At 30.2% G+C, this 54,983-nt stretch overlaps 1 protein-coding gene across 2 annotated transcripts; it reads left to right on the top strand.

Moving 5' to 3' along the window:
* Positions 1-10,678: 10,678 nt before the first annotated feature.
* Positions 10,679-29,368, top strand: LOC101899002 (uncharacterized). 2 transcript variants are annotated; one of them, XM_059118904.1, is made up of 7 exons: positions 10,679-11,577; positions 21,741-21,913; positions 22,335-22,430; positions 26,611-26,916; positions 28,269-28,402; positions 28,497-28,700; positions 28,797-29,368. In XM_059118904.1, exons 1-7 carry the CDS (start codon positions 11,456-11,458, stop codon positions 29,172-29,174), a joined length of 1,413 nt encoding a protein of 470 aa, XP_058974887.1. In that variant the 5' UTR covers positions 10,679-11,455; the 3' UTR covers positions 29,175-29,368. The 2 variants fall into 2 exon arrangements, with proteins under 2 accessions (XP_058974887.1, XP_005181856.1); XM_005181799.4 differs by having other exon boundaries at positions 22,314-22,430.
* Positions 29,369-54,983: the final 25,615 nt, after the last annotated feature.

Genomic DNA, 54,983 nt, shown 5'->3' with positions numbered 1-54,983 from the left:
TTTCTTCCTTTGACACATTTCGGCTAAAATGAAATTTAATGTGAGTTTCGCGGGTCAACTCGAAAAAAGTCCAAGGAAAAATTATTGGAAAAAATTAGAAAATATTTCCTTTTTTTTGGAAACATTGATGCCAATATTTTTTTGATATAGAGTGGAAATACAATTTTCTTTTTTTTGATGACTTATGGTAAAATTTGATGGAAAATATTTTTGTCTTTGACATCATCCCTCTAAAATGATGTTTTATTGGAAATTTTTGCACAATCTCACACCAAGTACGGCTTTAACCTCAAAATGAATAACTGAATTATTTTCACGTTTTTGGCTAAATTAAAACACCAATTCTCATGTTATATAATGAAAACACAGATTTCTCTTCTATGGTAACTTTTAGTGAAATTTTATGAGTAATATTTTTCTCTTTAATGTCATCCTTCGAAAATAAGGTTTTGTGGGAGAATTTTACATAAATTCACATAAAGTATGATTTTAACCTAGAAATGAAAATGATGTTATTTTCGCGCTTATTTGGCTACATTGATCCAAGCGTTTTTCTAATATATAATGAAATAAGACATTTCTTTTCGTTGGTGACTTATAGTCAAATTTGATGAAGAATATTTTTGTCTTTGATATAATTCCTCTAAAATGATGTTTTCATGGATTTTTTTGCACAAACTCACAAAAAGTACAGTTTTAACCCTAAAAGGTGTTTTTAGTATTTATCAACTTCTGAGTTATAGGTAAGATTTAAAATCTTGGCATCTTCTAGAACCTATAGTGGAATTTTATGACCAATAATTTTGTGGAATATTTTGACTAGCTACGATACCGTTTAAGGGGAGTTTTGAGGCATATTTTAAAAAATGGACCAAAAAGACCCCTTTCTAGGCTCGCTTGAGGGTTAAAACTGTCGATGAAAATATTCCTCGTATTTTTATCTGCAACATTGCCAAAGACACCATATACCTAAAGTGCATGGATTCCGCGGAATCTTAATTGGAAAATTTTCAAAATATGTTGAAGAGGGGGGAACTTGCCACCCTCTCTATTTTAGTTACGTTTCGAGGTAAATTTTCAAAACGCCAATACACGTGTCTTCTTTTTTTAGCTCTATTTTCATAATATGCCGAAGTTTTTTTTGAAAATTTTCAATTTTGTCGCCCCGTGTAATTGGCTGCAGAGGTCCGTGGTTTCCTATAGGCCCCATTTAACCGCACCTCCAGATATTCGGCATTTTGATGATTTTAGCGACAATTTTCACCGGAATTGTTTCAAGTTTGGTATTTGAAGTTCGTAATGAATACTACAGCCTATGACAGAAAATTGTCTGTGCAGGTCAACACATTCGTATAGCCCTTATAAACCAGTATCTCCCGATATTCGGAATTTTGATTATTTTGGGGACATTATTCACCGGAATTGTACCAAATTTGGTATTTGAAGTTCGTAATGGATACTACAGCCTATGACAGAAATTTGTCTGTGCTGTATCTCCCGATATTCGGTATTTTTATGATTTTAGCCACACTTTTCACCGGAATTGCTTCAAATTTGGTATTTGGAGTTCGCAGTGGCTACTGCTTCCTATGACAAAAAATCGCCCATTCAAATCGACGTCTTCATATAGGTCCACATAACACTACCTCCCAAAATTCGAAATTTTGATGATTTTTTTTTTTTTTTTTGGAAAAAAATTTTCAATATTAAATGCTTTTAATTTTTCAAATTTTTATGCATTTTGAAAAAAAAATTGAATATTAAATTGCTTTTAATTTTTCCAATTTTTATGGATTTTTGAAAAAAAAATTGAAAATTTCTTTTAATTTTTTCAAATTGTATGCATTTTTTTTTTCAAAATATTTCTTATGATTAAAATTTTAAATCCAAATTCTGGTCGCCATGTAGCCCTTTCCCAATTTAATGTTTTTTTTTTGAATTTTTCAATTTTGAATTGCTTTCGTATTTTTAATTTTTTTTTACATTTACATAAAAATCGTTTTCAAAATATTCCCTTATAATTAAAATTCAAAATTTCTGTACCCATATATTTTTGCTCGAAAATATTTTCTATTTTATTCCCATTTTGTCATGACGACATTTAGCCCCTGTCTGAACATTTCAAATTAAATACAATTTAATTACAAACACTAAACGGTATTTAATATTGTTTTTCTTTCTTCTTTTCGCACGGTTGGCAGCTATAAAACAACAATAACAATAAAAACAATCAAAAAAAAAAAAAAAAAACAACAACATCGAAAAAAAATTCTCTCTCTGAAAGGTAATGTCTAAACATTTTCTATTTCAATTAGAACAACTTTTCATGGCATCTGCCAGCAGCCAGAAAACGGGCAAAAGTGATTTGTTTAAAATAAAAAAATAAAAAAAACAACAACAAAATTTTCAACAAAACTAACATTAATTTAGAAATAGGAAAACAAAAATCAAAAAAGGAAAATGCATAAATATGCATAGAACGGAACGAGGGCCAATGTCAAAGTGGCGCCAACATTTTTGTTGGGGGGACAATCAAAAAAAAAAAAAAAAAAAAAAAAATCGAAAACCAAACTAAATGGAAATTTGCCAAAGGGGACCAAAAGTAGAAAATTTTGTTTATTAATTTCCAATATAAAACCCCCTACCCTTTCCTCATCTCAGTTTTTCAAATTAAAAAACTTAAAATCATAAACAATATTTTTAATTGATAGATATGTAAACACATAAATTTCCTTCCATGTTCGTTGACCATGTTTGGCATGTTTATGAGTTTTCGCAAATGTTTTTGGTTGTGAGATTTTAAAATAATTAATTTAATCGATCATACTATGGCCATAAAAAATCTAAAAACCAAACAACATTGAATTTCAGGAAACATATAAAATCGACCAAAAATATTAGCCAAAATGTTGCTCATGGTTACCTGAAATCCGTTATGGCTAGGGATTTTGTTAGCTTGGAGACTCATAGTAAAATTTAGTAGAGAATATTTTTTTCTTTGGCACTTTTGCTCTAAAATGAAGTTTTGGGGGTAAAATCGGGCCAAATTGGAAAAAGGAATGAAAATAGACCAAAAATGTCTCTTTTTTTATACCAAAATTGAAAATGAGTTTTCCTTGTCAAATTTTCTAGCTAGAGATTTCTTTTGTGTGAAGACCTATAGTAGAATTCAATGTAGAATCATTTTTCTTTTGACACTACCTTCAAAAAATGTAGCATTATTATCGAAATTGGGACAAATTTGAAAAAGTGCACAAAATTGGCCAAAAAAATATTTTTTTTACACCCCCAAACTAATACTGAATTTTTATTAATAAGGGTTTGAGTTACGAATTTCATTAGCTTGGAGACTTATAGTAAAATTTAGTCTAGAATATTTTTTCCATTGACAATTTTCCTCTAAAATGAAGTTTTGGCGGTAAAATTGGGCCAAATTGGGGAATGGAATGGTAATGGACCAAAAATGTCTCTTTTTTATACCAAAATTGAAAATGATTTTTCTTTGAAAAATTTTCTAGCTAGAGATTTCTTCTGTGTGAAGACCTAGTAGAATAGAATATAGAATAATTTTTTCTTTGACACTACCCCCAAAAAAATATAGTATTGAACCGCAATTGGGATAAATTTGAAGAAGAGAAGAATATTGACCAAAACGTTTTGTTTTTATTACATGCTTAAAATAATATAGAATTTTTGTTGATAAGGGTTTGAGCGACGGATTTCTTTTGCTTGGAGACTTATAGTAAAATTTAGTCTAGAATATTTTTTTCATTGACAATTTTCCTCTAAAACGAAATTTTGGTGGTAAAATCGGGCCAATTTTGAAAAATATGTCAATTTTACGGAAATTGGCCTTTTTTATACCAAAAATGATAATGAGTTTACCTTGTAAATTTTTCCAGCTGGAGATTTCTTTTATGTGGAGACCTATAGTAGAATTCAATATAAAATCATTTTTCCGTTGACACTACCCCCAAAAACTTTAGCATTATTATTGAAATTGGGACGAATTTGGAAAAGTGAACAAAATTGGCCAAAAATATTTTCTTTTGCAACCCCAAACTAATATTGAATTTTTATTAATAAGGGTTTGAGTTACGAATTTCATTTGCTTGGAGACTCATAGTAAAATTTAGTGTAGAATTTTTTTTTCCATTGACAATTTTCCCCTAAAATGAAATCTTGGTGGTGAAATTGGGCCAAATTGGGAATAGGAATGGAAATGGACCAAAAATGTCTCTTTTTTTATACCAAAATGGAAAATGAGTTTTCCTTGTAAAATTTTCTAGCTAGAGATTTCTTTTGTGTGAAGACCTATAATGGAATTCAATATAGAATAATTTTTCCTTTGACACTACCCCCAAAAAATTTAGCATTATTAGCGAAATTTGGACAAATTTGGAAAAGTGCACAAAATTGGCAAAAAAATTTTCTTTTGCACCCCAAACTAATATTAAATTTGTATTAATAAGGGTTTGAGTTACGAATTTCATTTGCTTGGAGACTTATAGTGAAATTTAGTGTAGAATATTTTTTCCATTGACAATTTTCCTCTAAAATGAAAGATTGGAGGTGAAATTCGGCCAAATTGGTTAAGAAATGGAAATGGACCAAAAAATGTCTCTTTTTCATACCAAAATTGAAAATGAGTTTTCCTTGTAAATTTTTCTAGCTAGACATTTCTTCTGTGTGGAGACCTATAGTAGAACTCCATATAGAATAATTTTTCCTTTGACACTACCCCCAAAAAATTTAGCATTATTATTGAAATTGGGACGAATTTGAAGAAGTGAAAAAAATTGGCCAAAAAATATTTTCTTTTGCACCCCCAAACTAATATTTAATTTTCGTTAATAAAAGTTTGAGTTACGTATTTCATTTGATTGGAGACATATAGTGAAATTTAGTGTAGAATATTTCTTCCCTTGACAATTTCCCTCTAAAATGAAACCTTGGTGGTGAAATTGGGCCAATTTGGAAGAGTAACTCAATTTTACAAGAAATTGGTATTTTTTATACCAGGTTCTAGAGAGTTCGGTCATAGCTACAGATTTTTTTTATTTGGATACTCATGCCAAAGTTTGATGTAGAATATTTACTTTTTTGAGAATTTTCCTCTGCGATCAATTTTTATTGCAGATTTGGACACATTTCGAAAAAAAAAACCAAAATTGATCAAAATTTTCCTCTTTATATTGTCAATTTGGCAGCGATATTCTACAGATCTCGATTATAGCTACAGAGTTTTTCTGTTTGGAGACTCGAGACAAGATCTGATGACGAATTTTTCCTTCTTTAAGAATTTTCCTCTACGATCAAATTTTGTTGAAGATTTGAGCACATTTCGAAAAAAGCCCAAAATTGACCAAATTTTTTCTTTTTATATTGTCAATTTGGTAGCGATATTCTACAGGTTTCTATTATGGCTACAGATTTTTTTTATTTGGAGACTCATGATAAATTTTGATGTAGAATATTTACTTCTTTAAGAATTTTTCTCTACGATCAAATTTTGTTGAAGATTTGGACACATTTTGAAAAAAAAAAAACCAAAATTGACCAAAATATATATTTTCATTTTTATATAGTAAATTTGGTAAAGAAAATTTATAGGTTTCGTTTATAGCTACAGATTTTTTCTGTTTGGAGACTCGTGACAAAATTTGATGAAGAATTTTACCTTCTTTGAAAGTTTTCCTCTAAACTGAAAAAAAGAGTCTACATTTGTTGAAACATAAATTTCACCCAAAATTACTTATTTTTTGGTACGGCCATAATAATAGCCAGATTTTATAGGTATAGACAATAGTTACAGATTTTTGTTGTATGGGGGCTAGGGGTAGAATTTCAAGTAGAATTTTTTCTTCTTTAAGAATTTCCCCCTAAAATTAGAAGAAGATATCAAAATCCGGTGCTAATTTAAATATATCGAACATTTTCCCTTAAGATTTTGGCAACTTAGTCTAAAATAAATATTCAACAAATAAATCTTTTAACAGTTATTTTATTATAAAAAATTTAAATGAATTTCTAAAAGTTTGGAAAATTAATTTTTAAAATCCAATTGAAAATTCAGAATTTCCGGATTTTTATTTTTGCAAATTTGCATTTTAAAACCATTATCAGTTATTGAAAAATCTCAATTGGAAAATGATTAAATTTTTTCCGCTCATCGAGAACATTCACACACTATTTGAAATAATTTATAAACAAATAAATCTTTTTTGATCGAAAACCAAATCAAACCTGCAAAGCATACTTAAGTGGGTCATTTGTTGTTGTTGTTGTTTCAAACAAGTGAATGGCGGGCGGGAAAACACTATTGAAATGTCTAATTACTGGACGAGATAGATTTCAATCACATCACATTTCAAATTAATCGTAAATAGTACGTCGGCTATAACACATGTTTACCGAAGGCTGTGCGGAATAAACAATTGATTTTTCACAAGTACATAAAAATAAATTTTAGCAAAAAAACAATGAATTGCAATCCATCGCCATGGCCGATTTGAAAAGCATGTCATGTAATAATTAGCATTTCCTCAATATTAAAAGAATTTTAATTACATTCTCTGATTGATGGAATATCAGAGCAGAGCAATTTCTATTTTTTAATGTCAAAGAGAAAAAACAAAAGATTTCTCGATTTAATGGCAATTATTTCCATTTGACAGGCATTGATGCGGCAGGAAATTTCATTTTATTTAATTTTTTATTAAAATTGCTGCTAGGGATTTTCCAACATCAATTACGTTGTTCTTTTACAAGAACGTATGATTATTATTAATTAACAATTTTGAAGTATTCCAAAAGGTTTATGGTGCGTATGATTGATGCCAACAATCATACGCCAAGGTGGTATATTATTAATTGCATAAAAGAGGACTAGATGGCGTATGAGTGATATGAGTTAAAAATGAGATACCCTCAATGCCATGGACATTTCATGGATATGTATTGATGATACAGATTTTTGTTGGTTGGAGACTTATAGTGAAATTTGATGGGGAATAAATTGTCCCTTGAGACCAAGTCCTTAAAATGAGATTTTGTTGGAGAAATTGGCAGTTACTTTGGGAAAGGTCAAAATGGACAAAAAATCACCTCTACTTTCAATGTAACCATAATGTAGTTGATTTTTTGCTGTTTGGTATACAAGTTATGAATTTTTTGTATTCAGTGAGTTATGATGAAATTCGATGTAGAATAATTTTCTCTTTAAGACAAAATCTCTAAAATGAAGATTTGTTGGTAAAATTGGCCAATATTTGAAAACATTAAAAAATTGACCAAAAACCAGTGTTTCATCAAATATACCCAAATTGAAGCAGATTTTAGGCAAATTAGGAAATTATTTTTCTGAGGTGCTAAAATTAAATGAAAACTATTTTTTCCATTTACACTACTCCTATGAAAGGGGGTCTTAAGGAGAGATTTGGTTCACTTCGTAAAAAGTTAAAAAAAATTAGAACAAATATATATATTTTTTTTAAATACGCCTTTTGATATTAAATTTTAAAGGTAATCATTATATCTAGAGATTTCTTATGGTCGGTGACCCATACTGAAATTTTGTGCAGAATATTTTCTTCTTTTACACTACTTCCCTAAAATGAGGTTTGGTTGAAGATTTTGGTCCATTTTGGAAAATGGACAAATTTTACCAAAATATTATTTTTTGTTCCGAAATACCAAGGTAGATAGTGAGATTTTGTTGGTATAAACTATAGATACGGGTTTCTTGTATTCTGTGATCCATAATGGAAATCGATGAAAAACGTTTCCTCCTTTTATACCATCCTCCTATATTGAGGATTAGTGGGAGATTTTGGCCCATTTTGGAAAAGATACAAATTTTACCGAAATAATATTTTTTGTTCTGAAAACCCCAAATTGATACTGAGATTTCTTAGGTATATATTATAGTTAGAGATTTCTAGTATTCGGTAACACATAATGGAATTTAATGAAAAATATTTTTCCCTTTTACACCATTTCTCAAAAATTGAGATTCGTTGGAGATTTGGTCCATTTTTGGAAAGTGGATTAATTTTACAAAAAATATATATTTTTTGTTCTGAAATACCCAAATCGATACTGAGATTTTCGAGGTATATATTATAGTTAGGGAGTTATTGTGCTCTGTGACCCTTAATGAAATTTGATGAAAAACATTTTCTCTGTTTACACCATTTCCCTAAAATTGCGATTGATGGGAGATTTTGGTATTTTTTCAAAAAGGTATAATTTTGACCAAAATACAAGTTTTTCGTTTTAAATGTCCCAATCGATACTGAGATATCCAAGGTATATATTATAGTTAGGAAGTTATTGTGCTCTGTGACCCATAATGGAATTTGATGAAAAATATTTTCTTCGTTTACACCATTTCCCTAAAAGTGAGATTAGTGGGAAATTTGGTCCATTTTTGGAAAATGGACCAATTTTATAAAATAATATTTTTTATTCTGAAATACCCAAATCGATACTGAGATTTCCGAGGTATATATTATAGTTAGGGAGTTATGGTGCTCGGTGACTCATAATGGAATTTGATGAAAAATATTTTTTCCGTTTACACCATTTCCCTAAAATTGAGATTTGTTGGAGACTTAGGTCTTTTTTCAAAAAGGTATAATTTTGACCAAATTTTATTTTTTTCGTTTTAAATGTCCCAATCGATATCGTTATTTTGTAGCTATATATTATAGATACTGATTTCTTGTGATCGACGACCCATAATGGAATTTACTGAAAAATATTTTCTCCGTTTACACCATTTTCCTAAATTTGAGATTAGTGGGAGATTCGATACATTTTTGGAAACGGTAAAAATGTCACAAAATAATATCTTTTGTATAAAATACCCCAAATCCTATTGTGATTTTGTAGATATACATTAAAGTTACACACTTCTTGTATTTGGTGACCTACTCTAGAATTTGGTGAAAAAGGTTTTCTCCATTTACGCTATTCCCCTAAAATGAGGTTTAGAGGGAGATTTTGGTCCATTTCCGAAAAGATACAAATGGTAACATTATATATATAATATTTTATTTTTAAATAGCCAACTTGACATTGCGATTTTATGTATATATAATATAGCTTCATATTTCTTGTTGTTGGTGACCTTTGCTGAAATTTGATGAAAAATATTTTTGTCATTTACACTATGCCTCTAAAATGCGATTTAGGGGGAGATTTTGGTATTTTTCCAAAAAGGTATAATTTCATCAACTTTTATTTCCATGCCTTGAATCTCCACATTGATATGGAAATTTTATGGGAATATATTCTAGCTACAGATTTCTTGTGGCTGAAGATCCTCATTGAAATTTTATGAAAAACATTGTTTCTATTTACACTATGCCTCTAAAATTCGGTTTTGGGGGAGATTTTGGACCATTTCCGAAAAGTTACAAATTTTATCAATATAACATTTAATTTTTAAATAGCCAAATTGACATTGCAATTTTAAGGGTATATAATATAGCTACCGATTTCTTGTTGTTGGTGACCCATAATGGAATTTGATGAAAAATATTCTTTTCATTTGCACTATGCCTCTAAAATGCGGTTTTGGGAGAGATTTTGGTCGTTATTCAAGATAATATAATTTTGAAGAACATTTTATTTCTATATTATTTCTATATTTTACAAAATTGTCATTGAGATTTTTAGGGTATATGTTACAGCTACTGATTTCTTGTGGTTGAAGGCCCGTAATGAAATTTGATGAAAAAGATTTTTTCCATTTATACAATTCCTCTAAAATGCACTGTAATGGGAGATTTTGTTCGTTTTTGGAAAGGTTATAATTTTTACCAAAATATAATTTTTTGATATTTAAATACCCAAATTATTATTGAGATTTTATGGGTATGTAATATAGATACAGATTTCTTGTGGTTGAGGACCCCGACTAGAATTTGATATATAATGTTTTTTCCCTTTACACTTTCCCCCTAAAATGAGTTTTTGTGGGAGATTTTGGTGTGTCTTGGAAAGGGTATAATTTTGAGCAAAAAATGTCTTTTTTGAAATACCCAATTTGAAAATATTATTTCATATATAAATGTTATAGTTACAAAGTTCCTGTCTTTGAAGACCCCTAGTGAAATCTGATCAGCAACATTTTCTTCATTGGGAGTAAGCCTCTAGAGTTAAGTATTGTGGGAGATTTTGGCTTAGTCTCAATATGCGATCTATCAATTGTGGTCATTGCAATTTATTTTGTACCAATTGGCGTATGATTTATATTATCAAGTTAATATTAAGTATACGTTAATAATAAGAATATTTATGAGTTTTTTTTTATAATTTTTTTTATTATTTTTTATTAATTCAATCGCGCGTAAATAAATTATTGATTTAAGAAAAATAAATAAAATTTTTATTATTTTTTAATTTTTTATTATTTTTTTTGGACGTAGGAAAAAACAACAAAATATATTTTTGTTTACATTTGTTTTTAAACAAAATAGGAAGTCTTTTCTCCTTTCACACCCAAGGTAGATAAAAATCCAAAAATACCTTTCTTTTATGGTTATCTGAAGAAAATAAACAATATCAGGAAGAGAATATTTTAAACAATTTTACTGCTTCAATATTTGCTGATTTCGCTTTTTTTGTTGTTGTTTATTTATCTCCAATTTTTATTTGTATTTACAGCTCATTGGAAAGGCATTTAATGGCAGCAAACTGGCAATGAAATCAATTTAGATTGAAAGCAGCCATCAGAAAAAAATTGAACAAATTACCATTAAATAAAAACTAATTTGAGTTTAATGACCCATTGCTTCATGAATTTTTTTTGCAAAACGCGCAAAACTTTCACAGCCAAAAAAATAAAAAATATACACCCAAACTATTAGCATAGAAAGGTACCATTAACCTTTCGAACATTTGCAAAACTTTTTTGGAAACCAAAAAAAAAAAAAAAAAAAAAATCTTGAACTCAAAAAAATTTAAATGAAAATTCCATTGAAATTGTTGAACATTTGGCAAAATGGCAAGCACAATCATGCTTTTGAGTAGCGGCAATTGTCAACCACGGCCCCAATAATAACAATGATAATAACCCCAAGAAGAAACGGAAAACAAGTATTTTGGGAAATTCCAAACGACACGCAACAACAGCAATAATACCAAGAGCAGAGAAATCTAAATACAAAACTACCAAAGAAATAACATTGCCAAACGATAGACAATAACAAGCAAGCAACAAAAACAACAACAACAACACGAAGACAACTGCAACAAAAGTATCATTAGAAACGCTATTTTCCCAAGCTCCAGGGCATTGCCATAGAAAGAAAAACAAATAGCCGTGTTTTGGCTGGAAAAGTGCAACCGAAGTTAAACAATACCAGCTATCTCTTGGAACCAAGTTATTTAGCCAAGCGGCAGCAGCAAAAGTTCTCTCATCATCCTCATCGTGCTTGTCAGCATCATGGTCCACATCAGCGATGAGACGGTAAACGAGGTGCGTCATGTGGTGCAGAAGATATTGGTACCATGCATTTTCGTTATTGGCGTCCTGGGAAACTCAGTCAGCGTTTATGTTTTGACAAGGTAAGTTTTTGGGCGAGAACTTTTTTTTTTGGTTGGCGGAAAAATGGGGAACATTTTTGGTTGCAAGTAATTTTAGAGAAAATGCGACTTTCCAGAGAAACGACAAATGAGTTTTGGATCAGTATTTTTGACTTTTTTCTAATCTTGGCAAAATATAATTTATTTTGTTTAAATGTCCAAATTGACCTTAAGATTATATGGAACTTATTAAAGCTACGATTTTCTTGTGGGTGGTGACCCTCCCTGAAATTTGATGAAAAATATTTTCTCTTTTTACACTGACCCCGTAAAATTAAGTTCAGTTGGAGATTTCGGCCCATTTTCAAAAAGGTACAATTTCTACCAAAATACTATTTTTTTTTCTTTCAACGCCAAATTGACCTTAAGATTATATGGAAGATATTAGAGCTACGATTTTTTAGTGGTCGGTAACCAACACTAGAATTCTGTGAAGAATATTTTCTCCCTTTACACTACCCCTCTTAAATTAAATTTAGTGGGAGATTTTGGTCCATTTTGAAAAAGGTTCAATTTCTACCAAAATAATATTTTCTGTTTTTAAATTCCCAAAATTGATACTGAGATTTTACAGACATATATTGAAGCTACAGATTTTTTGTGGTAGGTAAGTGGCACTCAAATTTGATGAAAATTATTTTTTCCCTTTACATTACCCCTCTAAAATGAGGTTTAGTTGGAGATTTTGGTCCATTTTGGAAAAGGTAAAAATTTTACCAAAATATTTTTTGTTAATGGCCAAATCGATATGAAATTTTTATGGACATTTTTTATAGCTACAGATTTCTTGTGGTCGATGACCCATACTTAAATTCAGTAAGGAATATGTCCTCCCTTTGCACTACCCCCCAAAACTGAAATTTAGTGGGAGATTTTGGTCCATTTTGGTAAAGGTAAAATTTCTACCAAAATACTATTTTTAATCCTTAATGCTCAAATTTATATGGAAATTTTAAAGGTATATATTATAGATACCGATTTCTTGTGATCAGTGACCTATAGTGGAATTTGATGACAAACATAGGTAGTGTAAAAAACACCTTTCTAAAATGAAGTTATGTGGAAAATTTTGGTCCATTTTGGAAACGGTACGATTTCTACCAAAATATTTTTTTAAATGGCCAAATCGATATGGAAATTTTATGGATATATATTATAGCTACAGATTTCTTGTGGTCGATAATCCTTTCTGAAATTTGATGAGTAATAAGTTCTCTATTCACGCTATTCCCCTAAAATGAAATTTAGTGGGAGATTTTGGTCATATTTGGGAAAGGTACAATTTCTACCAAAATATACTTTTTTTGAATGGCCAAATTGATACGATTTTTTTATGAATATTTATTATAGCTACAGATACCTTGTGGTCGATGACCTACACTAAAATTCTATAAAGAATATTTCCTCGCTTTACACTACCCCCTAAACTGAAATTTAGTGGGAGATTTTGGTCCATTTTGGAAAAGGTAAAATTTCTACCAAAATACTATTTTTATTTTTAATGCTCAAATTGATATAGAGATTTTATTATGTTATAGATATTAATTTCTTTTGGTCGCTAACCAGTAATGGAATTTGATGACAAATATTTTTTCCATTTACACTATCTCTCTAAAATGAAATTTATTGGCAGATTTTGGTCCATTTTTGGAAAAGGTACAATTTTTACCAAAATAATATTTTCTGCTTTTAAATTCCCAAAATTGATACTGAGATCTTACTGACATATATTGAAGCTACAGATTTTTTGTGGAAGGTAAGTGGCACTCAAATTTGATGAAAATTATTTTTTTCCTTTACATTACCCCTCTAAAATGAGGTTTAGTTGGAGATTTCTGTCCAATTCGAAAAACGTACAATTTCTACCAAATAATATTTTTTGCATTAAAATTCCCAAAATTGATATTGAGATTTTATAGACATATATTGAAGCTACAGATTTCTTGTGGGCGATAACCCATACTTAAATTTGATGAAAAATAAGTTCTCCTTTTACACTGCTCCCCAAAAATGACATTTATTGGGAGATTTTGGTCCATTTTGGAAAAGGTATAATTTCTACCATAATAATATTTTTTTCTTTTAAATTCCCTGAATTGATATTGAGATTTTATGGACATATATTGAAGTTACAGATTTCTTGTGTTTGGTGACCTATAATGAAATTTGATGAACAATATTTCCTCCCTTCACATTACCCCTCTAAAATGAAATTTATTGGGAGATTTTGGTCCATTTTGGAAAAGGTATAATTTCTACCAAAATAATATTTTTTTCTTTTAAATTCCCTAAATTGATATTGAGATTTTATGGATATATATTGAAGTTACAGATTTTTTGTGGTAGGTAAGTGGCACTCAAATTTGGTGACAATTATTTTCTCCCTTTACACTGTCCCCCTAAAAGGAGGTTGTGTGGGAGATTTTGGTCCATTTTGGAAAAGGTACAATTTCTCCCAAAATATTTTTTTTTCTTTTTAAAGATCAAATTAATATAGAGATTTTAAATGTATATGTCATAGATACTGATTTCTTGTGGTCGGTGTCCCATGCCAGAATTTTATGACGAATATTTTCTCCATTTATATTGCCCCCCTAAAATGAAATTTCGTGGGAGATTTTGGACCATTTCGAAAAATGTACAATTTCTACCAAATTAATAATTTTCGTTTCTAAATATCCAAATCGATATGGAAGTTTTATGGTTATATATTAAAACTACAAATTTCTTGTGGAGGACGACCCATACTAAAATTTTGTGAAGAATATTTTCTCCATTTAAACTTTGCCCCTAAAATGAAGTTAAGTTGGAGATTTCTGTCCATTTCGAAAAACGTACAATTTCTACCAAATAACATTTTTTTCTTTTAAATTCCCTGAATTGATATTGAGATTTTATGGACATATATTGAAGCTACAGATTTTTTGTGGTAGGTAAGTGGCACTCAAATTTGATGAAAATTATTTTTTCCCTTTACACTGTCCCCCTAAGAGGAGGTTTCGTGGGAGATTTTGGTCCATTTTGGAAAAGGTACAATTTCTACCAAAATATATTTTTTAAATGGCCAAATTGATATGAAATTTTTATGAATATTTATTATAGCTACAGATATCTTGTGGTCGATGACCCATACTAAAATTCAGTAAGGAATATTTCCTCCCTTTACAGTACCCCCCTAAAATTAAATTTAGTATAAGATTTTAACCCATTTTTGAAAAGGTACAATTTCTACCAAAATAATGTTTTTCTTAATAGACAATTTATTAATGAAATTTTATGGATATTATTATAGCTACAGATTTCTAGTGGTCGATAATCCATACTTAAATTTGATGAAAAATATTTTCTACCTTTACATTACCTACCTAAAATGAAATTTAGTGGGAGATTTTGGTACATTTTGGAAAAGGTAAAATTTCTACCAAAATAATTTTTGGTTTTTTTAATTTTCAAATTGATATTGAGATTTTGTGGACATGTATTATAGCTACAGATTTCTTGTGGTCGGTGACCCATGCTAAAATTTAATGAGGAATATTTTCTCCTTTTACACCACTCCCCTAACATGAGGTTTAGTAAAAGATTTTGACCATTTTTTAAAGGGTTCAATTTTACCCCCGAAAATTAATATTTTTCACATTGTTGTTGTAATATTTTGATAAATACTTACGATATAAATTTTTTGTTGTCGATGATCCATACTTAAATTTAAGGAAGAATATTTTCTCCCTTTACACTGTCCCCCTAAAATGAGCTTTTGTGGGAGATTTAGGGTCTATTTGAAAGTTATTTAATTTCGACCAAAAAAATACTTATTTTAAATACCCAAATAGATATTGTTATTTCATATGTAATTACTATATCTAAAAATTTTTTGTTGCGGAAGACCTGCAGTGAAATTCGATGAGGAAGATTTCCTTCTTTGGATAGAACCTTCTAGAATTTGGTTTTCTTGAAGATTTTGGCTCGGTTTTGTAATTGGTGGTAAATTTTTTGTATTTCATTATAACCTTTTTTGGTGCCAACTGACGTATGAGCTATATTACTGAGTTGATATTAAGTATACGTAATGTTTTTAAGTATACATATGATTAATATATATTTATTATTATTTTTTTATTAATATCAATCATGCGTAAGAAAAATTCAAACCGGAAAGGAAAATTTTGGAAAATGTTCAATTCAAGTAAATTTTCCTTGAGAACTCAGGCACAACACAGCTAAGTTTTTCCAAATAAACTCTCAATTCAGCTATTTTTTCGAAAGAAAAACTCAATTCAGCAAAGCTTTTCCGTTAGAAAAATTGAATTCAGCAAAGTTTTTCCACAGAAAATCTCAATTCCGTAAGGTTTTCCATAGAAACTCGAAGTTTTTTTCCAGGAGAAACATTTAATTCTAGAAATAATCACTCCCTTTGCAGACCCCCTTTCCTTTATGTCTCTTGCCTCCCCCCATCCATCCATTGTTGGTTTTATTTTCCCACATGTACCTCAATTTTCATGGACAATAAAAGGATTCCTTTTTATCGAATGTTTGATATTACAGAGTTGAGTTTCCTACCATCCTCCCTCCTTGCCTGTCTTCCAAAAAAAAGGATATTGTTGTTGACATGCAACCCCGAACATTGCATTGTTGCAACACATGCCATAACCTCACTTTTGTTTTTATTGCAGGAATGGAATTCATATCCTCCTTTGGTTACGGACATGCAAACATGTGTGCATACATATGTAGATACATATGTGTGCAGCACATATCGAACAATTTCGAAGGGAATAACAAACGAACTGTAAATCGTTCATAAAATTTGTTGGGAGGATATTGAAAGGGATTAAAGTTGCGTGGGGGAAAATAAAGAAAAATGTGGAAAAACTCAAGCCATGCTTTTACATTACGAATTTTATGGTTCTATCTTATAGTTACAGATATCTTGTGGTCGGCGATCCCTAACGAAATTTGATGACGCATATTTTCTCCCTTTACGCTACCCCCCTAAAATGGGGTTTAGAGAGAGATTTTGGTCCATTTTAGAAAAGGAGCAATTTCTACCAAAATAATATTTTTCTTAAATACCCTAATAGATATTCGGATTTTATAGATACATATCATAGCTACAGATTTCATGTGGTCGGTGACCCAAACTAGAATTTTGTGGAGAATATTTCCTTCATTTACATTATTCCCCTAAAGTGAAGTTTAGTTAGAGATTTTGGTCCATTTCGGAAAAGGTACAATTTCTACCAAAATAATTTATTTTGTTTTTAAATACGAAAATTGATATTCGGATTTTATGGATATATATTAAAGCTACAGATCTTATGTGGACGGCGACCCAAACTAAAATTTTGTGGAGAATATTTCCTCCACTTACACTATTCCCCTAAAATGAAGTTTAGTAGAGATTTTGGTCTATTTTGGGAAAGCTACAATTTCTACCAAAATAATTTGTTTCGTTTTTTAATTGCCCAAATTGATATAGGGGTTTTATGGATATATATTATATCTACAGATTTTTTGTGGTCGGCGACCCATACTAAAATTCTGTGGAAAATATTTCCTCCACTTACACTGTTCCCGTAAAATGAGGTGTAGGTAGGGAATTCGGTACATTTTGAAAAAGGTACAATTTCTACCAAAATAATTTGTTTTGTTTTTAAATACCCAAATTGATATTCGGGTTTTATGGATATATATTATATCTACAGATTTCATGTGGTCGGTGACCCTCACTAAAATTTGGTGGAGAATATTTCCGCCATTTACAGTGTTCCCGTAAAATGAGGTGTAGGTAGGGAATTGGGTACATTTTGAAAAAGGTACAATTTCTACCAAAATAATTTATTTCGTTTTTAAATACCCAAATTGATATTCGGATTTTATGGATATATATTATATCTACAGATTTCACGTGGTCGGTGACCCTCACTAAAATTTTGTGGAGAATATTTCCTCCATTTATACTTTTTCCCTAAAATGAAGTTTAGGTAGAGAGTTTGGTCCATTTTGAAAAAGGTACAATTTCTACCAAAATAATATTTTTTAATATAAAATGCCAAAAGATGTAAAAATTTGAAAGGTATATGTTATAGATACAGATTTCACGTGATCGGCAACCCAAACTAAAATTTTGTGGAGAATATTTCCTTCATTTACATCACTTCCCTAAAATGAAGTTTAGATAGAGAGTTTGGTCCATTTTCGAAAAGTTACAATTTCTACCAAAATTATATTTTTTGTTTTTAAAAACCCAAATTGATATTCGAGATTTATGGATATATATTATAGCTACAGATTTCATGTGGTCGGTGACTCTCACTAAAATTTTGTGGAGAATATTTCTTTCATTTACACTATTCCCGTAAAATGAAGTTCAGGTAGAGATTTTGGTCTATTTTAAAAAAAAAAGGTACAATTTCTACCAAAATCATTTATTTCGTTTTAAATGCCCAAATTGATATAGGGATTTTATGGATATATATTATAGGTACAGATTTTATGTGGTCGATGACCCTCACTAAAATTCTGTGGAGAATATTTCCTCCATTTACCCTAATCCTCTAAAGTGAGGTTTGGGTAGAGATTTTGGTCTGTTTTGGAAAAGGAACAATTTCTACCAAAATAATTTCTTTTGTTTTTAAATAACCAAATCGATATTCGGGGTTTATGAATATTATTATAGCTACAGATTTCATGTGGTCGGTAACCCAAGCTAGAATTTTGTGGAGAATATTTCCTTCACTTACACTATTCCCCTAAAATGAAGTTTAGATATAGAGTTTGGTCCATTTTGTTAGGAGGTACAATTTCTACTAGTTTATTTTGTTTTTAAATGCCCAAATTGATATAGGGGTTTTATGGATATATATTATAGCTACATGTGGTCGGTGACCTAAGCTAGAATTTTGTGGAGATTATTTCCTTCATTTACACTATTCCCCTAAAATGAAGTTTAGGTAGAGATTTTGATCAATTTTGAAAAAGGTACAATTTCTACCAAAATAATACTTTTAAATATTAAATGTCAAAATTATATTCGGAATTTGTGGATATATATAATAGCTAGAGATTTCATGTGGTCGATGACCCATACTAAAATTCTGTGAAGAATATTTTCTCCATTTAGCCCACTCCTCTAAAATGAGGTTCGTGTAGAGAGTTTGGTCCATTTTGAAAAAGGTACAATTTCTACCAAATTAATATTTTTTAATTTAAAATGCCAAAAGATGTAAAGTTTTTAAAGGTATATATTATAGATGCGGAATTCTTATGTTCGGTGACCCATATTGAAATTTGATAAGGAATATTTCCTCCTGCTACACTACTCCCCTAAAATGAATTTTAGTGGGGAGTTTTGGTCCATCTTGGAAAAAGTACAATTTCTACCAAAATATGTTTTTTTAATACCCTAATTGATATTCGGATTTTATGGATATCTATTATAGCTACAGATTTCATGTACTCGGTGACCCATAATGAAATTCGATGAAAAAAATTTCCTCCTTTTATAGTATGTCTCTAAAAGGAATTTTAGTGGGAGATTTTTGCCCATTTTGGAAAAGGTACAATTTCTACCAAAATATTATTGTTTTGTTTTTAAATTCCAAAATTTTATGTAAAGATTTTAAAGGTATGTGATATAGATGCGGATTTCTTATGTTCGGTGACCCATAATGAAATTTGATGAAAAATATTTCCTTCTTTTACACTACTCCCCTAAAATTAATTTTAGTGGGAGATTTTCGTTCATTTCGAATCGAAACTTCGCTGAATTAGCTTCCAGCAGCATGCATTTTTTTCTCATTTTTTTCCTCAAAGTTTAAAAATTGATGGCAATATTTATTTTTATTATTTCCCCCATTTTTTTTATACCATCATTCCCTTCACCCCTTCCCCTCCTGCATCATATCGTTGCCATATCACAACCATTTACCACTCATTGCCATTATAGATTGGCATCTTTACTTTTTCCCATTTCCTAATAGTTTCTTTTCTATTAAAATTTATTTATTTGTCAATTACTTTTTATTTAAACGCTTCAACTTAGCCACACACGCACACACACATGCAACACCTTTGACTCCTTGCGGGGTGAATTCGCCCTTTACTATTTATTTTTGTTGTTTCTTTTTTCAATTTCTCTTGGAAGTTATAAAACACGTTTCCATTTCAATTTTTCTGTTATTTTATTGCGTATTCCGTTTAGAATTCTCTTTTCTTACTTGGCGTTTCTTTATCCTGGCGTTCTAAATTGCCCTGCCATTAGAAAAACCAACAAACATTTATTGGAAATGAAACGACGGGAAAACAAATTATGGTCGCTTTCCTTCAAAAAAGGTTAGGGGGGAAATATCGATAGATGATGATTACGGTAACTCCCACACACCTAACTTCAAGGGGGAGAAAATGAGAATTGAGAGAGAAGTGCGAGATTTTTTAAAAATATTTTTAGAAGACATTAATAGCCTTGGAATCTTAAAATTTTTTTCGAAGACATTAACAGACGTAGATTTTTTAAAAAATATTTTTTCGAACTTAGCAACAGACGTAGATTTTTTAAAAATATTTTTTCCAACTTAGCAACAGACGTGGATTTTTTTAAAAATATTTTTTCCAACATCTTAAAAATATTTTTTTTTAAATTAACAACAGACGTGGATTTTTTAAAAATATTTTTTTAAAATTAACAACAGACGTGGATTTTTTAAAAATATTTTTTTAAAATTAACAACAGACGTGGATTTTTTAAAAATATTTTTTTTAAAATTAACAACAGACGTGGATTTTTTTTAAAATTAACAACAGACGTGGATTTTTTAAAAATATATTTTTTTAAAATTAACAACAGACGTGGATTTTTTAAAAATATTTTTTCGAACTTAGCAACTGAGGTGGGTTTTTAAAATTATTTTTTCGAACTTAGCAACAGACGTGGATTTTTTAAAAATATTTTTTCGAACTCAACAACAGCAGTGGATTTTTTAAAAATATTTTTTCGAACTCAACAACAGCAGTGGTTTTTTTTTAAAAATATTTTTTTCAAACTTAGCAACTGACGTGGATTTTTTAAAAATATTTTTTCAAACTTAGCAACAGACGTGGATTTTTTATAAACATTTTTTCGAACTTAGCAACAGACGTGGATTTTTTAAAAATATTTTTTTCGAACTTAGCAACAGACGTGGATTTTTTAAAAATATTTTTACGAACTTAGCAACAGACGTGGATTTTTTAAAAATATTTTTTCGAACTTAGCAACAGACGTGGATATTTTAAAAATATTTTTTCGAAGATATTAACTGACGTGAATTTTTTAAAAATATTTTTTCGAACTTAGCAACACCCGTGGATTTTTTAAAAATATTTTTTCGAACTTAGCAACAGACGTGGATTTTTTAAAAATATTTTTTTCGAACTTAGCAACAGACATGGATTTTTTAAAAATATTTTTTCGAACTTAGCAACAGACGTGGATTTTTTAAAAATATTTTTTTCGAACTTAGCAACAGACGTGGATTTTTTAAAAATATTTTTTCGAACTTAGCAACAGACGTGGGATTTTTTAAAAATATTTTTTCGAACTTAGCAACAGACATGGATTTTTTAAAATTATTTTTTTCGAATATAGCAACAGACGTGGATTTTTTAAAATAATTTTTTTTCGAACTTAGCAACAGACGTGGAATTTTTAAAAATTATTTTTTTCGAACTTAGCAGCAGACGTGGAATTTTTAAAAATTATTTTTTTCGAATTTAGCAACACACGTGGATTTTTTAAAAATATTTTTTCGAACTCAACAACAGCTGTGGATTTTTTTAAAAATATTTTTTTCAAACTTAGCAACAGACGTGGATTTTTAAAAAAATATTTTTTCGAAATTAGCAACAGACGTAAATTTTTTAAAAACATTTTTTCAAAGATATTAAAAGTCTTGGATTTTCTAAAAATATTTTTTTCAAAAATATAAAAAGTCTTGGATTCTCTAAAAATATTTTTTTCAAAAATATAAAAAGTCTTCGATTTTCTAAAAATATTTTTTTCAAAAATTGGATTTTCTAAAAATATTTTTTTTTTTCAAAAATTTGAAAAGTCTTGGATTTTTTAAAAATATTTTTTTTTCAAATTGTTCCCAAAATTTTAATTCCAGAAAACGCATGCGTTGCACCACAAACATTTATCTAACCGCTCTGGCCATTACGGACATCTTCTTCCTGACCATGGGCCTGCTGCTCTCCTTCCAACACTACCAGTACATACATCTGCATGTCAAAATCTATTGGGAATTGTACGGGACCTTTACATGGCTGTGTGATGCCTGCGGTAAGTTATGGATGAACAGCTTCAAACTCCTTGCAAAAGCAACAACAATAGAAACGAGTTGTTATTGTTTTTGTGTGTGGCTGAACTCAATTCTGAAAAGATATTTGAAAAATGCTAACAATTTTTTCCCCTCTCCGTCTACTTCCCGTTCTTCGCTATGTTCTACGTCATTTTTTATGGTGGTATTTTTTCCGGTTGTTTTACGGCCTGGCCTCATTGGACTCTCTGACGACGATGACGACGTGGATGATGATGTTTGTGGCTTCTGGCTGGCTGGCTGGTGGTGAACAACACATGATGCCTTCCATCATGCTCTTGGATTGTTATGTATCTTTTCGCCCGGCCATGCATTTGCGAGTGTGTGTGTGTATGTTTGTGCATCCATCTCCATCATTTATAGCCTATATATCAATTTACATAGCTGTGTGCTTTACCATCGAACGATTTATTGCGATACGTTATCCCTTGAAGCGTCAGACATTCTGCACGGAATCGTTGGCCAAGAAAGTTATTGCAGGTAAGCGAAGAGATAGTGAGTTCATATTTTTTTTTTTGAGCCAGAAAAGAGGAAAGATTCTTCAGCAATGAAGTGGCAGCAGGGGTGGGCAAAAGGGAAATTAAAGAAGAAGGGAAATTAAAGTAATCTCAAAACGTGGATTTTTTAAAAAAATGTTTTTTTAAAGTAATAACAAAGTTGGATTTTTAAAAAAAAATTTTTTCAAGAGATCAACAAACGTAGATTTTTTAAAAAATATTTTTTCAAGTAATCGACAGACGTGGATTTTTAAAAAATATTTTTTCAAGCAATCAACAGACGTAGATTTAAAAAAAATATTTTTTCAAATAATCAACAGACATGGGTTTTTAAAAAAATATTTTTTCAAATAATTAACGGAAGTGGATTTTTTAAAAAATGCTTTTTCAAATAATCTGCCGTTGTGGATTTGAAAAAAAAATTCAAGTAAAAAACAGACGTGGATTTTTAAAAAAATATTTTTTCAAGTAATCAACAGACGTGGATTTTTTAAAAAAATATTTGTCAAATAATCAATAGACGTGGATTGTTTAAAAAATATTTTTTCAAATAATCAATAGAAGTGGATTTAAAAAAAAAATATTTTTTCAAATAATCAATAGACGTGGATTTTTTAAAAAATATTTTTTCAAATAATCAATAGACGTAGATTTTTTAAAAAATATTTTTTAAAGTAACCAACAGACGTGGATTTTTTTAAAAATATTTTTTTAAAGTAACCAACAGACGTGGATTTTTTAAAAAATATTTTTTCAAATAATCAATATACGTGGATTTTTTAAAAATAATTTTCCAAAGGTTGCAATAGACGTGGATTTTTTAAAAATAATTTTTTAAAGGTTCCAACAAGCATGGATTTTTTAAAAATAATTTTTTAAAGATTCCAGAAATAAGTCAACATACGTGGATGTTTTAAAAAAATATTTTTTCAAGTAATCAACAAACGTGAATTTTTTTAAAAATATTTTTTTCAAGTAATCAACAGACGAGGATTTCTTAAAAAATGTTTTTTAAAGTAATCAACAGACGCGGATTTTTAGAAAAAAAAAACAGACGTGGATTTTTTAAAAAAATATTTTTTCTAATATTACATCAAACGCGGATTTTTTAAAAATATTTTTTCCAATATTACAACAAACGCGGATTTTTTAAATATATTTTTTCAAGGTTTCACCAAACGTGGATTTTTGAAAAATATTTTTCAAGGACCTACTACAAACGTGGATTTTTAAAAAATATTTTTCAAGGACCTACTACAAACGTGGATTTTTAAAAAATATTTTTTCAAGGACCGACTACAAACGTGGATTTTTAAAAAATATTTTTTCAAGGACCGACTACAAACGTGGATTTTTAAAAAATATTTTTTCAAGGACCGACTACAAACGTGGATTTTTAAAAAATATTTTTTTAAAGGTTCCAACAAATGCGGATTTTTAAAAAATATTTTTTAAAGGTTCCAACAAACGTGGATTTTTTAAAAATAATTTTTTAAAGGTTCCAACAAGCATGGATTTTTTAAAAATAATTTTCCAAAGATTTCACCAAACGTGGATTTTTTAAAGATCCCAAAAAACGTCGATTTTTTTTCTAAAGGTTCCAAAAACGTTGATTTGTTAACAATTATTTTTTAAATATCCCAACAAACGTGGATTTTTTTAAAAATAATTTTTTAAAGATCCCAACAAACGTGGATTTTTTTAAAAATAATTTTTTAAAGATCCCAACAAACGTGGATTTTTTTAAAAATAATTTTTTAAAGGTTCCAACAAACGTGGATTTTTTAAAAATAATTTTCTAAAGGTTCCAACAAATGTTGATTTTTAAAAAAATATTTTTTTTAAAGGTTCCAACAAACATGGATTTTTTAAAAAATAATTTTTTAAAGGTTCCAACAAATGTGGATATTTTAAAAATATTTTTTAAAGGTTCCAACAAATGTGGATTTTTTAAACAATATTTTTTGAAATATCAACAAACGTGGATTTGTTAAAAATATTTTTTTAAAGGTTCCAAGAAACGTGGATTTTTTTAAAAATAATTTTTTAAAGGTTCCCACAAACGTGGATTTTTTAAAAATAATTTTCTAAAGGTTCCAACAAACGTGGATTTTTAAAAAATATTTTTCAAGGACCTACTACAAACGTGAATTTAATAAAAATTATTTTTCAAAAATTTCAAAAAACTTAGATTTTTTAAAAATAATCTTTCAAAATTTTTAAGAAACATGGATTTTTAAAAAAAATATTTTTTCAAGGACCGACTACAAACGTGAATTTTTAAAAAAATATTTTTTCAAGGACCGACTACAAACGTGAATTTTTAAAAAAATATTTTTTCAAGGACCGACTACAAACGATTTTTAATGATTTTTATTTTTTAAAGTCAAAATATATTAAAAATATTTTATAAGAGTTCCAATAAATGTGGGTTTTTTTTAAAAAAATATTTTTTTTAAATAGTTAGCAAACGTGTATTTTTTAAAAAATATTTTTTTTCAAAAATTTTCACAAACGTGGTTTTAAAAAAAATTATTTTTTAAGATAACCAAATAACGTGAATTTTTAAAGAAATATTTTTTCCTATTTTTCTTTAATTTTTATTTCAAAAGATTTCTATTGGAATGTATTTTTTAAAAAATTTTTCTCTCCACTTTTGTTTAAAAATTTTCAATCGCAGTTATCATTTTCGTTTGCCCACCCCTGCTTGACACATGTCATACCACAGCGACAATAATTATGTGGGCACTCCCTCACTGAACTAAAATACGTGGTATGCGAACAAAACCAAGCGATCAGCCGCCGACCATCCAACCAACCATCCAGTCAGTCAGTCATTCACTCAGCCAAGCAACCAGCCAACAAATGCTTGAACGAATGACTTGACTAACTGACTGAATGGCTGTCGGAAAAAGACAACGATTGAAAATGGTAATCGCAAATAACTGCTCGTACGTAAGGCGGCTTTTCAGTACTTTCAATTACCTGACATTTGATCGGAGGGAGGGAGGCAGAGGGGCAGGTTGCTAAGAAAGAAAATATACAACAGTTTAACAATGGGTGTGTTTTCTGGGTGATGTGTTTAAGAGAAACCCCGTTTGAAGGAAATTTTCAAGTCAAATCTTAAAAAAAAAAACATTTTGAGGGTGGAGGGTTCAGAGCGGCTGGTGGAAACTTCAGCGAAGGATGTTTCAGATTTTTATTGGGATAATATGACTATATTTCCCATAATTTGTATTAAAATATAATACGATTGTCATTTCCTCTAAAGCTCATTGGCCAGATATAGAAATTTAAATTTTTCAGAGCATACTTTTAGGAACCCAATATTTTCTTGTCTTTTGCAGTTTAGCGAGTCTGCTATTCGAATACTTTTTATGGAGGAAGTGCCTTTTCAAAGTCATTATTATTTCTTGAAATTCTTAGATTTGTACCTAAATATTATTTTATTGCATACTTTTAGGAGACCAATATTATCTCTTTCATTCTCTCTCTTCTAATCAATACTGAAGCAGTCTTAACCAGGAATTCACCATTTGAAGTTATTCAGCTTTAAAAATGCTCGGATTTGGAGATTCATTTTCTTGTTGCATACTTTTAGGAGTCCGACTATTAGTATTTTTTTCAGAGCATACTTTTAGGAGTCCAATATTTTCTTATTAGGGGAAAATGTTACTAAAATACCCTTTATGAGGAGTTAGTCTATTTTAAATTCCTTCAATTTTTTTTAAAACCCTCAGCATTAAAGATTAATATTTTTCAGTGCATACATTTAGGAGCCCAATATTATTTCCCATTTTTGAATTCAATTGCATTTTTAATTAAATAATCTGAATGAGAGAAGATAACCAATTTGAAATTCTCTTCAAATCCTTCGATCTGAAATTTCATATTTTTCTTTGCATACTTTTAGGAGCCCTCTACTGTGTTTCCTTTAATAACTTTGTAAGCTTACCTTGAATATGTTCTTAAAGAGGGAAGATCCAATTTTCTTTTAAATCCACGGATTTGCTGATCAATATTTTTCAGTGCATACTTTTGGGAGCAGAATATTTTTTTAAATTTAAGATATATATTTGCAATTTTCAGAGCATACTTTAAGGATGGTTTATAAAATATTTTAAAATAAAATTTTTTTTAATTTCTTGTATTTTTCCTCATAGCTGTAACCCTCTTCTGCCTCCTATCCACAATGAGTACATTTTTCGAACACAAAGCCAGCGTCCAGTATCGTCTGTTGGATCCCATGGGCAAGCCATGCTCTTTAAATACAGAATCATTACCTTCGTCAGCACCAACTTCATTTCACATCACAGAGGCTTTGGCAAAGCCTGGTGGCAGTTTTTCCAACTCCATTGAAGGTAGTGGTGATGTTACGGCCAGTGGTGATGTAGACATAATAATGGCAACCTCCGAGGATATTGTGGCGAATTATTTGAAGCGTAGCCTGCAGCCACAAGAAAATGAAGGTAAGGAGGGGGAGGATTAAAAGATTTTTTTTATATTTTTTTTAATGGATTTTTGACAAATTTTCGGAAGATATTTTTTTTTCGAGGTACCAAAGAAAATTTAAGATTTTTGGCAAATTTTCGGAAGTTATTTTTTTCGAGGTACAAAAAAAATTTTAGGAAGTAGCAGAAGATTTTTTTTAAGGACAATCATTTTTTTTCCAATTTTTATAATTTTTTGTAAAAAAGGTTAAAAAAATAAAATAAAATTCGAAATTATTTCGAAAAAATCAAATTATTTCAATATTTTTTTTCTTCAAAATTATTTGAATTATTTGAAGCGTAGCCTGCAGCCACAAGAAAATGAAGGTAAGGGGGGAGGGAGGATTAAATGATTTTTTTAACATTTTTTTAAATCGGATTTTTGACAAATTTTCGGAAGATATTTTTGTTTTCGAGGTACAAAAAAATTTTTAGGATTTTTGGCAAATTTTCGGAAGATATTTTTTTTTCGAGGTACAAAATAATTTTTAGGAAGTAGCAGACGAATTTTTTAACGACAAGCATTTTTTCCAATTTTTATAATTTTTTGTAAAAAAGGTTAAAAAATAAAATAAAATTCGAAATTATTTCGAAAAATTCAAATTATTTCAATATTTTTTTCTTCAAAATTATTTGAAGCGTAGCCTGCAGCCACAAGAAAATGAAGGTAAGGAAGGGGAGGATTAAATGAATTATTTTATTTTTTTTTTTTTTTGGATTTTTGGCAAATTTTCGGAAAAAAATAGGGTTTTTGGCAAATTTTCGGAAGATATTGTTTTCGAGGTACAAAATAATTTTTAGGAAGTAGCAGACGATTTTTTACGGATAAGCCTTTTTTCAATTTTTTTTATTTTTTTGTAAAAAAATTTTCAAAAAAACTCGAATTTATTTCGAAAAATTCAAATTATTTCAATATTTTTTTTTTCTTAAAAATTATTTGAATTATTTGAAGCGTAGCCTGTAGCCACAAGAGAATGAAGGTAAGGAGGGGGAGGATTAAAGGATTTTTTTTATTTTTTTTTTAATTTTTTTATTGGATTTTTGGCAAATTTTCGGAAGATATTTATTTCGAGGTAAAAAAAAAAAAAAATAGGATTTTTGGTAAATTTTCGGAGGTTATTTTTTTCGAGGTACAAAATAATTTTTAGGAAGTAGCAGAAGATTTTTTAAGGACAAACCTTTCTTCAATTTTTTTTTATTTTTTTGTAAAAAAATTTTCCAAAAAAAATCGAAATTATTTCGAAAAATTCGAATTTTTTCAATATTTTTTTTTTCAAAATTTTCGAAATTCCATATGTTTTATAAATTATCTCTAATTTTTATTTTCTTAGCTTTTCCCTCCATTGTGAACATTCCCTCCCCGGACGATGTCCAGCTCAGTCCATCCATGGCCTCTGTTCGCGATTTCGATAATCAAAGCCAGAATGAATCCCAGGCGCTGGAGCCCGAAGACAGCTGTAAAAATGTGAGTAATAAAGGTGGGCCTATGTTTAGGTGGATGTGTTGAAGATCCAAAATTTTAATGGATTTTTTCCGATAACTTTTTTTTTGGATTCCAGGTGACCTATTATAGCAATGGTTTGGGCATATTGGGAAACAATGATGAATATGACAGAATTTGGTCATATGTCTCCTTGATTGTCTATGTCCTGGTGCCTCTAAGTGTCCTGTCCACATTCAATTGTTTTTTGGTGGTGATGGTGAGAAGATCGAATACCCTAAGGGGTAAGATGACCAATGCCAGTAGTATGAGGAAGCCAAAGGTGAGACAGAGAGAGAGAGAGGGAGAAAGAGAGAGAGAGAGCAATTGGATGAGAGAGGATTGGAATTTTTAATGTTGATTTTTTCTTTGATTACAGGACCGCCCCTCCTCAACCTCAGTTTCCCAGGAGAACCGTGTCACCATTACCCTAATCGCAGTGGTGGTGTGCTTCATCATTTGCCAGCTGCCCTGGGCCGCATATCTCATTGTGAGGCTGCAAAATAAAGATTTGGACTATAATCTGCAACGGGTGTTGGGCAATGTTTTCAATTTCCTCTCGGCCCTAAATGCAGCGGCCAATTTCTTTTTGTACTGCGTCCTCTCGGATAAATATCGCAAGACAGTTAGGGAGCTGATAACGGGACGTAGCAGTCGACGTGAACGCGGAACCCTTACCTCGACCAGTTTGATGTTCCACAATGCCAGCCGTTGCAGCTATCGGCCAGCACCTACCGGACCGCCGGGCATTAAATGAGAGTCACCCTTTGAGCCCACAGAAGAGAGCCTATTTTGAAATGCTGGGTTGAAGTTCCTCAAGGAAGAAGTTTTTTTTGTTAATTGTTTTAATTTTGAAAATGATTTTTCAAAAATTGTTTTGTTTTTGTGTCGCCGTTTTGGAGACCCAACCCTGGGTGAGAGAAGCAAGAAGAAACTCGGAATTTATTTTGAATGTTGTATATGTTTTTTTTTTAATTTATAAAAATTAGATTTTAAGAAAAAAGTCTTGATAATAAAAATATATAAAATAAATTAAAATATATATAAATATGTATAAATGTAAATAAAATATAAAAATATATTATTAAAAAATGGAAAAGCTAATTAAAAACGGAAAGGATTTTTGAAGGTATATTTTCGAAATATTCGATTTTTTGAAAGGATAATTTAAAAAGGACCAAAAGATGTAGAATTTTTTTTAATGGATATTTTCCAAATGACCAACAGAAGTGGATTTTTTTTTGAAAGGATATTTTCTAAAGGACCAAAAAACGTTAAATTTTTGGAAGGATATTTTCTAAAGGACGTGGATTTTTTGGAAGGATACTCTCTAAAGGACGTAGATTTTTTGAAATGGTATTTTCTAAAGGACGTAGATGTTTTAAAAGGGTATTTTCTAAAGGACTTATTTTTTGTGAAAGGACGATTTTCTAAAGGACGTGGATTTTTTGAAAGGATGTGGACCTTTTGAAAGTATATTTTCTATAGGACCTGGATTTTTTGAAAGGATATTTTCTAAAGGAAGGGGATTTTTTGAAAGGATATATTTTAAAGGACGTGGATTTTTTTGAAAGGATATTTTCTAAAGGATAAGGATTTTTTCTAAAGGACAGGGAATTTTTTGAAAAAATATTTTTTAAAGGACGTGGTTTTTTTGAAAGGATATTTTCTAAAGAACGGGGATTTTTTGAAAGGAAATTTTTTAAAGGATGTGGATTTTTTGAAAGGATATTTTCTATAGGACCTGGATTTTTTGAACATATATATCTTAAAGGATTTGAATTTTTTGAAAAGATATTTTCTAAAGGACGAGGACTTTTTGAAAGAATTTTTTTCTAAAGGACCTGGATTTTTTGAAAGGATATTTTCTAAAGGACGAGGGTTTTTTTAAAGAATTTTTTTTTCTAAAGGACGTGGATTTTTTGAAAGGATATTTTCTAAAGGACGTGGATTTTTTGAAAGGATATTTTCTAAAGGACGTAGATTTTTTGAAAGGATATTTTCTAAAGGACTTGAATTTTTTTGAAAGGATATTTTTAGAAGGACATGGATTTTTTGAAAGGATATTTTTAGAAGGACGTGGATTTTTTGAAAGGATATTTTTAGAAGGACGTGGATTTTTTGAAAGGATATTGGATATCTAAAGGACGTGGATTGTTTGAAAGAATATTGGATATCTAAAGGACGTGGATTTTTTGAAAGGATATTTTATATCTAAAGGACGTGGATTTTTTGAAAGGATATTTTCTAAAGAACGTGGATTTATTGAAAGGATATTTACTTAAGGTTGAGGCTTTTTTCTAAAGGACTTGGATTTTTTGAAAGGATATTTTCTTAAGGACGTGAATTTTCGAAAGCATATTTTCTAAAGGACGAGGATTTTTCGAAAGGATATTTTCTAAAGGATGAGGATTTTTGTAAAGGATTTTTTCTAAAGGACGAGGATCTTTGAAAGGATATTTTCTAAAGGATGTGGATTTTTTGAAAGGATATTTTCTAAAGGACATGGATTTTTTAAAGGATATTTTCTAAAGGACGTGGATTTTTTGAAAGGATTTTTTCTATAGGACCTGGATTTTTTGAAAGGATTTTTTCTATAGGACCTGGATTTTTTGAAAGAATATTTTCAAAAGGACGTGGATTTTTTGAGGGATATTTTTTAAAATGACGTGGATTTTTTGAAAGGATATTTTCTAAAGGACATGGAATTTGTGAAAGGATATTTTCTAAAGGACGTGGATTTTAAAAGGATTTTTTCTAAAGGACATGGACCTGGATTTTTTGAAAGGATATTTTCTTAAGGACGTGAATTTTCGAAAGCATATTTTCTAAAGGACGAGGATTTTTCGAAAGGATATTTTCTAAAGGATGAGGATTTTTGTAAAGGATTTTTTCTAAAGTACGAGGATCTTTGAAAGGATATTTTCTAAAGGATGTGGATTTTTTGAAAGGATATTTTCTAAAGGACATGGATTTTTTAAAGGATATTTTCTAAAGGACGTGGATTTTTTGAAAGGATATTTTCTAAAGGACGTAGATTTTTTGAAAGGATATTTTCTAAAGGACTTGAATTTTTTTGAAAGGATATTTTTAGAAGGACATGGATTTTTTGAAAGGATATTTTTAGAAGGACGTGGATTTTTTGAAAGGATATTTTTAGAAGGACGTGGATTTTTTGAAAGGATATTGGATATCTAAAGGACGTGGATTGTTTGAAAGAATATTGGATATCTAAAGGACGTGGATTTTTTGAAAGGATATTTTATATCTAAAGGACGTGGATTTTTTGAAAGGATATTTTCTAAAGAACGTGGATTTATTGAAAGGATATTTACTTAAGGTTGAGGCTTTTTTCTAAAGGACTTGGATTTTTTGAAAGGATATTTTCTTAAGGACGTGAATTTTCGAAAGCATATTTTCTAAAGGACGAGGATTTTTCGAAAGGATATTTTCTAAAGGATGAGGATTTTTGTAAAGGATTTTTTCTAAAGGACGAGGATCTTTGAAAGGATATTTTCTAAAGGATGTGGATTTTTTGAAAGGATATTTTCTAAAGGACATGGATTTTTTAAAGGATATTTTCTAAAGGACGTGGATTTTTTGAAAGGATTTTTTCTATAGGACCTGGATTTTTTGAAAGGATTTTTTCTATAGGACCTGGATTTTTTGAAAGAATATTTTCAAAAGGACGTGGATTTTTTGAGGGATATTTTTTAAAATGACGTGGATTTTTTGAAAGGATATTTTCTAAAGGACATGGAATTTGTGAAAGGATATTTTCTAAAGGACGTGGATTTTAAAAGGATTTTTTCTAAAGGACATGGACCTGGATTTTTTGAAAGGATGTTTTCTAAAGGACGATGATTTTTAAAGGATATTTTCTAAAGGACATGGACCTGGATTTTTTGAAAGGATGTTTTCTAAAGGACGATGATTTTTAAAGGATATTTTCTAAAGGACATGGACCTGGATTTTTTGAAAGGATGTTTTCTAAAGGACGATGATTTTTAAAGGATATTTTCTAAAGGACATGGACCTGGATTTTTTGAAAGGATGTTTTCTAAAGGACGATGATTTTTAAAGGATATTTTTAGAAGGACATGGATTTTTAAAGGATATTTTCTATAGGACCTGGATTTTTTGAAAAGATATTTTCTAAAGGACGTGGGTTTTTGAAGGGATATTTTCTAAAAGACGTGGATTTTTTGAACGATTATTTTCTAAAGGACGTGGATGTTTTGAAAGGGTATTTTCTTAAGGACCTGGATTTTTTGAAAGGATAATGTATATCAAAAGGACGTGGATTTTTAAAGGATATTTTCTAAAGGACGTGGATTTTTTGAAAGGATATTTTCTAAAGGACGTGGATTTTTTGAAAGGATATTGGATATCTAAAGGACGTGGATTTTTTGAAAGGATATTTTCTAAGGTACTTGGATTTGTTGAAAGGATATTTTTAGAAGGACGTGATTTTTTAAAGGCTATTTTTAGAAGGATGTGGATTTTTAAAGGATATTTTTAGAAGGACGTGGATTTTTTAAAGGATATTCTTGGAAGAACGTGGATCTTTTAAAGGATATTCTTGGAAGAACGTGGATTTTTTAAAGGATATTCTTAGAAGAACGTGGATTTTTTAAAGGATATTCTTAGAAGAACGTGGATTTTTTAAAGGATATTCTTAGAAGAACGTGGATTTTTTAAAGGATATTCTTAGAAGAAGGATATTTCTTATAGGACTACTAGATTTCTAGAATCGAATTTTTAAAGAATATGCCTTAAAGGACCACCAGATTTCTAGACGCGGATTTTTAAAGGATATATCCTAAATGATATATTTTCTAAAGGACTTAGAGTTGTTTGGGCTTCGGTATCAAAAGTATATTTTCTAATGGACAATAAGGGTTTAGAATGGGATTTTTAAAGGGTATTATTATCTGAAGGTTGACCAGATTTCTAAAAGAACGCCAAGGTTTTGGAGATTATTTTTCAAGGATATTTTTTAAGGGGCCGCCAGTTTTTTTGGAAGCAATTTTCTGGATGCAGTTTTTAACAATATTTTCCATCACTTTAATATGTATTTTAATTTTTCTATTGAAGGCTCCCTAAATGTATGCAATGCTTTTTGAACATATTAATTTGTGTGTAAATTGAAGAAAATGTCCTTAACAGATATCTAAGGATAAACATATCAAATATATTTATTTCCTTCCCGGAAATATATCAAAGGCTCCCACTTCCCAATAGATTTTTTTACTATCTTCTCTGCATCTGTGTGTGCGTGTGTGCTCGTTTTCTTTTTCAATCAACCACATCATTCCTTAGATGGAGTATCGCTTATCCGAAAAGGTATGTGTTTCTCACACCAAGGTATTTGAAGCAGGTTCTTTTTTTGTATCGATTGAAATCCATGTTGAGCCATGTAAAGACATATCGGGATTTTTTGGTTTTACTGTCGGAATTTATTATCCTTGGTTAGCGTAGACATGCCGCACATTTGTCTCTGGCTACCCTGTTCTCTTTCCACCTGGAACCAATAACATCTCTATATATATGTGGTGGCATGAAAAGGAATCAAAGGCACAAGGTGTTTCTAGCTGTTGCGGAGCATAAAATTTCCATAAATAAGTGGTTTTTTTGGAGAAAAAGGAAACACCTCCTGCACACCTACTCCCATTTTGAAATTGCTGTGATATGGCATTCTAAATGTTACAAATGACGATTGAAATTAAGTCAATAAAAATCGCATAAAAAACGCTTTAAACTTGAATGAAGGTGAATGAATGAACGAATCGATAGCTGAATCAAGATGTTTTTGAAAGGTTAAGTCAAGTCTGCGAGGAAGTGATAGAAAATCTTGAGAATTTTAAATAGCAACAAATCAAGGGAATGGAGGAGGAGCAGATTATCTGCGAGGTGGATTGAAATAAATTAAATTCACTGAAGTAGGCAACAATTTATTTCAAAGAAAAGTGAATAAAATGTCCTTTAAAATGGGAATTTTTTGTATTCAAAAAAAAAAAAAAAAAACTTAATTGAGGCAAGGTTTTCTATGGTAAAATGTGAGCATAGCAAAGTGTTTCAGTAGAAAAATTAACTTCTTCAAAGGATTCTGCAAAGTTTTTTCCCTGATAACCTGAATTGAGTAACGTTTCTCTAAATAACTAAATTTTTCAAATTAGTGCCCTCAAACTGGAATTTTGATGAAATATTGATGTACGATGAACAATATTCCATACAAATATAAAGCTCGAAACCTATGTTACCAAAATCATTTTATTTCATCAAGCTATCTTAAGTAGTTCAGAAGTTACAGATCCTAGAGTAGAGTTACGCAAAATGGTAGAGAATTTGCCATATTTTTGTACTTCTTTACGTTTGGTCATAACTATGTAACCATGTCATATAACTCTATGAAATTATATCAGGTAACCTGGAGCGATGCCATATTCTGTATGCGTTGATGCTTAGACAAATACCTTGCAGGTTACCAAGATATGGCCTCTTGTAGTAGATATGACATATTATTTCCTATAAAATTATTATTTCATTTCTATATATTTTTGGAATTTAAAAAAAAAATGTTTTGGAGGAAGACTATTGTTTTTCTAATTTACAAACCTGATAATGCGTGCTACAATAATCAGTTTACTTCAATAGGATATCTTTACTAAATCCGGAGATATGGCCTCTAGATGAGGCATACGTAAAATGTACGAAAATTTCGTATATTTTTGTGTCCCATTTCTTTTGGCCATAACTATGATACCTTTCTATATAAATTAATGAAATCAAGTAGGTATAACAAGAAAAATGTTCTCTTTCAAATGCTATTAACTTCTTTGCAATATCTCATCAGGTTCCAGAGATATGAGCTCTTCCAGGAAATGAGCTGCTCACACTGAACTTCCTCTTACATTCAATTATTTAAATTCTGTTTCTTGGAAGTTTTGAACATTTTTTGAGGAAGGCTTTAGCAATATTCTACACAAGCATAAAGCTGAATATCCATGCTTCAAAAAACAGTTTACTTTAGTAAGACAGCTTTACTATATCCGAAGATATGACCTCTAGAATAGTGTTACGCAAAATGGTCGAAAATTGGCCAAATTTTTCTACTTTTCTTCCTTCGGCCATAAATATGATACTTTTTTATACAACTTTACGAAATCGAGGTGGTATGAGACGAAAAATGTACTCTTTCAAATGCTATTAACTTCTTAGCAATATCTCATCAGGTTTCGGATATAAAGGCTCTTGCAGAAGATGAACTGCTTACAATTAAGTTCCTGTAAAAATTCTATTATTTCCTTTTTATTTTTTTTGAAGTTTTGAAAATTGTCTAAGGAAGGCTCTTGCTATATTCTGCACAAACATAAAGCCAAATTTCAGAGCTACCAAAATCAGTTTACTTTAGTGAGATAGCTTTACTATATCCGAAGATATGACCTCTAGAATAGTGTTACGCAAAATGGTCGAAAATTGGGCACATTTTTCTACTTTTCTTCCTTCGGCCATAAATATGATACTTTTTTATACAACTTTACGAAATCGAGGTGGTATGAGACGAAAAATGTACTCTTTTAAATGCTATTAACTTCTCAGCAATATCTCATCAGGTTCCAGAGATATAAACTCCTGCAGGAGATAAGCTGCACGCATTGAATTTCTTCTTACATTTAATTATTTAATTTCTATTTCTTGAAAGTTTTGAAAATTTTCTTAGGAAGGCTTTAACAATATTCTACACAAGCATTAAGTCGAATATCCATGCTACCAAAATCAGTTTACTTTCAGAAGATATCTTTACCATAACCGGAGATATGGCCTCTAGAGTAGGGTTACGCAAAATGGTCGAAAACTGGGCACATTTTTGTACTTTTCTTCTTTTGACCATAAATAGGATACTTTTCTATAAAACTTTACGAAATCGAGGTGGTATGAGAAGAAAAATGTTCTCTTTCAAATGCTATTAACTTCTTTGCAATATCTCATCAGATTCCAGAGATGTAAGCTCTTGCAAGAGATGAGCTGTACAGATTGAACTTCCTCTTACATTCAATTATTTAATTTCTATTTTTTGGAAGTTTTGAAAATTGTCTAAGAAAGGCTTTAGCAATAATCTGCACAAACATAAAGCCGAATATCCATGCTACCAAAATCAGTTTACTTTAGGAAGATATCTTGACTACGTCCAAAGATATGGCCTCTAGAGGTGAGTTACGAAAAATTGTCAAAATTGGTCATATTTTTGTACTCCACTACTCTCGGCCTTAACTATGATATTTTTCCATGCAACTTGACGAAATCGAGGAGGTTTAACAAGACAAATGTTCTCTTTCAAATTATATTTATTTCTTAGCAATACCTCTTCAAGTTTCAGATATATAATCTCTGGCAGAAGATGAGCTGCTTATAATTAAGTTCCTGTAAAAATTCTATTATTTTTTTTTCGATTTTTTAAAATTTTGAAAATGAGGATGACTTTAGCAATATTCTGCACAAACATAAAGCCAAATATCCATGCTACTAAAATCAGTTTACTTTAGTAAGATAGCTTGACTATATCCGAAGATATGGCCTCTAGAGTAGGGTCGAAAATTGGGCACATTTTTGTACTTTTTTTCATTCGATCATAAACATGATACTTTTCTATGCAACTTTACGAAATCGAAGTGGTATAGCAAGAAAGATGTTCTCTTTTAAATGCTATTTACTTCTTTGCAATACCTCATCAGATTCCCGAGATGTAAGCTCTTGCAAGAGATGAGCTTTACAGATTAAACTTCCTCTAACATTCAATTATTTAATTTCTATTTTTTGGAAGTTTTGAAAATTTTCTAAGGAAGGCTTTAGCAATATTCTACACAAGCATTAAGTCGAATATCCATGCTACCAAAATCAGTTTACTTTCAGAAGATATCTTTACCATATCCGGAGATATGGCCTCTAGAGTAGGGTTACGCAAAATGGTCGAAAACTGGGCACATTTTTGTACTTTTCTTCTTTCGACCATAAATATGATACTTTTCTATACAACTTTACGAAATCGAGGTGGTATGAGAAGAAAAATGCTCTCTTTAAAATTATATGTACTTCTTAGCAATAACTCGTCAGGTTTTAAAGATATAAGTTATTGCAGAAATTGAGCTGCTTACAATTAAGTTCCTGTAAAACTTCTATTATTTGATTTCCATTTTTTTAAGTTTTGAAATTTTTCTAAGGAAGACTTTAGCACCATTCTGCACAAAGATAAAACCGAATATCCAAGCTACCAAAATCAGTTCAATTTAGTAAGATAGCTTGACTATATCCGAAGATATGGCCACTAGAATAGGGCTACGCAAATTGGTCAAAAATTGGGCACATTTTTGTACTTTTCTTTTTTCGACCATAAATAGGATACTTTCCTATACAACTTTACGAAATCGAGGTGGTATAACAAGAAAAATGTTATCTTTTAAATGCTATTAACTTCTTAGCAATATCTCATCAGGTTCCAGAGATATGAGCTCTTGCAGGAGATGAGCTGCACACATTGAACTTCCTCTTACATTCAATTATTTAATTTCTATTTCTTGGAAGTTTTGACAATTTTCTGAGGAAGGCTTTAGCAATATTCTGCACATACATAAAGCCAAATATCTATGCTACCATTATCAGTTTACTTTAATAAGATAGCTTGACTATATCCGAAGATATGGCCTCTAGGGGAGCGTTACGCAAAATTATCGAAAATTGGTCACATTTTTGTACATCTCTTCGTTTGGCCATAGCCATGATACCTTTCTATATAAATTAATAAAATCGAGGTGGTAAAACAAGAAAAATGTTCTCTTTAAAATGCTATTTACTTCTTAGCAATATCCCATTAGGTTTTAGATATATACGCTTTTGGAGAAGATGAGCTGCTTAATATTAAGTTCCTGTAAAAATTCTATTATTTCTTTTCGATTTTTTAAAATTTGAAAATTTTCTAAGGATGGCTTTAGCAATATTCTGCACAAACAAATATCCATGCTACCAAAATCAGTTTACTTTAGTAAGATAGCTTGACTATATCCGAACATATGGCCTCTAGAGGAGCGTTACGTAAAATTGTCGAAAATTGGTCATATTTTTGTACTCCACTACTCTCGGCCTTGACTATGATATCTTTCCATGCAACTTGACAAAATCAAGGTGGCATAACAAGAAAAATGTTATCTTTCAAATCCTATTAACTGCATAGCAATGACTTGTAAGGTTTTAGAGATATAAGCTCTTGCAGAAGATGAGCTGCTTATAATTAAGTTCCTGTAAAAATTCCATTATTTCGTTTCAATTTTTTTAAAATTTTCTAAAAAAGGCTTTAGTAATGTTATATAGAAATATAAAGCCGAATATCCGTGCTACCAAAATCAGTTTACTTCAGTAAGATATTTTGACTATATCCGAAGATATGGCCTCTAGAGGAGCGTTACTCAAAATTGTCGAAAATTGTTCATATTTTTGTACTCCACTTCTCTAGGCTTTGACTATGATATTTTTCCATTCAACTTGACGAAATCGAGGCGGCATAACAAGAAAAATGTTCTCTTTCAAATGCTATTAACTTCATAGCAATAACTTGTCAGGTTTTAGAGATATAAGCTCGTGCATGAGATAAGCTGCACATTAAGATTCCTATTAAATTCAATTATTTCATCACCATTTTTTTTAAATTTTTGAAAATTTCACTTTTAAGATCTTCGAGAGTGTTTACAAGCTCCATAATTTCTCATTTGGTTGCAAAAAATAGGTCCAAATAACATTACACCCTGGCTGCGTATACGTGGCGGCATAAATCATACACCCCATACTCAGAATTGGGAATATTGATTTTTTCTCAAAAATTTCAAATAAAAAGTAATGGCTGCAAATTTACAAATGTCTTATATTTTGCAAAGCTGGACTCTTGTCCTATCTCAATGAATTTAGTTTACAAATTTTTTCCTATTAGTTTAGAAGCTATGGCTCCTGCAATAGGGTTACTCAAATCGACTTAATTTTATCGATTTTTTGCGCTTGCCTTTATGTGACCCTGGTGTTATTAGTTTTCAAGCTACCTTAATATAAATCGCAGCAATGGAAAGATGGGAATATATCCTTTACAAATCTGTCAATTTGGGTAGAGAAGAAGACATGGGTGCGTATACGTTTCGACGTGGATCATACGCCCTTTAACCCAAACTTCCCATTGAATGCTCAAATAAAATTGTGTTTATTTTCATATTTTTAAAGGGAAACCTAAATCAGAATTCTTAAAAATTGTGCTCGCTCTAACCCAATTTATTAATTTTTCCAAGTTTTGCCTATTAGTTTAGAAGTTATGACTCCTGCAATAGGGTTACGCAAATCGACATAAATTTTGTCCCTTTTTTGCACATATCTTTATTTTGCTCTGGTGTTGGTAGTTTCTAAGCTACCTTAATATAAATCACTGCAATGAAAAGATGAGAAAATTTCCTTTATATACAAGCCAATTTGGGTAGATGGGAGGTTATGGGTGCGTATACGTGACGACATACATCATACGCCCACTAACCAAAACTTTCTACTGAATGCTCAAATGAAATTGTTTTTATTTTAATATTTTTAAAGCGAATTTTAAGATTTTTTTGGTGAATCTAAATCAGGATGTTTTAAAATTGTGCTCCCTCTAGCCCAAAAAAAATTTTTTTTCAAGTTTTGCCTATTAGTTTAGAAGTTATGGCTTCTGCAAAAGGGTTACACAAATCGACCTAAATTTTGTCCATTTTTCGCACGTGTCTTTATTTGACCCTGGTGTTGGTAGTTTCCAAGCTACCTTAATGTAAATCACAGCAATGGAAAGATAGGACAATTTCCTTTATAATTCAGTCAATTTTGGTAGATGAGAGGTCATGGGTGCGTATACGTTGTGTCGTACATCATACGCCCACTAACCAAAACTTTCCATTGAATGCTCAATTTAAATTGCTTATATTTTAATATTTTTTAAGGGAAATTTTATTATTTTTTAGTGAAACTAAATTAGGATTTTTAAAAATTGTATTCTCTTTAGCCCAATTTATTAATTTTCCCAAGTTTTGCCTATTAGTTTTAAAGTTATGGCTCCTACGATGGGATTACGCAAATCGACATAAATTTTGTCCATTTTTCGCACTTATCTTTATTTTGCCGTGGTGTTGGTAGTTTGCAAGCTATCTTAATAAAAATTACAGCAATGGAAAGATGAGAGAATTTCCTTTAAAAACTAGTCAATTTGGGTTAATGAGAGGTCATGGGTGCGTATACGTGCTGACATACATCATACGTCCATTAACCATAATTTCCTATTGAATGCTTAAATAAAATTGATTTTATTTTAATATTTTTAATGCGAATTTTAAGATTTTTTTTGGTAAATCTTATTTTATTGTAGAAGAAGCAGTGGAGGTGAAGATTCTGATATTTTTTAGAGTAATAATTATATAATTTTTTGAAAAGATTTGGAAAGAATATCAGAATATTTGTAGAGCGATTTTTTTTTAGCAATAATATTTTTAATTTTTTTCAAAAATATTTTGATTTATTTCCAAATAAAATTCTTTGTGTTTCGAGCTCACCAATACTTTTAATGCAAAAAATGTAAAAAATACCAACTTTTAATAAACATTTAGTTTTCTCGGTTTTGAGGGTGTTTGAAAAGGTTGCAATAAACAAAGTTGTATTTTTGTTTATTTATTTCCCGGTGTGTGGGTGTGGGTGGGATGTGGATCAAGTTGGCAACATGAAGGACTTAATTACAAAAATACTTTCTTGTTGTTTTTTTATTTTGTTTTAATTTTTTTTTTTTGATTATCTGTTGAGTTTTGGTTTTTATCTCTCAATTCACGTGGCTTGTCTGTTTTTTGCCAGAGCAACGAGGAAACTTTGCCCAGGCATATGGTTGTGTGTGAATCAAAGGAATTGAAATAAAAAACCAACCTGGCCTTCAATTTCCAAGTACTTTTGTAAAACGTACGTAAATTTATTTTGCAAAACAAAAAATGGAAAAATGAAAACGAGAAGAAAACTTTGCTCTCCAAACGTATCGAAGCAAAATGAAAACAGAAAAGTGCTTTGGAAAAAACAAGTAAAACTGGAATCAGAAATTTTTTCTGGGCGTTTTTTTTTGTTAACGAGCCGGCAAGCTTTGTGCTCAAAGGATATTTCTATGATGATGATGATGTTGAGAATTCAGATGATGATGATGAGCCATGCCATCAGTAAAAACAATGTAATATTTTCATAAAAACCCAAAAAAAAGTCTTATTGGAAAAAGGGAGGATAAATCGGGATGATGTGAATTTTTTCTCCTAAATTCCAAACAAATTAAAAAAAGGATGAGGACACGTTTGAAAAAAATATTTTAAATATTTTTTTTTCACCCCTGGCTGGTTACCCTTTTTAGGCATGCAAAAAACGTTTTTTGGAGAGAGGTTTTATTTATCTCGTTTGTACCTTTTGCTGTTATGGAAAAAGCTTTTCAAAACCAAAAGTGAGATCAGTCTTTAATTTTTTTTTGCAAAACTACACTTTTTCAGCGGCTAACGAATCATACAGCCAAGAAAAAATGTTAATCGGAGACATACAATTCTTTAAGGAGACTAAGGGCGTATTCATGTTGACGTTTTTTTACAAAAATATTTTTTTTAATCCACTCTCTGAATTCTTGGAAAAATATTTTAAAAAATCCATGTTTGCATTGGGTCCTTGAAACATTTTTTTTAAAATTCCACGTCTCTGGATCCTTGGAAAAATATTTAAAAAACTCCATGTTTGCATTTAATCCTTGACACATTTTTTTTTTAATTCACGTCACTGGGTCCTTTGGAAAAATATTTTTTTAAAAAATCCACGTCCCTGGATCCTCAGAAAAATATTTGAAAAAATCTATATTTGCATTTAATCTTTGAAAAAATATTTTTTTAAAAAATCCACGTCTCTGGATCCTTGGAAAAATATTTTTAAAATTCATGTTTGCATTCTGGGCCCTTTAGAAAAATATTTTTTTAAACAAATTTAAAATCCACGTCTCTGAATCCTTGGAAAAATATTTTAAAAAAATCCATGTTTGTATTGACCCATGTCTAGGGGTCCTTGGAAAAAATATTTTGTAAAAAATCGACCTCTATAGGCGTCCTTGGAAAAAATATTTTGTAAAAAATCGACGATTATAGGCGTCCTTGACAAAAATTTTTTTAAAAAAATCCTCGTCTAAAGGGGTCCTTGATAATTTTTTTTTAAAAAATCTACTGCTATTGGTACTTGGAAAAAATAATTTTTAAAAAATCTACTCCTATTGGTCCTTGGAAAAAAATTTTTTTAAAAAATTCAAGCCTATTGGTCTTTTGGAAAAAATATTTTTTTTAAAAATCCACGTCTGTTTGTGGGTCTTTTGGAAAAAATAATTTTTAAAAAATCCACGCGTATTGGTCTTTTGGAAAAAATAATTTTTAAAAAATCCACGCGTATTGGTCTTTTGGAAAAAATAATTTTTAAAAAATCCACGCCCATTGGTCTTTTGAAAAAATGATTTTTAAAAAATCCACGCCAATTGGTCGTTTGGAAAAAATAATTTGTAAAAAAACAATGACTATTGGTCTTTTGGAAAAAATAATTTGTAAAAAGTCCACGCCTATTGGTCCTTTGGAAAAAATATTTTTTAAAGAATCCCCGTTTGTAGTTGGTCCTTGAAAAAATATTTTTTAAAGAATCCCCGTTTGTAGTTGGTCCTTGAAAAAATATTTTTTAAAAATTCCACGTTTGTAGTTGATCCTTAAAAAATATTTTTTAAAAAATCCACGTCTGAATGGGTCCTTAAAAAATATTTTTTAAACAATTCACGTTTGTAGCTGGTCCTTGAAAAATAAATTTTTAAAAAATCCACGTTTGTAGTTGATCCTTAAAAAATATTTTTTAAAAAATCCACGTTTGTAGTTGGTCCTTAAAAAATATTTTTTAAAAAATCCACGTTTGTGTTGGTCCTTGAAAACATATTTCAAAAAATCCACGTCAGTATGGTTCCTTGGAAAAAATATTTTTTTTAAAAATCCACGTCTGTTTGTGGGTCTTTTGGAAAAAATAATTTTTAAAAAATCCACGCGTATTGGTCTTTTGGAAAAAATAATTTTTAAAAAATCCACGCCCATTGGTCTTTTGAAAAAATGATTTTTAAAAAATCCACGCCAATTGGTCGTTTGGAAAAAATAATTTGTAAAAAAACAATGACTATTGGTCTTTTGGAAAAAATAATTTGTAAAAAGTCCACGCCTATTGGTCCTTTAAAAAAAATATTTTTTAAAGAATCCCCGTTTGTAGTTGGTCCTTGAAAAAATATTTTTTAAAGAATCCCCGTTTGTAGTTGGTCCTTGAAAAAATATTTTTTAAAAATTCCACGTTTGTAGTTGGTTCTTAAAAAAATATTTCAAAAAAAAATTTAAAAATATCTTTAAAATTATATATTGGTCTTCGAAAAATACCTTTAAAAAGATACACGTTTGTGGTTGGTCCTTGAAAAAATATTTTTTAAAAAATCCACGTTTAAAGTTGATCCTTAAAAATTATTTTTTAAAAAATCCACGTTTTCAGTTGATCCTTAAAAAATATTTTTCAAAAAATCCATGTTTGCATTTGATCCTTGAAAAAATATTTTTAAAAAAATCCACGTCTTTACGGTTCCTTGAAAAAATATTTTTTTAAAAAATCCAAGTCCTTACGTTTCTTTGAAAAAGTATTTTTTAAAAAATCCATGCCTATTGGTTATTTAGAAAAAATAATTTTTAAAAAATCCACGCCTGTTGGTTTTGAAAAGATCCACGTTTGTAGTTGGTCCTTGAAAAAATATTTTTTAAAAAATCGACGTTTGTAGTTGGTCCTTAAAAAATAGTTTTAAAAATATCCACGTTTGTAGTTTGCTCTTTAAAAAAATATTTTTTAAAAAATTCACGTTTGTAGTTGGTCCTTGAAAAGATATTTTTTTAAAAAATCCACGTTTTTAGCTGGTCCTTAAAAATATTTTTTTAAAAATCCACGTTTGTAGTTGGTCCTTAAGAAATTATATTTTTTAAAAATCCATGTCTGTGTGGGTCCTTGAAAAATATTTTCAAAAAATGCGTGTTAGTGGTTCCTTGAAAAAAAAATTTTTAAAAAATCCTCCTCTATAGGGGTCCTTGAAAAATATTTTTAAAAAATCCAAGACTATTGGTCCTTTGGAAAAATAATTTTAAAAAAGTCCACGCCTATTGGTCCTTTGCAAAAAATATTTTTTTTAATAAATGCACGTCTGTGTGGCTCCTTGAAAAAATATTTTAAACTATTTTTTTTTTTGGTCGAAAAATATTTTACGGACTTCTTTTTCTTGGAGTCCTCTTTCTCTCTACGCACATTACCACAAACATAGCAGCTGCCAAAATTGCAGTCAAATGTATGCTCGTTTTTTTTTTTTGTTGCAACGCACTTTGTTCCAAACAAACAGCGAAAATGGAAGTATCAAAAAACCAACAATAACATCATATCTCAATACGTTTGTTAAAGAGGCAGAATCAACGATAGCTCGCATCCCCCTCCTCTTTTTTTGTGGTAATTTGAACAAAACTTTATTACTCTTTGAGGCCATATACCAGCTACCACCAAACAAATGAGTGAAAATTGTGAGAACAAAAAAAGTGTTGCATACTTCAGGGCGTAATATGAAATGCTGAAATTAAGATGCTATTATTGGCACAAGGATTTGTGGTTGGGTGAAAAAAAGGAGAAGGGGGGGGGGGGGGGGGGGGGTAGGTATATTGTTGAGTTACAATAAAGGTAAGGGATTTTATAAGAGATTCAGAAGATATTTTTAAAAAATCTGTAATTATTTATGAAAGAGGATATTTAAAAAAGTCGGAATTCAATTTGCACAATTTTTTTTTTATAAAATATCCATGTCTAATATTTTCAAAAATCGTTGTTTAAAAAAATTAAACGTTTATTTTGTTTTTTTTTGCATCTTGCTTGGGTGATTTAAATTTTTTAAAATTGCAGATTTTTCGAAGGTCGTTGTCCTTCCATTAATTAAACAAAAAATAATTAATAAAAACGCCTTCCAGGTATCTGTTCTCGCAAACAATAACGCTTACATGCCACCCGACATATGTACAAGCTTATGGCAAACAAAGCCTTAAAATCGCTCAAAGTTCTCTACATCCACGAATGGTAGGATAAAGCCTCTGCAGCTGTAGCCCAATAACGCCATGCATGTTGACATTCTGGCCATAAAATACTGCAGTGATGGCCGCTAGATTTACAGTTACAGCCAGCGAAATTGCCGCCTGCGGTATCTGAACTCTGCATTTCCGATTATTGAGTAAATAATTAAAATAAATTATATGAGTAGCCCAATTGAACTTCATTAAGACAAGGTAATCAAATTTGCAACGATGCGGAAGGCAAGCTGGCTGGCTGGACAAGTCCTTCTCAATGTAATTCAATGTATTCCATGTTTATGCCAAGCCAATAGAGGAGAATGCACCACCCACCCACCACCACCACCACAAGGTAAACTGGCCGATGAGATGAAACTGCGAAGCCTTGGGATGTGGTTGAATATTTATACACACACATCCATTCATTAAGAATGTAATGAATGAAATTAAAAAAATATGTGTAAAAAAACGAAGAAAAATTTGTGGCAAATAAATTTAAATAGCCACGTAATGAAAAGAAAACAATCATCTCCATCATCACAAAGAGAGCGAGAGATAAATAAATAATTGGCAATAAATATGAGAGAAAACAGCAGCCACAAAGTATGCAATGTTTTTTATTATTATTTCGTTATACATCATTAACGTAAAATCCAATGTGAATGAGGCACTTATTTATTTAAGTTATTTAATTTTAAAATTAATAATTTTTAATAAAGAGAAGAAGTGGAAAAAAGAAAAAAATGAATGACATCCTTTGGAAAAAATATTTTAAACAACCCACGCCTATTGGTCCTCCGGAAAAAAATATTTTCAAAAAATCCACGTCTATTGGTCCTTTGGAAAAAAATATTTTTAAAAATCCACGCCCATTGGTCCTTTGGAAAAAAATATTTTTAAAAATCCACGCCCATTGGTCCTTTGGAAAAAAATATTTTTAAAAATCCACGCCCATTGGTCCTTAGGGAAAAATATTTTCAAAAAATCCACGCCTATTGTTCCTTTGAAAAAATATTTCTAAAAAATCCACGCCTGTTGGTCCTTTGGAAAAAATATACTTTTAAAAAATCCACGCCTATTGGTCCTTGGGAAAAAATATTTTTAAAAAATCCACGCCTATTGGCCCCATTGAAAAAATATTTTTGAAAAATCCACGCCTATTGGTCCTTGGAAAAAATATTTTTAAAAAATCCATGCCTTTTGATCCTTTGGAAAATATTTTTTAAACAATCCACGCCTATTGGTGCATTTGGAAAAAAATATTTTTATAAAATCCACGCCTATTGGTCCTTTGGAAAAAAATATTTTTAAAAAATCCACGCCTATTGGTCCTTTGGAAAAAAAATATTTTTAAAAAATCAACACCTATAGGTCCTTTGGGAAAAATATTTTCAAAAAATCCACGTCTATTGGTCCTTTGGAAAAAATATTTAAAAAAAATGGTCCTTTGGAAAAAAATATTTCTAAAAAATCCACGCCTGTTGGTCCTTTGAAAAAAAAAAATTTTAAAAATCCACGCCTTTTGGTCCTTTGGAAAAAAATATTTTTAAAAACCCACGCCTTTTGGTCCTTTGGAAAAAAATATTTTTAAAAAATCCACGCCTATTGGTCCTTTGGAAAATATATTTTTAAAAAACCCACGCCTATTGGTCCCTTGGAAAAAATATTTTTAAAAAATCCACGCCTATTGGTCCTTTGGAAAAAATATTTTTAAAAAATCCACGCCTATTGGTCCTTTGGAAAAAAATATTTTTAAAAAATCCACGCCTATTGGTCCCTTGGAAAAAATATTTTTAAAAAATCCACGCCTATATGTGTTCTTTGGAAAAAAATTATTTTTAAAAAATCCACGCCTATTGGTCCTTTGGAAAAAATATTTTTTAAAAATCCACGCCTATTGGTCCTTTGGAAAAAAAATATTTTTAAAAAATCAACGCCTATAGGTCCTTTGGGAAAAATATTTTCAAAAAATCCACGTCTATTGGTCCTTTGGAAAAAATATTTTTAAACAACCCACGCCTATAGGTCCTATGAATAAAATAATTTTTAAAAAATTCACGCCTATTGATCCTTTGAAAAAAATAATTTTTAAAAAATCCTCGCCTATTGATCCTTTGGAAAAAATATTTTTAAACAACACACGCCTATAGGTCCTTTGGAAAAAATATTTTTAAACAACCCACGCCTATAGGTCCTTTGGAAAAAATATTTTTAAACAACCCACGCCTATAGGTCCTTTGGAAAAGTATTTTTAAAAAATCCACGCCTATTCGTCTTTAAAAAAACATATTTTTTTAATATGTCCTTTGGAAAAAATATTTTTTAAAAATCCACGCCTATAGGTCCTTTGGAAAAAATATTTTAAACAACCCACGTCTATAGGTCCTTTGAAAAAAATATTTTTAAAAAATCCACGCCTATAGGTCCTTTGGAAAAAATATTTTAAACAACCCACGTCTATAGGTCCTTTGAAAAAAATATTTTTAAAAAATCCACGCCTATTGGTCCTTTGGAAAAAATATTTTTTAAAAATCCACGCCTATAGGTCCTTTGGAAAAACTTAGATCGAGTTCGGAGATAGACAATATCGGTCCAATCCTTCTGATACCTCCCCCGCAAAAGCTAGTAATTTTCAAAAACAGTATTTTACTGCACAGAAATGGAAGGGATAATCCGATTTTGCTCCAACTTTGCAAATCCCAATGTTTGCATCCGTGCTAGGTCAGGTGCCAAAATGGATAATATCGACCCACTCCATCAAGTACCTCCAGCACAAAGGGCCAATATTTGAGAAATTATAAAGCTTATAAAATGTGATGTAAGAGCCTGATTGTCTTCAAATTACATCGATCACAATATTTTTATTAACCCAAGGTCTGGTGTGAAAATGGGACATATCGGTCTACTCCTGCTGGTACCTCCCCCACAAAGGGTCAAAATTTCGAATAACCAAAACGACCGTAAAATCTAAAATAAGCATCCGATTCCTATCAGACTTGGTGTATCTTAATATTTCCATCAACACATAATCTGTTATAAAGATGGTAGAGATCGGACCATTCCTTGTGGTACCTCCCCCACAAAGGGTCAAAATTTTGAATAACCAAAACCATCATAAAATCCGAAATAAGCATCCGGTTCTCTTCAAATTACGCACATCACAATATTTTACTAAAGCCAAGATCTGGTATGAAAATGGAATATATCGGTCCACTCTTTCTGGTACCTCCCCCACAAAGGGTCAAAATTTTGAATATTCATGAAGCTCATAAAACGCGAAAATAACATCCGATTCCTATCAGACTTGGTACATCCCATTATTTCCATCAACCCAAAATTCTTTATAAAAATGGTAGAGATCGGACGATTCCTTGTGGTACCTCCCCCACAAAGGGTCAAAATTTTGAATAGCCAAAACGGTCATAAAATCCGAAATAAGCATCCGATTCTATTCAAATTACACACATTATAATATTTTAATTAAGTCTAGGTCTGGCGTGAAAATGGGATATATCGGTCCACTGCTTCTGGTACCTCCCCCGCAAAGGGTCAAAATTTTGAATAACCAAAATCATCATAAGTTCCGAAATAAGCCTCCGATTCTCTTTAAATTACACACATCACAATATTTTTATTAACCCAAGGTCTGCTGTAACGATGGGATATATCTGTCCACTCCTTCTCGTACCTCCCCCACAAACGATCAAAATTTTGAATATTCATGAAGCTCATAAAACGCGAAATTAACATCCGATTTCATTCAGACTTGGTTCATCCCAATATTTCCATCAACACAAAATCTGTTATAAAGATGGTGGAGATCGGACCATTTCTTCTGGTTCCTCCCCCACAATGGGTCAGAATTTGTAATCAAAAAAAAAAAAAAAAAAAAAGCCCTAAAAGAAATAAACTTCTAATTATTTGAAAATTTCACACACACAAACATTTTTGCCAACACAAGAGCGATTTTTTTTGGTTTTTTGAAAAAAAAAAAAATTAAAGAAAAAACGTTTTGAAGCCTTGTTTGAATAGACATATAAACCATATGGCGTATGATTAACTTTTGATATTAATTTCAAAATTCTTTAATAAGTATACGCTCCCAACAACCAATAACACATATGTTCCCTTTAATTAAAAGTTAGTTTTCCTATTTTATTTATTTATTTTTGTTTTTTTTGTTTTTATTATTATTTTGTAATAATTATTTTTTTATTTTTTTTTTCAAAAATTGATTACAAGTACACGCTCCCCAACAATTGATAACAAGTATACGACCCCTTCAATTAAAATTTAATTTTCTTCATTTTAATTTTAATTCTTTTTTTTTTTTGGAAATTTAAAAAAAAAATTCATGGAAAATTTTTTAATAGAAATTTTTTAATAGATTTAATAAGTATTAAACGCCCCTTTTATAAAAATTTTAATTGCTCTTTTTTTTAAGAATTAAAAACAAAAATAAATCAGGCGGCGTATGATTAATTTTAAAAATAAATTTCAGAGATCTTTAGTAAGTATACGCTCCCGATAGATAATAACAATTATACGCCCTCTTCAATTAAATCGTAATTTTTCAATTTTAATTTTTATTTTATATTTAAATTTGAAAAAAAAATGCATTTTTTTAATAATTTTAATTCTAGACAAATTAAGGATATGGCGTATGATTATTTTGTTTTTTAACTTTGCATCAGGGTCAGGTCGGACATGTCAAAATGTTAAGTAGTAAAACTACTGCAATGGCATGAATCGTAATTTTTCAATTTTAATTTTTATTTTATATTTAAATTTAAAAAAAATGCATTTTTTTTAATTATTTTAATTCTAGGCAAATTAAGCATATGGCGTATGATTATTTTATTTTAAAAAATCGATAATAACTATTATACTCCCTATTCAATTAAAACTTAATTTTCCAATGTCTTTTTTTTGTTAATTGTATTTTCTACTTTCTTTTATTTTTTTTTAAAGAGATTTTAGTTCCAAATTGTCGCCCCCTATTTTTCTGTTTTTTTTTTTTTTTTTTTTTTTTTTTTTTTTTTTTTTTTTTGGTGGGAACTGGTTACGATTTCTTACTTCCAGATGTTCAAATATTTATACAACAAAAAATTACAGCAACATTTGACAGGCGCTTAAACTTTTATGCCACAATGCACTTCTTGGCCTCCCCCACGACCTGCATGCATCCAACCACAACTGTTCCATGGCACTTGCCTTGGCGGTAATTTTTTCTCAGATTATTTTTTCCCCACCAAAGTTCTCCATGTGTGGTGTGGTACTTAAAACAGTAAATGCAACAGCAGTAAGAGCACTTCTGGGCCATGGAATATACATGCAATGGCTGTTAGTGGTGCTAGGGTAACTTGAAATCTGGTGGTATCATGGATGAGTGAAAACAAATATAAGGCAGGAGAAGAAAGCAAAAATGGGGGGGGGGAAATAATACAAAAGCAATGCAATTTTTTTTGTACCACTTCCCTTCCCCCCCGTTTTAATGGCTTACAAAGATCTTTGACTTGGATTTCTTTTGATGTGTTGGTGTTTTCTCATTTTTCCTTTTCTTTTTCTTTGTTTTTTATACAACAATATTATTATAAGGATATTATGATAAAAGAAAATATTGTCAAGACAAAACACCAAAAATAATTACAAACCATAAGCAACAGCAGCAGCCGCTCTATGACGATTCATTTCCAGCCAAGGAGAAAAACATGCCAAAGCAAAAGCCCAAGCAGCAAAAAAAAAAAAAAAAAAAAAAAAAACGCTGGCAAGAAAAGCCTGAATGCGAGAGGCCAAGTATTATGCGACAAGCGTTGTGATCTTTGTTTTTGTAATTATAATGACATTCAGCACAAGTCAAACGGCTCTGTCATTTCGCTGTGATTCCAAAAAAGGGTGTAAAGAGAAATAATGAGGTCTGACTCTAACATAAATTAAGATTTTCTCACACACACACACATATATACAAACACACACATAAATTACTCCTTTTTAATGTCAAGACATAAGGCTGGCTCAAGATGTCATTAGTAACGCCAGGCTGTGGAAAAAAGAAATATTCCACAGATAAGATAACCTTGATTTTTATCATTCAAACAACTTAATCATGGTCTTGCCCTTTTTTTGGCTAGAGTGGGAGGGGGGGGGGGGAAAGGGGACTGGGAAAAAAGACATTAAACAACCGAGAAATGATTTTAATTAAAAAAAAAAAAAAAATAAAAGAGGAAAACAGCTATAAAGACAAATTACACTTAGCCTCAGGGCAGAGAGAATGCTTAAAACAGAACAAAAAAAAACAAAAAAAAAAAAAATACAAAAAAAAAATACAAAAAAAAAATACAAAAAAAAAAATTCAAAAAGAAAAAAAAAAAAAATAATACAAAAGAAAACACTTTCCACAGTTTAAAACAGAACAAAAAAAAATACAAAAAAAAAATACAAAAAAAAAAATACAAAAAAAATACAGAAAAGAAAAAAATGCAAAAAAAAAATACAAAAAAAAAAAATAATAATACAAAAGAAAACACTTTCCACAGTTTTTTTTTGGTAATTGAAATGAGTTGAGCGGCCCAAAACCCCACCTTCCCAAAAAAAAAAAAAAAATTAAAAACATTTTCCCATTTTTTTTTTTTTTTGGAGATTGAATTGAGTTGAGCGACCCAAAAACCCGCCCTTTCCCCCGCCCTCAATTCGTGTCCAACGCACACAAAAAGCACTTAATTATGTCACACATCAGCCATCAAACTTTGCATCAGGGTCAGGTCGAACATGTCAAAATGTTAAGTAGTAAAACTACTGCAATGGCATGAATCGAATGGAGCCCATGGCGATGCTGATGGTAGAGAGTGGTGAGCAAACATTACCACCATTACCACCCCCTACATTTGGCTGACCCCATGTCAATCAGGGAGGGGGGAGAAAAACAATCGACAGGCTAAAAGGCAACCAATTTGAACAATGGACAAAGCTTTTATGGTGGCCGTTTTACCGTTAACCAGGTTAAGGTGATGGAAAGGCTTAAAATGCTGATGTCAAAAAGAAAAAAAAAAAAAAAAAAAATTAAAAAAAAAAAAATAAAATAAAAAAATTATGAAATTCTTTTTCAATAATTTTTAAGATGGCAAAAAAATTAAGGAGAATAACTAACGGGGATTTAAAAAAAAAATATTTTTTTTTTGGGAAAATTCCAATTAAAAAAAAAAAAAATTAAAAAAATATATGAAATTATTTTTCAATAATTTTTTTTTAATGGCAAGTAAATATTTTTATGGAGAATAACTAACTGGGATTTAAAAAAAAATATATATTTTTTTAGGATTTAGGAAATTCCAATTAAAAAAAAAAAAAAATAAAAATAGGAAAACTCATATTTATGGCGTATGATTAATTTTTATTATTATTTTCAACAAATTTATAATACGTATACGCTCCCAAAAAATAAAACTTAATTTTTCAATTTTTTTTCAGAAAATTATGGACATTCTTAGGCCCCCCTTTAATAAAGAGTTTATTATCGGTTTTTCATTTTTTTATGGAAAATTCAAATCAAATTTAAAATCTATAATAAGTATACTCTCGCAATAATTAATCACAAGCCCGATAACTGACGAAGGGAGTGTCCAAACTTGGTGTATCGCAATATTATTATCAAACTTAGATCGAGTTCGGAGATGGGCAATATCGGTCCACTCCTTTTCCCCCCAAAAAATGTCGAAATTTTTTAAAAAATATATTTTTTGCACAGATAGAGAAATTATAATCCGATTTTACTCCAACTTTGCAAATCATAATATTTCCATCAGTGCTAGGTCAGGTGGGAAAATGGACAATATCTGCTCACTCCATCAAGTACCTTCCCCACAAAGGGTCAAATTTTTGGAATAATTATAACTCTAATAAAATGTGATGTATGAGTCCGAATATCTTCAAATTACGCAGATTGCAATATTTCTATTTACCCAAGGTCTGGTGTGAAGATGGAATATATCGGTCCACTCCTTCTGTTACCTCCCCCACAAAATGGCGAAATTTTCAAAAAATATATTTTCTGCACAGAAAGAGAAATTATAATCCGATTTTGCTCCAACTTTGCAAATCATAATATTTCCATCAGTGCTAGGTCAGGTGGGAAAATGGACAAAATCTGCTCACTCCATCAAGTACCTTCCCCACAAAGGGTCTAATTTTATGAGTAGTTACAACTCCTACAAAGTGTGATGTATGAGTCCGATTATCTTCAAATTACACACATCGCAATATTTTTAATAACCCAAGGTCTGGTGTGAAGGTGCAGTAAATCGGTATACTCCTTCTGGTACCTCCCCCCACAAAGGGTCAAAATTTTGAATATCCATGAAGCTCATAGAAAGCGAAATAAACATCCGATTCCATTCAAGACTTGGTATATCTCAATATTTCCACCAATACAAGATCTGTTATGAATATCGTAAAGATCGGCTAACACCTTCTGGTACCTCCCGCACAACGAGACATAATTTTGAATAACCGAAACAATCATAAATTCCGAAATAAGCATCTGGTTGTCTTCAAATTACACACTTCACAATATTTTCATTTACCCAATGTCTGGTGTGAAGGTGAAGTATATCGGTATACTCCTTCTGGTACATCTCCCACGAAGGGTCACAATTTTCAATATCCATGAAGCTCATAGAAAGCGAAATAAACGTCCGATGCCATTCAAGACTTGGTACATCTCAATATTTCCATCAGCACCAGATATGTTATAAAGATGGTAAAGATCGGACCACACGTTCATTAAAAAATAACATTTTTTTGAGAAATTTGAAACAGTACATTACAATTTTTAATAGACAAATAAACCATATGTCGTATGATTAATTTTTAATATTAATTTAAAGAATCTCAAGTAAGTATACGCCCCAAACAAGTAAGAGAAGTTATTATAAATTTTTTTGGAAATATTTAAAAATATTATCGTTTTTTTTTTTAAGACAAATAACCCATTTTTTATTCTATTTTTTGTTTTTTTTTCGGAAAAATTAAACATTGACATTTCAGGGCTTTAACTATGTTTTTTATTCATTTTTTTAAACAGGAGAAATATCATATTTTAAAATGGTTATAACTCCTGGAATGTCTGTATAGTCCGCTAAAAGATAAACTACGGTGCGTATGAGTGTTGCGAGCAGTCATACGCCGAAATTCAATTAACAACACTCATACGCCATGCTAGCACTTGAAATAATTAATTGAATTAATAAATAATTTCAAATCACCCGCCGAACTTAATTAAGGCTGTGAAAAAAAAAAAAACACTTGGATATATTTTGTAGCCCCTCTAAGAGTCTTTCAGAAATCGTCTTAATTCTACTCAA

The sequence above is a fragment of the Musca domestica genome, unplaced genomic scaffold, assembly GCF_030504385.1.
Source record: "Musca domestica strain aabys unplaced genomic scaffold, Musca_domestica.polishedcontigs.V.1.1 1359, whole genome shotgun sequence".
In the NCBI taxonomy this organism is placed as follows: domain Eukaryota; kingdom Metazoa; phylum Arthropoda; class Insecta; order Diptera; family Muscidae; genus Musca; species Musca domestica.
Note: the sequence above shows the minus strand (reverse complement) of the source record. Positions and strands in the feature narration are given on the sequence as shown.

What these genes read in the sequence shown, in the direction of transcription:
- LOC101899002 (XM_005181799.4), top strand. Translation starts at nt 11,456, where the DNA reads ATGGTCCACATCAGCGATGAGACGGTAAACGAGGTGCGTCATGTGGTG. An exon ending in GGCCAAGAAAGTTATTGCAG is followed by an intron (nt 22,431 to 26,610) that starts GTAAGCGAAGAG and finishes TTTTCCTCATAG; the next exon opens with CTGTAACCCTCTTCTGCCTC. An exon ending in CCGAAGACAGCTGTAAAAAT is followed by an intron (nt 28,403 to 28,496) that starts GTGAGTAATAAA and finishes TTTGGATTCCAG; the next exon opens with GTGACCTATTATAGCAATGG.